This window comes from Nyctibius grandis, chromosome 8, assembly GCF_013368605.1.
Source record: "Nyctibius grandis isolate bNycGra1 chromosome 8, bNycGra1.pri, whole genome shotgun sequence".
Classification (NCBI taxonomy): Eukaryota; Metazoa; Chordata; class Aves; order Nyctibiiformes; family Nyctibiidae; genus Nyctibius; species Nyctibius grandis.
The window spans coordinates 11,666,325-11,736,534 of NC_090665.1; the positions used below are offsets into that span (position 1 = coordinate 11,666,325).

The 70,210-nt window shown below is 51.2% G+C and overlaps 2 protein-coding genes across 2 annotated transcripts; both read right to left on the reverse strand.

Moving 5' to 3' along the window:
- Positions 1-10,218: 10,218 nt before the first annotated feature.
- Positions 10,219-11,577, reverse strand: SST (somatostatin). The gene is made up of 2 exons (XM_068407069.1): positions 11,440-11,577; positions 10,219-10,431 (listed from the first exon to the last, which is right to left on the reverse strand). The coding sequence occupies exons 1-2, from the start codon at positions 11,575-11,577 to the stop codon at positions 10,219-10,221; spliced, it is 351 nt and encodes a 116-aa protein (XP_068263170.1).
- An 8,818-nt stretch (positions 11,578-20,395) lies between these two features.
- Positions 20,396-39,726, reverse strand: BCL6 (BCL6 transcription repressor). The gene is made up of 10 exons (XM_068406958.1): positions 39,676-39,726; positions 30,575-30,613; positions 29,352-29,519; positions 28,104-28,325; positions 26,993-27,976; positions 26,207-26,388; positions 24,688-24,855; positions 23,161-23,291; positions 22,636-22,773; positions 20,396-21,694 (listed from the first exon to the last, which is right to left on the reverse strand). Exons 3-10 carry the CDS (start codon positions 29,510-29,512, stop codon positions 21,551-21,553), a joined length of 2,130 nt encoding a protein of 709 aa, XP_068263059.1. The 5' UTR covers positions 29,513-29,519; positions 30,575-30,613; positions 39,676-39,726; the 3' UTR covers positions 20,396-21,550.
- Positions 39,727-70,210: the final 30,484 nt, after the last annotated feature.

The window sequence follows — 70,210 nt, forward strand, 5'->3', positions numbered from 1 at the left end:
GCGCTTATCTCCTATCACATGTAATATCTGCAGGACAGGGACTTTCACTTGCTCTGACTTTGTGCTGCACCCACTACGGGAGGTTTCTGACTGCTGACAGGGGCCCTGAGGCACTCTGGTAATGTGATGCATCACGATGAATAGTCTGCCTGCCTGGCGAATACTGCAAGGCTTCCAAACACTTGACTTTCCCTCATTTTCTACAGTCTTTGGAACCCTTAAGGAATGGATTGGGCCTTCAGCATTATAGAAGAGGAGTCTGCCTGTGTCCCCTGGCTGCAACATAGCATGTGGCCTCAGCATACCAGTGCTGTCTGCTGGTTAATGGCTTTTCCTTTAGCAGTGTGCCAGATGCAGCACTGCAGCTGCAGCGTGGGTCTGGAGGACAGCCTGGTGACAGCACATTGCCAGAGAGGCCTTTGCAAGGGGAACGCTATTACTGGACAAGTTTCAGTGTGAATTGAGTGACAGGGCAGTAGATGGACAGCCCTCCCAGGTGACTGTGCTGGAATGATGTTTGTGCATCTATACAGAGTATTTCCAGGACTTGGTGGAGAGGAAGCTACAAAAGCAGCTGCTCCCGCGGCGCTGGCTACCAGTAAAAAGGGAGCACAGCATTGAAGGAAACCTCCTGGAACAGCATGTCCAGTCACCTGACCTCACAACTCAACATGGACATGAATTTACTTTTGGAAGACCACATAAAGGACACCCAATTGTGTTGCATGTAAGCTACAACAGCTCCACTCCAGCCTCAAAGCTTTACACAAAAAGAGAGGGAGTCCCAAGGACAGAGCAGGAAGGAATCAAAGAATAGAAACAGTAGAGGCTTCAGCCATGTTCTCATTGTGAATCCTCCAGCTACCCAGCCAGAAAATAAGGCAGAAACTAGATATGGATGCACCAAAGCCTGATTTCATGGGTACTGGAGCAGCCCCTGGGCAGGTACAGCAGTGGGTGACTGGGGTAGGTGAGCGGGTATCCATGACTTTGAAGCAGCATTAGAGAGAATTGAAGTCTGCAGCAAACAAGTCATTTTGGCTATTCAAAAAGGGTAATTACACTTTGAGATCTCTGGGGTGTATTTTTCTTGTTGGCCACTAATCAGACTGCGTATTCCTTTTTTCTTATTTTAATTAAAATATTGGTTTGCCATGTTCACCAGGTGGCTAGCTCGCTCTGCCGGAGTACAAATGTGTAATAGCATTTTGTAATTGTCTGAATTGTCTATTAGTAAATAAGCCTTGTAATTTAGTGAGCATCCTTGAAGTGCTTACTGTTACACCTGACACAAAGTTGAGGACTCCTACCTTCAGGAACTTACAGGCAAGAGGCGTGTTAAAGACAGATCGAAGTGGTTTTACATGACAGTAGCAGCGTGCTCCTTGGGGATGGGCTGGGATGAGGCATTGGCATTCTGCAGTTGTCCGTAGCACCTCTGCTCTCTTGAACTCTTTCCATTTGACAAGTGGAAGTGGGTTTGAAAGTCCGTATCTTACTGATTTTACCTAAGAGAAAACAGAAACTTGTACAAATCGCCTTCCCTAATCAATTTCCTATTGCAACCTTTGCCTTTAGTAAACTCATTGTGCAACTGGTGGTCGCTGTGCAGAAAGGCAGAGGTGCTGTTTGGAAGCCCCGATCTCTTCAGGCAGCTCTCAGATGGGCACTGTTGGTCTGATACTTTACTGACCATGAATGTTTTGACTGTTACAAAATCCCATATCAGAAGGACTGCTGCGGAGGTCATCTGGGCAGGGTCAGCACCTCGACTGGTTCTCTGCCCTGTGCCCTGGATGGATTTGTGTGCTCTGGGTTCAGTTTTGCCCCAAGGCACCTTATTTTTTAAGGGCTAAAAAGCTGTGCTGTGACATGGAAACATGAAGACTTGGAGCTCTGGAAAGAAGCAAACCCTATAGCTGTTGCCTGCAGTACACAGGGAACCTGGGAGACCCTCTTACTTTTGCCTGGGTTGCACATCTCCTGGAATTAAGACCTATCTCCTCTTTGGCATTGGAAGGAGCAGCAGTTCGCTCTTCTTTCTATTTACCTGTACCCCTTGGGGAAGGGATCAGCCTCCATGTGCTCACCCAAGGATCCCAGCCTGAGATGGAGTGACACCTCCCTAGGTACGCACGTGCTTTTAATGGTCCCCAGCTGAGGACCTGTGCCCCAGCGCTACCTGCTCCAATGAAAAGCAGGCACTTAGTTTGCGGGGAAAATCAGTGCAGTAGCACTGGCTGCATCCTCACACGGCTCTGGCCCCTGAAAGTGCTGCTCCATAGAAAGCCCCTCTTTGCAGGACCCCTGTCTCAAGCCCATCTCCCTGTGATGTGGTCATAGCCAGAACTTGGACAACCCCTGGCACAGAGGACAACCATCCTAAGCATCTGCTCTTACAGATACAGGCCATAAATAGGACAATCTGTGCTCTTTGGCTCTCTCTGCTGGCTGCAGTGCACCCCATTCCTGGGCTTGTGCCCAGCGATGTCCCCCCACATTGCACCCTCTGGGGAACAGGCTGGCGTGGGGAGCAGAGGCGCAGGGAAAGAAATATTGTATTTGAGGCTCTGGGAAGAACCACAAACCCTGACAAGCACGAGAAGTAAAATAGGGAAGAGGCAGCAGCGAAGATTTACAAAAGAGCCTTGCAAAAGTGACAGCCAGTTTCCAGGGGGATCCTTTTTCTTCCTTAAACCTCAGTCCTGAGCAAAAGGAGAGATTTTCCCTGATGGCAGAACACAGAGCTGTGTGAGGGAGCACACACCCTACCTCTGGGCACAGCAGCACCGGGCTTATGGCTGGGCCGGGAGGGATCCACTGACTTCTGCTCTGTGCCTGGGGGAATCTCCTAACAAGGGTCAAGGGACGAGCAAGGGAGGGCCCAGGAGCATCTCTCTGCTCACCTCCTGGGAATGCTTTGCCAGGGCTGGAGGCCAGGAGTGCTTCCACCCTCCGCACCATGGAGCATGGCAGGCTGCCGGCTGCAAGAGCCAGGGGCATGGGAGGGGGAGGCAGGCAGCAGAGAGCATCAGGAGGGATGCTCTTGGGTTGTGTGCAGGATCAAGTCTCTCTCTCTCTGGTCCAGCAGCCAGCACAGGTGATGAACAAAGTCTGGATTTGAGTGCATTGTTTTATGCTTTCTCAGGGAATCTCTCTGTAGGAAATACTGGGGATCTTCATTAAATTAATTTTGTTGAACAACCAGGTGGTTTCTTTGTCAGATGATGTTGGAAATCTTAGTTCATGGTTCAAACTGGCATATGTACTATATATATGAGAAAAACTAAACTTGGTGATTTTTTGTGACCTTGTTAATTTTGTTTGTGTTCTACAAGTTGTTAATGGGGTAAATCTCCTAAGATGGGGATCCAAAAAGTCTTCTGAGGTACTCGCAGAATCTGGCCAAACAGCTATTCTCAGAAGTGCAATTAGGTGTTGACAAAAAGTAACAAATCACAGAATCACAGAATCACAGAATGTTAGGGATTGGAAGGGACCTCGAAAGATCATCTCGTCCAATCCCCCTGCCGGGGCAGGATTGCCTAGACCATATCACACAGGAACGCGTCCAGGCGGGTTTTGAATGTCTCCAGAGAAGGAGACTCCACAACCTCTCTGGGCAGCCTGTTCCAGTGTTCAGTCACCCTTACAGTAAAGAAGTTTTTCCTCAAATTTAAGTGGAACCTCCTGTGCTCCAGCTTGCACCCATTGCCCCTTGTCCTGTCAAGGGATGTCACTGAGAAGAGCCTGGCTCCATCCTCTTGACACTTGCCCTTTACATATTTATAAACATTAATGAGGTCACCCCTCAGTCTCCTCTTCTCTAAGCTAAAGAGACCCAGCTCCTTCAGCCTCTCCTCATAAGGGAGATGTTCCACTCCCTTAATCATCTTCGTGGCTCTGCGCTGGACTCTCTCTAGCAGTTCCCTGTCCTTCTTGAACTGAGGGGCCCAGAACTGGACACAATACTCCAGATGCGGCCTCACCAGGGCAGAGTAGAGGGGGAGGAGAACCTCTCTCGATCTACTGACCACACCCCTTCTAATACACCCCAGGATGCCATTGGCCTTCTTGGCCACAAGGGCACACTGCTGGCTCATGGTCATCCTGTTGCCCACTAGGACCCCCAGGTCCCTTTCTCCTACGCTGGTCTCCAACAGCTCTGCCCCCAACTTGTACTGGTACATGGGGTTGTTCTTGCCCAGATGCAGGACTCTACACTTGCCCTTGTTATATTTCATTAAATTTCTCCCCGCCCAACTCTCCAGCCTGTCCAGGTCTCTCTGAATGGCTGCGCAGCCTTCCGGCATCTCAGCCACTCCTCCCAGTTTTGTGTCATCAGCGAACTTGCTGACAGCACACTCTAATCCCTCATCCAAGTCATTAATGAATATATTGAATAGAACTGGTCCCAGAACCGACCCTTGCGGAACTCCGCTAGACACAGACCTCCAACTGGACTCTGTCCCGCTGACCACTACTCTCTGGCTTCTTTCCTTCAGCCAGTTTACAATCCACCTCACTACCCGATCATCCAGACCACACTTCCCCAGTTTAGCTGCGAGGATGCTGTGGGAGACCGTGTCAAACGCTTTACTGAAATCGAGATAGACCACATCCACAGCTTTACCATCATCTATCCACCGGGTAACATCCTCATAAAAGGCTATCAAGTTGGTTGAGCAAGACTTCCCCTTGGTGAAGCCATGCTGAGTGCCCCTAATGATCCCCCTATCCTTGATGTGCCTAGAGACAGCACCAAGGACAAGTTGCTCCATCACCTTTCCGGGGATGGAGGTGAGGCTGACCGGTCTATAGTTACCCGGGTCCTCCTTCCTACCCTTTTTGAAGACTGGAGTGACATTCGCTTTCCTCCAGTCCTCAGGCACCTCTCCCGTTGCCCACGACTTAGCAAAGATGATGGAGAGTGGCCTAGCAATGACTTCCGCCAGCTCCCTCAGCACCCGCGGGTGCATCCCATCAGGGCCCATGGATTTATGGACATCGAGGTTGCTTAATTGGTCCCTGACCCAGCCCTCATCTACCAAGATAGATTCCTCCTCTATCCTGACTTCTTCTGAGGCCGCAGGGGTCCAGGGCTCCTCAGGACAGCCTCCAACAGTATAGACCGAGGCAAAGAAGGCATTCAGTAACTCCGCCTTCTTTTTATCCTCTGTCTCCAGGACCCCCACCTCATTCATCAGTGGGCCTACATTGCCTCTAGTGTGGGTTTTAGCTGCAATGTATTTGAAGAAGCCCTTTCTGTTGTCCTTGACCTCTCTTGCCAGGTTTAATTCCAAGGAGGCCTTAGCTTTCCTAGTTGCCTCCCTACATCCTCTGACAACAGACTTATATTCCTCCCAAGTGGCCAGCCCCTCCTTCCACGATCTGTACACCTTCTTCTTCCACTTGAGTTTGCCCAGCAGTTCCCTGTTCAACCATGCAGGTCTCTTGGTCCCCTTCCTTGACTTCCTACCTGCTGGGATGCTCTGATCTTGAGCTCGGAAGAAGCAGTCCTTGAACGCTAACCAACTATCTTGGGCCCCCTTACCTTCTAGTATCCTGTCCCATGGGATTTCCCCTAGCAATTGCTTGAAAAGGCCAAAGTTGGCCCTCCTGAAGTTCAGGGTTGTGATTCTGCTAGCTATTCTGTTCCTGCCACATGAGATCCTGAACTCTACCATCTCATGGTCGCTACAACCAAGGCTGCCCTCAACCTTCACCTCTTCAACCAGACCCTCCTTGTTAGTGAGGATAAGATCCAGCAGCGCTCCTCTCCTAGTTGGCTCATCCACCATTTGCATCAGAAAGTTATCATCAATGCACTGGAGGAACCTCCTGGACTGAGGATGGCTGGCTGAGTAGGCCTCCCAGCAAATATCAGGGTAGTTGAAATCCCCTACAACAACCAGGCCCTGTAATTGCGAGACTGCTCTCAGCTGCCTGTAGAAGGCCTCATCACCCTCCTCATAATATAATAATAATTCCCTATAAAAATAATAAATAAATAAATAATTCCCTAATAAAACACAGGAGAAGAAAATGCTCAGTGTAAGTGAGTTTTATTGCATTATTCTGGTGAGAAGCTGTCAGAGAGTCAGAAGGTGTTCAGAGAGCAGAGAGTACAGTCTGTTCCTTTATCATAATAACTTTTATTGCCTAGGTATAGCTTTTCTCACCCTGCTCAATAAACATCCTGCTGCTTTGCTTTCAGAGTATCAGGACTCGATTGCAGCAGCGAGTGCTTCTTTCCGAATGCCTGGTGCTGCCCCATACCGGGGCTGGGGGTTGCTCTGGTGCTCCCCAGCGGTGCTGGGAGTTGGGCAGGATGAAAGGGAAGAGAAGATTGCTGTGGTGAGAGCAGAGCTCTGGGAATCTGAGATGCTCCCGGTGCCTGCAGATCAGAGTGATGGTGTGATGCTTGCTAGGAGCCACAGAGGCAGAGTAAAGGCAAAGGCAGCGCAGAGCATCTTGCAGGCTGTTATGGGTGAAGGATAGTTGTGTCCATGGGTCCAGGCTCTTGGTCTTTTCTGCGGAGCCAAAAGGAGTTAGCTGGTGCCAGAGTGGACCCAGGCTATGAAATCTGGATCCCACAAGTATTTCCTCTGCACCACAGCTAGGATCGCTTCAAGCTGTCTGTCACCAACAAGCCTTCTGGGCCAAGGAAGACTTGCCTTTTTTACCAAATTGGGCTGCACATAAAAAAATCCTGGCCTGTTTGCTAGAGCGAATGACCCTCCCTGGCATCGTTAGTCGGAGAGTTTACTGCTGGGGATGTCTGAGAAGCTCATCACTGACTTCCCGTTGGGGGAAGTGTGTTTCCAGGCCTTATACAACCTTTTCTGGTTTTCATTAAAAGCAACTCTTCAGACAGCAGTTTAAAGCCCTTTTGTGTGGTTCCTCATGGACATTTCCCTGCACTGCCTCAGATAAATCACCAGGTTGAAGGTACCTGCTGGTATGGGGATTGGTCTGGGTCTGCCCATGACACCGAGGGGAGATGAATCAGCCATGTGTGGTTCATCACAGCCCCTCACCTCCCTCAGGCCCATGCTGGGGCTGCTCCTCCATGGAGCTTCGGCTCTGAGCTGCAGAGAACATCGCTTGAAAACCTCTCACAAAAACTGCTCTCCCCTTTGGCAGCTCTGGCCCGTGGGAGCTGACTGTACCTATGTGTTCATCCCAGATTCAGCCTTGCCCAGCAAGAGCCTTCCCAGCCTGGGACACCATTTTGTGGCTGTGTGGCCAGGGATTAAATATAGTCATTTAATCCCTTTACCCCATAATTCCCACCCATCGAAGAGAAACAATAAATCTTTCTTTGTCTTTCTAGTCTTTTTAGCTCAGGAGGGCAAAACTGTCTCTTGTATTGTGTTCGTATGGCTCCCAGCACCTGGGATTGCTGGTGCTGCCGCAGTGCAATTACATGTGGTGATACTGTATTTTATGCCCTGGGAGTCATCTCCCCAAACTCCAGGAGCCTCCTGAGTTGACAGAAGGAGCAGGTTTGTCTTTCTGCCTCTGAACGGAGGACATTCGCACATGCCTCCACCTGTACATCTTCATTAAGCTTTGCAGGAGCTGCCGTGCCGTGACGCCAGCTGTATTGCTGAAACAGGCTGGTGTAGCACATGAATCACTCTGTCTTTAATTCCTGCTTGTGCTTGAGGATCATCCGCATCCCCATTTGTGAAGAGTTTCACTCCAGCAATCCACAGGATTAAACTCCCTTCAGAAGCACTGGCTGAGCATGGCGACCAAGAGGAAAAACCTCAGGCAAATAGTTGTCTATTTATATCCCATGAAAGATGGGCTCGGTGCATAAGAATATTCAAGCCCCTGGCACCTCCACCCCCTTTCTGTTCCTGTAGATGCTGTCTTGAGGCTGTCTCAGCGTTGAAGAATTAGCTGCTTTTTGAAAGCTAAGTGGAACCTCAGTCAAGAGAGCAGCGAGCAGCCGGGGATGGGGAGGTCTCTGCTTTACTGAATCCCCTGAAATCTGCTCCCTTGATGATGCACAGCAGCAAAGGAATCAGACGTGAGCTAGGACCGTTGTGCTCTCCTCAGAGAGTCTGTCTTCACACTTTCAAACGGGGTCCTATTCTCACCCTGTCTGCTTTTAGGACTGAGGAACAATCCACATTACCTGTGCTTCTCAAATGTCTTTTTGGAGGTTCCCCCACCGACAGTACCAGCCCTGCTCCTCTCCCAAGGGCGAGTTAATCCTGCCCCCCCCACAGCTGCACCAACCACAGAAATCCAGGGGGAGAAAAAGGGTGCCCTGTGTGCCAGGGCTCTCCTGTGTCCCCCAAAGCGCCGGGAGGATCATCGTTCCCTGCCCAGTCTGCAACGCACCCAGCTCCGGTAAAGAGGGCAGAGCCCTGAACCCCTGAAGCCCTGAACACTGCGTGCAGGGCACCGTGCATTTCCCCAGGTCACACCACAAAACCCATCCCTCTTATGAGGGAGGAGGAGAGGAGGCTCCCAGGAGCTGGGGAGATGCAGGATCATGTCATGGCAAGGCTTCTCCAGGCGGTGCAGGCTCCAGCTTCCTCATCAGCGGCCAGGCAGGGAGCAGGCTGCCCTTAACCCTGCCTGCAGCACAGGCAGCAGCCGCGGCTGCCCTGCTCCAGGGAGGGAGGGCAGCACCCAGTCCTGCCTCTGGGTTCCCAGGGGCCGATGCCAGCAGCTCTCTTCCCCGTGCATGTCCCCCACTGCCCTCGCCTGCTGCCAGCCAGCTGTGGAGCAGCCCAGCCGAGCCCAGCGGTGAGTGAGCGTGGCAGGGCTGGGGTTTCACATTGGCACTGCTACAGTCCCCAATGACAAGGGATTCACCTGCCCCCAACTCGAATCCAACAAACCCCTGCCCACAGGGAAAGGAGGTGCAGACTGAGAATAAAGAGCCATCAAGAGCGATGCCCCACAGAGAGCTACGCTCAGCACAGACCAGAGGCGACTTAACTGGGGAATCCACCTCCACCGGGGTCGTGCTCAGCCCTCCACCCACGAACACCTCTAAGATCCCCCATTTTTCAACTTTCCTTCAGATACGGTGGCTACAACATATTTGTTACCTTTAATCCTGAATGACAAATTTATATTCAAAGTGACACCTGTCCCCTGTGCAGGATGCGTGCTCTACGGCTCCAACTCACCCACGATTGCATGTCACAAACCAGCATGGCCAGAAAGGGAAGAGACCCTGCAAAAGCATGAAGGATTTCTCTTCCATTGAGAGAAGCATGTCTTTTCCCCGATGCTATCTCCTACCCTGCTGAACTTTTTAATATTGCCTTTAATGATGATGTAGATGATGGATAGAAAAACTGCTGTAACCAATTTATTAGATGAAGAGGGGCTGAGAGCATGGGGTTAACATCTCAGCTTTACAGGGATGCGAAACCTCCCCTGTGCAGCAGAACAAAGGAAAACTTTCCAAAGGAACCCCAGAAGCAGTGTTTGTGGAGGATGTTGCAAGGAGTAAAATATGCCAGGTTAGAAAACCTGTTAGTGTTTGTGGCTGAGGAAGGAATGAGATAAGATGTGTGGGGTAAACTTGTACTGTGAACCACTTTTTTGATCCCCATCGCTTGGAATACACAGCTGTGATTTATAGTGATGCCTCTGGTGATGGGTGTAAATCCTCTAGACTGACTGAAGTGCCAGCGCTGTGGATTTGACTCAGCCACAATTACAGGGATTTGCTATCTAAAATACCACTGTGTCTCTAGGTCCCTTAGAAAGACGACAGCAAAAAAAAATCACTTTAAGAGATATTGTGTGTGTGTGTGTGCATATGCGTGCATGTGGATGCTGTTTGCTGCTGCTGCCCTGAGATGGGTGGTATTTTGAAGACAAGCAGCCTGAGAGGTGACTTAATTTTTCTCATTGACCACCAAGTCTCAGCATCACCGTTTGAAACATAAACTTTATTGCAACAAAGAATTAAAAATAGTACATCTGAAAGAGTCGCAGAGTGCATGTCATTGAAGAACTAGTCAGAAATCACAACTCAAGCAAATCATGTACAATTGGAACAGAAAGTTTTATTAAAACAACTGGAAATCAAACTCAAATTTTCCTTGTTTGTTTAATTTCACCATAACCGTGGATTGTGTATTTACAGTCTTCGCCTCTTGTGGTGAAGGTTCTGCTCAGGGCGGGGGGCTAGGAAGAAGGCAGGGATGGATGGGGAGGACAGGTGGGTTTCAAAAGCTAACAGGATGTGAAAGTTTTCCAGAAGAAGTTCTTGCAGCCCGCTTTGCGTTCCCGGGGTGCCAGAGCGGGGTTTGAGTTAGCCGAGCGCTCCAGCTCCAGTCTCACTTCATCCTGCTCAGCCCCTCGGGACAAGTCCTCAGACTCCAGGGCTTCATTTTCTGTCTGGCTTGGCTCTGAGAGCAGTTCTGCCAAAAAGTACTTGGCCAGTTCCTTGGGGGAGAAGAGAGAGAACGAGAGAGAGAGACCACGATTACGCCTTGGCTTTTGGGGGCTCACCACTCTGTCCCTCTAAGACACCTTTGTGCCCAGATTGGAGACATGCAGGACTCTGGAGGAGACAGGGAGCCCCAGCTTCCCAAAAAGCCCAGCCCGACAGCTGCTATGCAGCAACTGTGCCTGTGAAATAAAGAGGAGCAGAAAAGCGCTGACATCTACCTGGTGTGGGGAAGAGACCACTGTCCTGGCTGTGGCAGGAAATTAACTCATCCAAGCACCCCATCACCTTCCCTTCCCTTCCCACCTCTCAAGCACACTGTGACAGACTCAGTGAGGATGCCTTGAGGTTGCTGCTAAAGTGACATGGGAAAGGTCTTTGGGGGAGCTTGCAGGGGAGGCTGAGTCGGGTCACCCTCTCACTGGGGGTTATTTTTCCTCTTGTTCCTCCAAGCCCTGGCTGTCCCATTGCATGGATAAGGACATCCTTTTGCTGCACCGGGGCAGCTGCCTTGGTTCTGTGCGCCGGAGGAGCCCCGGAGAGCTTCACTGAGGGCTCTGCCCCCTGCCCTGGCAGCAGCTGCTCCTCATCCCCCGCCAGCACCCAGCTCGGCTGGGGGGGTGTCTCCCCTTCCTGCCCCCAGCTGCCCAGCCTGTCCCTGGCTCAGCCCCAGCGGGGAACCAGGGGAATCTGTCAGGGAATCGGGGTCTGCAGCAAGCAACTGGGGGTCTGAAATGGGGACATTGGGGAGGTCCGGTGAGGAACTGGAGCTCTGCACTGAGGGTACTGTGCTGTCCAGCAGGGAACTGGAGGGGTCTGCAGCAGGGAAGCTGGGGGTATGCAACGGGGGTGTCAGGGGCTCTGCTGGGGAAGTGGAGGGTCTGCAACGGGGAATCAGGGGGGGTCTCTGGAGGAGAAGCGGGGGTCTGCAGCAGGGCCGTCGGGGTGCCCAGCGGGGTGCCCGAGGGGTGTCCGGGGCGGCCGCCCCGTCGCGGGGCGCTCACCTGCTTCCCGGCGGCGGCAGCCAGTGACTTCTGCAGGAACTGCCGGAGCCGCGGGTCCGAGGGGGCGGCCGAGACGGTGCCGAGGGCCAGGGCGATGGAGAGCAGGGCCAGGGCGCACTGGAGGCGGCACGACAGCATCTCGCCGGCGGGTCGGGCGCGGAGAGGCGGCGGCGGGGAAGCGCTGGCGGCTCCGCTGCGGCTCGGCTCCGGCGGTGGGGATCTCCTCGCCGCCCGCCGCCTTTATAAACCCTTCTCCTGACGTCAAGGCGGGGGCGCCCCCCTCGCCCCACGCCGCCGGGGGTGGGTCCCTGCCCGGGACCGGGTGGGGGGGTCGGGACCGGGGATGCTCCGCTCTGCCCGGGGCCGGCCAAGCGTCCACGGTCCCCCCTGAGTTCCCCCCTCCGGCCGCCCCCTGGCCGCCCCCGGCACGTTTTCTCCCCAAATCACCGCCCCTCCGGAGCCCCCGACCCTGCTCGCCCCCTCCCCCCTCCCCAGCCACCAGCCCCCCGGCGCGGCGGTGGGGGGGTCCCAGCTGACCTGACCCCCATGCCGGAGGGCTGAGCCCCCCAGCAGTGCCGGTGCCAAAGCCCCTGGCCCTGGCGCTGCTCCCTGCCCCGTCGGGTAAGAGACGGCTGCAGAGTCCGGGGAACTGGAAAGGGTCCCCTTAAGGGCGGATTTGCCCCCGGCTCCAGCAGGGAGTGGGGGATGCTGAGCTGCTCCCGGGGTCCGTTCTGCCTCACCGGCCCTGCGCTCCGGCACCAGTCCTTGCCCAGACCCTCTCCCCGTCCCCACCAGCCCCACCGGCCGTCGGGAGAGCTCCGCTGGCAACCGGCAGCCTCCCGGGAGAGTGCCCTGGCCCTGCCGTAGCTCTGCAGCTCGGGGGAGCAGGGACAAATCGGTGCTTCGGTGGGGGCGTGCAGGTCCCTGGACCCCTGTCTCCATCCCAGGGTCACTGGACCTGGCTGGGATGGTCGGTCTCCCCCACTCCTCCAGGCTGTCCCCGTGAGCTGGCTGATGCCCATGATGGGCAAAGCTGCTGCAAGTCCCTGCCACCCCAAAGGACGAGCCTCTTCAGCTGCCTCCCAGCTGGAAGGAGCAGAGCAGGGTGTGCAAGGAAGGGGCTCTGCTACCGCACAGAAAAAGGATATCAGGGGCTCTCTCCCATCTCAATTTCCAGCTGAGGAAAGCTAAAAGCTTGTGGGGACAAGGACCCAAGTACTGTACAAAGGTCTCCAGAAATCTCCAAAAGGTTGCTTTGTTTCACGTTGAATTAACGTGCCTCCCCTGCCTTCAACCCTGGTGCTCCTGGCTGAGTTTGCTGAGGCTGACCTGAGAGCATGGAGCATGAACCAAAGTGTTCCTGCTCTACTTTACAGTCCAGCAAGAGGAATTGATGCTGGTTGCTGGTTCCACACCAGGCAGACCTCTAGGCTGAACTAGGACTGCCCTCCCTGGATGGTGCTTTCCTTCATGCAGACATCTGCAGCCACATATAGCCTTCATCCTCTACGTCCTCCCCAAATCATGGTGCAAAATGAATGACACCCATGAGAGAAGAAGCTTTCATTTGTAGCCCAGGAGACCCTGTGGGTAGGGTTGACTTGTTCTGATTTTACAGCCAGCTTTTCCGCAGCTGCCTGACCTGAATGAGGCCAAGCCCTGCACTCCTGGGATCCTATCTGTCTTCTAGCACTGGTACTGCTCTGGGGGAAAAGGTAGAGAGGAGTCAGTCCCTGCTCTGGTTCAGACACGTTCCCTTCTTTCAGGCACAGGACACAGCCTCCTTCCAAGGCCAACAGGAGTGATTTGGACCCCAAAAGAGCAGACTGGCTCCAAGGGCAATGACTCCCAGAGCTTTTCTCTCCACCATGTCCTTGTGCTAGCAGCTGGACTGGCATGTCTGTCCTCCTGCAGTCAAAGAAGCGGAGCCAGCCCTGAGCATGGCAAATGGCCAAGGCAGCAGATGCCAGGGCATCAAACCTATCCTGGCCCTCTTCCTTGCCTTCAAGAGAGATTTCCTAGGGATGGTTTCTCCCAGCAACAGTCATTTCCCCACTTTTCCCGGATGTGCCAGTAGCAGCAAGCTGGGCTTTCTTAGTTTACTTGCACTGGGAATAGACCGCTTTTGTAGCCCCCAGGCTCTCATCCTTGGCACAGCACAACCCAGATGTGCCATGCTGCAGTGCCAGCCTGGACCAGCTTTGCAAAGGGCCCCAACTCCCCAGCAGCTCGTCCCAGCTCCCACAGGCCAGGGCAGAGAAGCCTGCTTGGGTGCCTTATCGGGGAGGAGCAGAGATGGAAACGGGAGGCAGCACCAGGTTATTTCAGACTCCCCTGTGGCTCCTGGAACCAGTTACCCAGTGTCTCCTGCCATTTCGCACAACAGGCAACTGTCCAGCCTGGCACCTTTTTGCCATTCAGCTTGTCACCTCAAAGGGAAGGGGACACTGGGAACCCCCATCACTCCTGAGCAGGGAGGAATGGCTACCAGCCCCTTGAGTTGCCACAGCTATGGATCTGCACTGATGTGCCTCAGGGATCAGTTCAGTGTCTGTATTTCCCAGGATGTAGCAATGGGCTGGAGTGGAGCCTTGGACTGCTGCATGGGACGGAAAACTGTCCTACATTTCGTCACCGTTAGGACCCATCTGTACACCAACATGGAGACAGGAGCTGTAGGAGTTGGCACAGTGCAGGAACAACCTCCTTGATGAGTTCCCCATCTTTCCTGTTTCCTGCCAACTTTCTGTGAGGCCAGCGGGACTCAGACATATTTAACGGGATTTGCAGAGGTGCAGAGCTTGGTCTGAGATGGATGGGATCTGGGCAGGCAAGCAGGGCTGTTTTTAGGAAGCTGGTATGGTCATGCTGGCATAAAATTGAGGAAGATACCAGACTTGAGTCCTTAAGGGGTTTTGAGACGCCATTCTTGATGTCCTGCCCAAACCCAGACTGCTCAGCACCTCACTCTTCTCCAGTTACCTACAGCACCTCTGTGTGCATGAGTCCAGCCCTACTAAAGACTTTCAGCCCAGAGCTGTTCCTTGCTAGACCCTGTCTTCACCCACCCTTTGTTTTTCATTTTAACAGCTATCCACCCCAACCCTGCCCTGCCAACTCTCCCTGGCCACCTGGCAGTGCAAGGCATCCTGCTGCAACAATAATGCCCAACAGGGCTTCGGGCTATGAGCAATCTTGCTGCTGTTGGAGATGTACTCCCCACAGCCTAGTTCCAGGCAAGCACAGACCCTCAGTCACATTGGGTATCTCTGATTTTGATGGTCACTTTGGCTACTGTGGGTCTTCCAGCCACATGGGGACAAGGTCTGGAAGACCAGGTTGGCTCTGACTCCACCTCTCTGTGCAGCACTGGAGCTGAGTGGCTGTCCCCCTGCTCCCCAGTCTGCCTGGGGGAGGCTGGAGGAATTACACTGGTGTCCTCTAGCAACAAGAAAAATATTACTGGAGGTACGTATCTTGGATTTGTCCCACTGAATTTTCCCTAGGAAAACAAGAGTATGCTCATTTTCTACTCTCTGGTCCTGTGCCCCATCAGGAGATGACTTGGCTTCTGAGTCAGAGCAGCCTCAGGAAGGCTCTGACATCCATCTTGGCTGTTTTACACCTCTTGGGATTCGGCTGAGATTGTGAGGCTGGTAGAGGCAGGACCAGAGTCAGGGCTTTTGTGGGAATGTTCCCCTAGAAACATCTTAGCCCATTTAAAGGAGATAAACTGAGTTCCCATCAGGCCTGAGCCTTGTTGATGGATAAAATATTGAATGGACCAAAGTTCTTGGTGATCTCAGGTAGTATTTGGGAGAATCACTCTGATGTTCTCCATCTGAAAAGTTTTGACATTTAATTTCAAGGAAAATCTAAAGGAAAAATACCATTTAAACAAAGACGAAAACATGTGCTTTGGTTCAGAAAACCATCTTGTGCTGACCTGAAGGAACCAGCAATGAGGGAGTGGAGAAAGGGAGTCCATCTGCTCTGTACATCTTCCGTCTGTCTCCTACTGAGGACTCCTGGGGAAGGGGTAAGGGCAGACCTCCAGACGTCCTTATGACTCTGGCACAGGCATGGAGCGGCGAATAAGTTGCAGATTGATTTCCCAGGTCCCCCTCCCCCAGCTCCTCTATGGGATCAGTGTGCTCTGAATTGTTTTACACTCACTCCCCAGCCAGATAAATCCATCATCTGCTCGGCTGTGGGGAAGGCGATTCTGTTCCTTTCTTTCTGCCGCAGCGCTGCGGGGCATGTGGCTTTGCAGATGATTGAATTGCATTGAATTCCTATGACTGCTTCCTTACCCCAACGTTTCCAGCTTACTCCACAGATCCAGAGCAGTCCGATGCCCGGGACTGTGTGCACAGGCTGCACGCCCAGCGCCGTACCAGCAAAGCGTGCCCTCTGCTGTCACCGCAGCCGCAAGACCAGCTCTCATCGCATCTTGTCTGCCTGGCTATCACCTATGAAATGCTCTCCACACTCTCTCAGTTCTGCTTTCATGAGCAGGGCAGTTTTGCCATGTATCACTACCTTGCCAGCAGGGAAAAACACTTTTTCTTATATTCTAGCACCCAATCTGGTAGGTCCAAGCTGTGCTTTGGGAGCCAGGGCCACGAAATTCCTCATCCTGGAAGCCACCACAGCCCTGCAGCTCTTGCAGCTTGCTGAAAACCTAATAGAGCAGGTTCCTGCTTGTGTCGGGGTGATGCTGCCCTGGGAGATACAGATGAGCAGACAAAGAGCAGTTGGTCATGCCAGAATGATAATGAGAAACAAGAGCTCAACAAGGGAGAGGAACTCCCACCGACTGGTACTGTGTGTCCCTGGGATGGGCCATGCGGAGAGCGGTGGTGTCAGGATCGTACATGGACTTGCAATAGCCCTGAGGTGTTTCTGGGTAAAATGCTGTTTCTATAGTAAAACCTGGGCACAAATCCAAAAGAACTGGATTCTCCATTAATTACAGTCCTCCATCTTTTCTGCTCCAGGTAGAAGTGGGAGGGGAGCCAGGCTGTGGATGTTCACAGAGGAGGGATCCTGCTACCTAATTTTTCCAGCGTCTCTGTCTAAGAGCCTGATCTGTGTTCAGGATTTCTGCTGCTGCTACCTGAGATTCACTCCGAGTCTCAGCCTCCTAGGATGCTGCCATGGCATCTGCAGGGTGGAAAGCAACCCCCTTGAACTCAGACAAGGGAAAAATCGCACAAACATGTGCAGAAGCAAAGGTGAATAGGATGAGCTAAGAGTAGTACCAAGGTATGTACCTGTACTACTGCGGAGACTACCAGGAGCCGTGGATGGGGTTCTGTTAGGGACTGTACGAACAGATGCTGGCCTGTGCTGTAAGGAGTTACTAGGATAAGGCAAGAGATATGGATATCTCCAAAAGAGATTTGGATACAGATGAGTGAGCACATGAAATCATGGAATAACACAGGGCTTTGCTTTCTCTCTGTACGTAACTCTATAAACACCAGCTCCACAGCAAGAGCTTGGGCCTCCCTTCCCTCTGAATGTGACACTGGACCCCTCTCAGAGAGCCCAGGGGCCAGAAGGCTCCAGGTGGCCATGGACACCTGGGGCAAACCCCACAAACAGGCAGCGTGCATCCCAGTGATCTGCCTGTGGGATCGTGGCAGCTCTCAGGCTGCTCCTGGCCAGCTTTGGTCAGTCCCCACAGCAGACCCACACCCGGGGGACGGGCTGGCCCTGGGGACCAGCTGCAGGCAAGCACTTACCTTCTACCTGCAATCCTTCCCCCAGGTTGTAAGATTTTTACTCAACAGCAACAGGTGTCATAGGTCGGGCTGATATTTTTGTAGGTTTTTTTTTTTTTTGGGACCGATGTCTGTATTCCGGGGACTCCTTCCTAAACTCCGTCTTCGCTTGCCCTCTCGTGGAGAGCCGGCAGAATGCAGAATACGGGTGTTACGGTTTAAAGCTGGGCTGGCTATTAACCAGGTGGCAGATGCTCTCTGTTAACTCTCTCCCCCCCACCCGAAGGGAAAGGGAAAAGGGAGAGAGACTTAGGGGTTGGAAAGTTAAAACAGTTTTAATAAACTATAATAATGAAAAAAAAGAGTATAATAACAATAATAATAGAAATAATCAAATATATACAAATATATACAAAGCCAAGACTGAGAGCTTGGAAATCCTCCTCAGGCAGAGTTGCTCCCCCAGCACAGGCAGAGGGGAAAATGCAGTAGCTCTCCCTGCCATCACACCTGCAGGCTTTTAACTGGAGAATTGGCAAAGCTGGTACCAATCAGTGGGAGACAGGAGGGCCCCTCCCTCCTGGGCCCCACCTCCAGGAGGCAGTGGGTTAGTGATAAATAGGAAAGTGAGAATGACATGTATGGGATGGAATACCTCGTTGGTCAATCTTGGGTTGCCTGCCCTGTCTGCTTCTCCCTGCAGGTGCGAGCCCCCTTCAGCTCTTCACTCATAAGCAGTGAGGAATTTAGCAGTGACCTTGGTTTCTCTAAGACTAATTGGCCTGGTTTGGGCCAAACCAGGACAACGGGATACAGCATAATACAGAATACAGAATGCAGAATACAGGATATAGAATACGGAATACAGAATGCAGAATACAGGATACAGAATAATACAGAATACAGAATGCAGAATACAGGATATAGAATGCAGAATACAGGATACAGCATCGCTGTGGGCAACCCCGAGCCCTGCTCAGCCCCTGGAAACTTGAATCCCCAGGTCTCTGCCAGGCCTTCCCGAAGCCTGTGCTGAGAAGGAGCACAGGGAAGGAGCTGGCAGCATGGCGAGGGTTTTGGTTTTTTTTCAGTGCAAAAGAAATCTGAAAAAAAGGAAAACTCAACCACATGCCCATCTATTGGGTGGCTCTTTACGTGGGAGGAGGGGGAGATGGGTACCAAAGGAGCTGCTCAAACACATTCTGGGAAGCTTCCTGGAAACCAGCCAGTTTATCAGTTTGGTGTCATCCTTTCTTCTGAGGCTTGGCAACAGTCAGACCCTATATCTAGAGCAGGGTTTTCAAAGGATAAATTAACCAGCGGTACTGACACAGGCAGGCCTGACCAGTTCAATGTTTGTAGGCTCCGCAGCCACAAAACCCGTGCAGTGCAGCCCTGCGTGTGCCTGCTCCCTCGCCTCTGCAAACACTGTCCGTGCTGAGCAAAGCTCGTCAGCGCAGGGTGACCATGCCAGATGCCTGCAGACTTCTGCCCTGCGGACAGTGCAGGAGCGATCGCTGTCGCTTCAGCTGAACTGCCCGGAAAAGCCGTGACATCATTGTTTAAAAAAAAAAATCTGTCAGGAGGAGGAAACGCGGCCATGATCCAGGAAAATACTGTATTTATTTTGCAAACGCAGCTGAGCAATTCAATGGGAAATAGAGGTCGTGGCTATGCAGCCTGCTTGTCCGGGGCAAGCGGGGCTGTCAGCCCAGCCCAGCCACTTTACCTAAAGTGACAACTGCAGTAATCAGAGAGGTAGGAAGCTCAAAGACAGGCAGCTCCCGACAGAGAGGGGAGAAAAACCCAAGCATGTGTGTCAAACGAGGACAGTATGTGTGTCAAAACCCCGTCAGGAGGACAACCAGCTCTACTAAACATAAAAACCTACCTGGGAGAGGTGGGGGGAGAAGCCAGCGAGGAAGCAAGGTGGGAAAGCAGGTTTTTGGTATTCCCAATGCTCAGGCAATGCCCCCATTTGCTGTCTTTTTTTTCCCCCACTCTGTACCTAACACGAGTGAGCTGGTGAGGGCTTGTGCTGGGCTCAGCCCTGCCGAGCAGTCAGCGGGGTGCGCCCAGCGGGGTGAAGAACAGGCTCCTGCCCTGGGAGGATGCACGCGAAGAGAGGTTTTGTGGCCAAGAGGCCCTCACCCCATGAAGAGCCTGCCCCGCAGCAGGCGGGCGCTTGCTGCAGGCTGCCAGACAGCCGTTCTGCCCGGCCAACTCAAACCGCAGGAGGAAGGAGAGGCTGGCTCCAGCTCAGTGCTCAGCCCTCGCTTTTTGGGGGCTTCTTCATGTCCCAGCAGATCTGGTCCACCGGGAGTCAAGCCCGAGGAGCTGGAGGTCCTGCAAAGCAGCGCTGCAAACTGGCTCTCCCTGCTTCTTGTCATTTCCCTCCAATGCAGGGCTGCTTTGCTTGTCTCACGTCCACTTCTGCCCCATGATGTGTTGAAAAGCCCATCCTCCTCTTCACCTCCAGCTCCTCCTTAGTGCTGGCCCTCCTGACCCTGCAAACAGCCAGGCCCTCCCCTTCCAGCTGGTGTTTCCAAATCCTCCTACTGTGAATCACCTGCCCAAGCTCTGCACCAAGATGATCCAGAACTAAACTAAATGAACCAAGAACTAAACTAAAAATTAAGCAAGCCCTGTACCAAAATGATCCATGAATTAACTAAACTAAAAACTAAGTAAGCCCTGTGTGGCTCAGACCTCACCCTGGGGCCATGCTGAGCGGTGGCCCTGCTCCTCAGCAGCGCTGGTCGCAGCCAGTCCTGCCTCTGGAACTCAGAGCAGCTTTTTGCATGAGGCTCTTTGGTTTTCTGCAACCAGTGAGCCCTCCCCAGCCCGGAGCTGGTGGGTTGCTTGCACAGAGCACAAGGGACTTGCACGCAGCCTGGGCATCCCCATTTCCCGAGGGCCTGGTCACCCCGTGGCTTCACCCACCCAGCTCTGCACAGCCACACAAATGGACCACAGCGTCTCCTCTCCCTACTGGGGGAGAGCAGGGGGACTCCCTCAAGCTGGGCTTTCTCAAGGCCAGAGACTCTCTTCACTCGACCCTGTAAAAGGCTGCTTCAGCCAGCCCTGCCTTCAAAGCAGGGCCAGAGCCACACCAAGCCAAGAGCTCGTCCCGGGCCGCGGGATGCTCAGCCCCTTCCCGGGGCACCAACTGGCCTTCAGAGTGCTTAAGGAGAAGGGCAGGCAAGAACAGACCCCTCACTCCATCATACTTCACTTTTCTTCATTTTATTCTTTTATTTGTACAGCTATATTTTACAGAATGCATTAATGCAGTTTAGACACAGCCCAAACCCTGTCTCCCGAGATTGTTTATAACACAAGCATGTAAAATAAGACCAAAAAAACCCCAAAAAACAAAAAAAATAAAACATTCCCCGATAGAGTTCCATCAAAACTCCTTTTGCAACATCAGGCTGTACCTTGAAGAAACTGAGCTCAATATAGTCCATACACTGAAAACTTCCATTGAAAAGAAAGGCACCGTGCGAAACCACATTTTACATATATACAGACTGAGAACTAGAACAAAAAAAAAAATTACACTTTATTATTATTTTAAATTCCTTCTGCAGCTTTGTTGGTTTAATACACACTTTTTTGTAAATTGTAAACCTTCACTTGCAAAAAAATACAAATACACTGATGCATTTAGACAAAATATTTTCTTACTTGTACAGATGCAATACTTTAAAATATCTTGTTAAGTGCTCTATCATAATAAAGATTCTCAGAGTGGCTTCTGCCTGCAGAGTCCAACTGAGCCTTTAATGCATTTTATATATTTTTAATATAGCTTTTTTTAAAGGTCTATATATATTTATTTTATATATATATTTATATATTTATATCTATATATATTTACAACTCTGCCATAGATTCCTTCACCTTTGGTTAAAAAAGTTAAAGCCCTCTCTTTAATAGCATACTTTCTCTTTAAAAGAACACACATTTTGCATACAAAAGAAAAAATCTGTTCCCATAAATCAACACTACATTCCTCATCTTCAAATGGCAAAGGCTGTGAAGGTTAGACTCCAGAGTTTATCAACACTCCACTGCACAGACATTTAAAATGACTATTTTTATTTATGTTTTATATACAGTAAGATCTGAATAATTTTCTTTTTCTTTTCGTTTCACATAACTGGGAAAAAATAAAACCCGTGTATTTGTAATTTTTTTTAAAATTTCTAATGTTTTTCCACCTATCTGCACTATGGGTTTAGAGGCACTCCATCATGTGGTGAATTTTTTTTCTTCTTTTTTTTTTTCCTCCTTTTTGTTTTAAAGTGTTGCAAGTATCCTTTGAACAGTTTCTCCCTCCCGTCCAAGACGACCTCCTCCTGGGAAATCCTCTGCCTTCAGCAGGCCTTGGGGAGCTCTGGAGGCACCTCGCTCGCCGAGATACGGTACTGCACCTTGGTGTTGGTGATGGCCCCGTGCTTCTGCCGGAGGTGAAGCCGCAGCTGGCTTTTGTGGCGGAAATGCAGGTTGCACTTCTCACACTGCGAGGCGAGAGGCAAAGGCGGAGGGTGTGAAATGCGATGGTAGGGATGGCAGGGGACACAGCCGTCCCTTCAGGGTGGGCGTCCCGCAGCAAACGCCTGTCCTCCATCAGCTTCCTCCACCAGCTACCCCAGGATGCTGTGCCCATTATACAGGTGGACGAGGGAAAAGTGGGGATGTGGTGGGAGAAGTAGCACCCAGGGGCACCCCATCCCAGGCTTTCAGCAGCACATTTCGGTTTACGAGATGCACAAAGGCCGAGGTCCCGTAGGAGAAGACCCTGGCTCTGATGGACGTAGCACCAAGCTCCTTATCTAGATGCTCAGACCAGCTACGTGGCTATTTTGGGAGCTGCTTTTGACCCCTGCCAAGGTGGATGGCTCCAGAGGGATGTTTGGACGATAACCCCTGCTCCAATTCCCTCTCTAGGGGATGGGGAAAGCCAGAAAAGCCTCAGCAAAGACTTGGGAGGCCCCAGGGCTGCAAGCAAGATAGGGCAGGCTGCTCGCTCAGTGCGGGTGCCACTGGCACAGGGGACCCCAGGCCAGGCTGTCTGCTCCTTTCCCCCATCCCCGCACACAGTGGGCAGTTGTAATTTAAGCCACAGCTATCTGAAAAAGTGTGACTTTCTTTCAGACGGGGTGCAAGAAAAGAAGAGCAGCTAAGATATACCCAGCCTGGGCTGCACGTCAGTGTTTCCAATGCAGCCACTCACGACAAAACACCATGTTGGCACCGGCTAATGCATGAGAACGGGATGAAGCATGAGGAGCAGGGCAGTGACCTTGGTGTGTGGCCTTATGAGGCTGGCCAAGGGCATTGGGGTGCTGCAACCAGCCCATGCGAATGCCCCGGTGTCTTCCCACCCCCCCAGGTTTGGCAGCATCCTCTCTAAGACCTGGTTGAGAGCCCCCCACGAAAAAAAAGCAGGGTCACTCACATGATATGGTTTCTCTCCTGTGTGGATTCGAAGGTGACTTTTGAGGGTCTGCAGGTGCCGGAAGCGTGTGCCGCAGATCTCACAGGGGTACGGCTTCTCCCCGGTGTGAATGAGCACGTGAGCACGGAGGTGGGCCACCTAGAGAGAGCGGCTCTGGGTGAGGACAGCCCCTGGGAGGAGGGCATCCCCGTGGGAGCAGGGTTCCGCCCAGCTGTCTTTTTTTTGGTCTATTGGGTTCCAGCTGGGAGTCAGGACCACATGTGTCTGAGGTCTGGTATCTCCAATCCTTAACAGCAAATGGAGGAGAGGAGCTAAACCCAGCAATCAGGCTTCCTACTAAGTCAAACTGGCTCACATGAAACTTGAGGGCCTTATTTATCCCACAACACCATGAGAAGAGCTGCCCCAAGCAGTAAGCATGGCCCATCAGCCTCCTCTCTGCCATGAAGCGTCACTGGTCTCAGGCAGGAGGTCTGGCCATGTCCCACCTCCCCAGGCGCTGCAGGTCCCAGAAGCCACATGTACCTGGACAAATCTGGCCCCGCAGGTCTCGCACTTGTAGGGTTTCTCTCCAGAGTGGATGCGTGTGTGGGTTTTCAGGTTGGCTGGCCGGTTGAACTGTGCTCCGCAGATGTTGCAGCGGTACGGCTTTTCTCCTGCAGAGCCCAAAATAAAGGGCGAGGGATGAAGTACCGGCATGCTCAGCCCCCATGATCCACAGTGCTCCCCAAAGTTAAGTCCCTTCAGGTGCCAGACCCCATGGTGTGAAGCACTAGCCCTGACTCTGGTCCCTTTTGGAAATGGCTGTGGACAAGCAGCATTGGTCAGGACAGCCTGGGGTGTCTCCAGAGCAGGGTGAGCTCAGGAGGTACCCAGGCACCGTGGGTACCGTTTCTTTTTTGGGTTGAGAGCTGCAGCCTTCAGGGCAAGAGGGAAAGTTGGGCAGCTCTGCCAGCCAGGATTAACAGAATCACTCCTCCTGGCCCCGTGACAGTGGCTGGCACCCTCCACCGACAGCCATGATAAGCCGTGCAGGGCCACTTGGCTCCCTTCGTGCTCCTCGCGGTCCCCAGCACATCCCACCTCGTCCATTCACCACCTCTTTAGAGGAGCGAGAAGAGGTGACAGAGCAGAGAGCCAAGGCACACCCAGCGACCTGGCTCACAAGTTGTTATTCAGCTACAATCACTGCTGCTGGCCCCAGCTGACTTTCTTACGGTGATGGGGGGAGCCGCAAAAAGGTTTTAACTAGTTTCTTTAGGATGGTTGAAGATGGGCTCAAAGGGGAGCAGGAAACAGCCATCATCTACCCCTTCCTGCCTTTTTAGTTTGTTTCCAGGCTTTGACCCCGTGCACCCTCGAGCCCTGCCCTGGCACTTGTCCCATTCACCTGCACAGCCCTCTTGAGGCTGCTGGACTTTATGCCTAACACAGCGCAGCAGCACTGAGTCGTCAGCACAGACTTCCCTTCGCCAGCCACTGAACCGGTCGGTTGTTGACATGTTAAGCATTAATAAAAGCATGAAAAAAAATCCCCAGGTTTGTCAGCAAATGACTAAATCCTTACTATCCCCTTCCTTTCTCAGCTTTCATTGTGCTGATTCACAGAGTCCATCTGTTCACAGATTTTCCCATCAGCAGAGTTTCTGCCAGGCTAGATATAATCTAGATTTCTAGGATATAGGGGAAAAAACATCCCAGACTTCTCCTTAAATGTTCTGTTGATTTTTCTTTTTTAAGTCTACCACAAAGTAACCTGGAGGTCACGCATCTGCTCCCAGCTGTGCGGTTTGCAAGCTGCCTTTAGAAATGGTGGTGCCCAGTGCTTTACAGCAAAGGAGCTTGAGCTCCAGCCCTGCTGCAAGGCCAGGGAGCATCTCCCCCACTCCCAGGTTTGGTGCTCTGCCCGAGGGCACCTTGCTCTTTCCATCAGGGACAGCAGGTGACACAGAGCTGGGGACACCATGTCTGGGACAAACCCAGCCATAAACGCCCACATGCCCAGCAACCCACAGCCTCCCCAGTAAGTTGTCCTCATGGACAACTTTGTACCTGTGTGGACGGTTTTGTGGCTGGCAAGGTTCCCCTTGTAGCGGAAGGAGGCCTGGCAGCGGTCACACTTGTAGGGCTTGTCACTGTGGACTTGCAGACAGTGTCTCTTGAGAGAGGCCTCCTCGGAGAACCGGCAGTCGCACTCATTGCAGAAGAAGGCTCCATTCTCTGGAAGGGCAGAAAGAAGAGCAATGAGATGGGCAAGGTGTTGGCCAGCTCCTCGATGGGCCACGGGATGGGGTTGGGGTGGTGGAGAAGGGAAGCCAGAGCAAGTGTTGGAACAAGGAGACAAGCCCAGACATTTGCAGTCAACGGTGCCTGCACTGTGCCATTACCTCCTGACCAACTTGTGCACACAGCAACATGCACGGCTCAAGAGAGCCAAGTCATCACGAGCCACCTCTCCTTCAGTGTGACACAAGCTGCTTCCACGAAGCCAGCATCTTGCCAGGACATCTTTCAGAGAGGTCCACTGTGCTGGTTTTGGCTGGGATAGAGTTAGTTTTCTTCACAGGAGCTAGTATGGGGCTGTGTTTTGGATTTGTGCTGAGGACAGTGTTGATAATACAGGGATGTTTTTTGTTACTGCTGACCAGCGCTTACACAGAGTCAAGGCCTTGTCTGCTTCTCACACCACCCCACCAGTGAGCAGGCTGAGGGTGCACAAGAGGTTTGGAGGGGACACAGCCAGGACAGTTGACCCCAACTGACCAAAGCGACATTCCGCGCCATATGATGTCATGCTCAGCAAATAAAGCTGGGGGAAAAAGAAGGAAGGGGGAGACACTGGGAGTGATGGCATTTGTCTTCCCAAGTAACCGTTATGGAGCTCTGCTTTCCTGGGGATGGCTGAACACCTGCCTGCCGATGAGAAGTGGTGAACGAATTCCTTGTGCTTTGCTTGTGCGCGTGGCTTTGAGCATCACCACAGCGGGGTTCCCTCTGTGGATCTCTGCCCACACCACAGGTGACAATTCTGCATTCCCCCTCCCTGAGCTACCGGCAGATGGGAGCACAGATACTTGTCTCTGAGCTTCTGGAGTTTTGCAACAAGATTGCAAGCCTCATTATCTGCATTTCTCCAGATGTGCACACTGGGCTCCTTGATAATGAAGGTATCATGACAGATGCATGAGACACACCATCTTGCCCAATCCCCATTAGGGTCATTACATCTGCCAAGCTTGTTCTCCTGTGGTTCTGGTGGGGTGGGGTGCACTTTGTTTCCTGTCCTTAGCTGCCAAGTTGGCAGCAGGTGACTAACTCCCTGCACAAGGTATCTGGACGGTGCTGAGGAAGGGGAGGAAGGAAGCAATTCCCATGTGTGTGTGTCCCTCACATGCATGCACACAGCTGGTCAGCCAGTTAAGAGGGGACTGTAAAGCACCTTGGGATCCACCAGCATCAGGGACAGGTCTGACCGCCTGTTTGGACACAGGGCACCAGTTGGACGGGTCCCCAGACTGCACAGCCCCCTTGCCTGCTGGTTGAAAAAGGTGACCGGGGATGCAAGACTCACCGCAGCTGGAGTCAGAGTATTCAGACTGGGTTTCCCCCATCTCCTCTCCAAAGTTTGAGCCAGGGGTATGAAGGCACATCTCAGCATGTTGTGGGGACTGGCAGCCACAGGAGCTGCACTTCGACGAATGCATGTACAGCGGGGACTGCCCTTCGCTGCTCCGAGGGGACCCGTCCCGGGACCTGTGGAAGGACAGCAACGCACACAGCCGTGAGAAGGCTCTTGCTGTGCTTCAGCTACTGGGCCCTTGTTTGCACCCTTCCAGACACAAGGGACAGCCATGTTTTATGGGGACACTTTTGTGGTGAGATGCACAGCATAGCCCTGATCAACAACAGGTCCCTGAGCCTCAATCCTTCAGGTGCCCATTACCAAACAACCTCAAAGCCCTCTCAGAACATCCAGGTCCAGAGGATAGCGTACTGTTCCCTGGTAGTTTGGCCTTTCCAACACTTACAGCCAACCAAAAGCTTGAGACACAGGGAGTCTGGTGAAAACCAGGTTGGGCAAATCCAGGCTCCAGAAACTGTCCAGAGCTGCCAAAGTGAGCCAGGGATTCCTGACCCGATGTTCCCAATTCCATTGCCAGGCCAGGCTAGCACCACTACGGTGGGGATGGCTGGTACCCACCCGACGTCACTGACAGTGCTCCACCAAATGCAGAGGCTTCCACCTGCTCACAGCTGGACTCTCCAGTCCAACACTACAGCTATTTCACACACTTCCAAACCCTCATCAACAATGCAGGGAGTCCTGTCCCTCGTGGTGGAGGGGAAATCTTCTCACCTGTTAACGATATTGTTGAGTCTGCTCGCTTGTGGGATAGTAGAGTCTTCTCCATTCACGCTCATCTTGGTGGGGGATTGCACGTTGAGATGCTCTGGCTCCATGGACTGCTGGCAAGTGGACATGGGCATGTAGGTGTGAGGAGACAGGGTTCCCATCTCATTCTGGTCAGCACTGTCTTGCTTGGTGCTCTGATTGAGAGAGTTGAGGACAATGAACTTGTACTTCTTCCAGTTGCAGGCTTTAGGATCTGTAGGGCTCTTGGTGAAGAGGGAGCTGGAGCTCTGACTGATACGGGCATTCTTGCTGCTGCTGGACTCGGTTGGTGAGTTGGGCTGGCAGTCGGACTTCTGGGGGCTCTGGGGGCTGATGAGTCCCTTGCGGTCCAGGGGGGTGTTGGTCGGCTCAAAGTGCTGGCTGATCTCGTCCTCTGAAGAGGTCCGCTCTTCCTCTTTGGCCACTTTGTCACAAGAGAAATAGGGATTGTTCCGGATTGAAGGGACGACAGGTTTGGGACCAGAGGCTACGCTGTAGTGCATGTCACTCCTGGCTTCTTCAGCAGCACCTTCTTTTGGAGCATAGATGGTAGCGTGGCACATGTTGGCCGAGATGTCGGTAATGGTTCTCATGTACTCGGTGGGGATTGTCCTGGAGCTGTCGCATGGCAGGATCCTCTCCTTGGGGAAGGCACCTGCCCTCGAGAGTTCAGAGAGAGGCATCCTCATCTCCCGCAACTCATCATCCACAAGGAAGCTATTTATAGGGAGAGGGCTGTATCCATGGTAGGAAATGGGGGATCCAGACAAACTATTGATCAAGCCAGGTGCAAAGGCCCTCCCATTGCAGAGGGACCCATTTTGGAGAGGCATGCCGTTCTCTGAGACATCTCTGCTCCGATAAGCCATCACCTCTGGGTGGCTCAGCATCCGTCCAGCCAAAAACTCTTCCCTTGGGGTCTTCACAGCAGACACCATCTCCGCTTCACTGGAACCAGGCAAAAAGGAGGGAGACACAGCCCGTAAGGTTAAGTTTGCAGATGCTTTGTCAGTTCTCCCGCCTCCCACCCTAACACACCGTCCCAGGCTCTCCAAAGTTCACTCACGGTGCTCACCTAGATTTGACAAACCTTCGGCAGGTATCAACCACATGCTCCATCTGCAGGTACAGCGCTGTGGCCATCACAGCCATAATATTATTCTCCCTCAAGTTCAGGCGGGATGTATACATGAAGTCCAAGAGGATGCAAAACCCCTCAGGGTTAATTTCGGGGTCCAGGTTGATGACATTCAAGTTGCACTTGAGCTGGTCAGTGAAGATGCTGTAGAAGAGGCCACTGCAGAGAGAAGACAGGAGAGAAGACGAGTGTTATGACAATTCAGAGGAAGAAAGAGAGTTAGTCCGAAATCCCTTAGCACAGAGGGGTTCATGAATGGGCAGGGAGGAGGAGGCAATTAGAGAATTCTCTGAGCTTCCCCCTTATTATCAAGCTTGGTTTCTCAGCTTAGTAAGCGTCTTCTGCACTGCACTTTTCCCAACTGGAACAGCCTGCTTTTAGATCTCACCTGCTCAACAACTCCCCACTGTCTCCATTTAGAAATTCCCCCCCTTTTTTTTTTTTGTTATTGTTCTTACCACCAACCCCTTCCCACTGTGACTCATTTCTTTCAGAGGCCTCTTGGGGCATCCACACTCACTCTTTAACCAGGTTAAAAAAAAAAAAAAGAAAATGTTGGCAAAACATTTTTCAGATGTCTTTAATAGTCAAACCTTGGCTTTTTCAAATCTTTAGACCTTGTCAGTAGGAGACCCTGGAAGGCATCTGACATAATTCAACTGGGCAACAGTAGGATTTTAATTAGCGTTCACTACGAAGCAATTCCACCAATCCTAGGAGCTAGAAAGGGATTTCAGACCCCACCAGGCTTGGGGGCGGGGGGGCGGAAAATCAGCAAAGGTGGGCACAGTCAGCAGCCTGGGAGCCAGAGAGGAATAGCTCCAAAAATAGCAGCAGCAGGGGACACTGCAGTCACAGAGGACTCGTTCACCCCAGCAAGCATCCAGCCTTCCTCCCTTCCCCTATCCTGTCCCATCCCTGCAGAGCGCTTGTGCTTTGCCTTCAGGGATGTGCCTCACAGCTGCTGTGCTCCTGTTTGTCTCCATGGGCTGCATGTGGGCAGACATGGGCATGCAAGGAGAGAGGTGTGGGCACCGTGCTGGAGGCGCAAGGTCTCGGCTCTAACCCCATTGCAGGTACATGTTTCTTGGCAGCCCCTTTCAATTCTGCTCCTCTGCCTCTGTTTCCCCGTCTGTAAACCCCACAAGCCTCCCCAAGGCTGCAGCGAGGGGACCCTGCTCTCACCTGCAGGCCATCAGGACCGTTTTGTGGGCTCTGAACTGCTCCCGGTTCACGATGATGACGACGTCAGTCAGGATATCCCGGCTTCTAAGGCGGTTGAGATTGAGGAGCACATCACTCGCGTGGCGGGTGAACTGGATGCAGCTGTCTGCTGGCGAGGCCATCTTGAGTCTGCTCAAAACAGAAGCAGGAGGAGGATGGCAATGGAGAAGCAGCCAGGCAAGTACCCCAAACCCAGTGAAAAGACAGCTGCTGCTCTGGGATGTGCTCAGATGGCCAACTGCCACTGGTAGGGACATCACCAGCTCCTTGGTCCCAAGACAAATAGCCCTGCACCACACCAAGCGCCTGCCACACTGCCCAGTAAGGTCTCTTGGCCAGCAGCGAGACCTGGCGTGTCTCAGTCCCACCCAGCAAGCTGGTGCATGAAGGCAACCAGACCCTCCTGAGGATTAGCTAACCGGCTCCTCTTTCTCCCTGCCTCACCCATAGTGGCTCCACCCCAGCCCACTCCTCCCACCACCACTCGGGTTCATCTCCATGAAGCTCCCAACGGAGCTTCCCAGCCTTCAGATCTTCCTCATGAGCCATCCCCCTCACGCCGTCTGCTGGCTGGCTGCAAATCAAGCCATAGGAATCAAAACAAGCCTTGAAGGTCCCAACTGAAGCTGAAGGATTTCAACATCTGGAAAATCCAGCCCACAGTGGAGCACCAACCCTCATCCACCAGCAAACTACTTTCCTGGTCCCAAGTGGTGGCCTCTCTGAAGAAGACCTGTCCACAGTTTCCCAATGAATCGGTGGCGGCAGCAAGGAACAGAACTCATCTAACCTGCTGGGCTGCTACCCACACCGCAGCCCAGTCTCTCCTAGCAAGCAAGGCTTGGGTTAGTCGAGGAACATGAAGCCTACTCCCCACACAACACCCGTTGACCCATCTCAGAGGTGTCCTCCCAACCAGCACCCAGAAGAGCCCACATTTCCCCGTGCCTGAAGTTTGGGCTGGAACATGCATCTTCAGCGTCAAATTCCTCCATGATCAACCCCCTCCCATAACCCTGACTCCTCCTCCTTCCCCAGCGGCACATGAACGTACAGTATTTTCTACAGAGCAGCTGCTCTCCTGAAAACAAATTCCAGCTGGGTCTAATGAAACATTTCATTCAACATGGTAAAGGGAAGGGGGGTTGGTTAGGAGGGGAAGCACAAAATTTAAATTTACATACCCAATGCCTCAATTCACAGTCCAAAAGTTTCTTTCAAACCTACAAAAAAAGCAGAAGAAAACGAACGCCACATTAGCTGGTAATTATGAATTGGCCATGGCAGGACACAAGCTTGCTGTTTCGCTGGAGTATCAGTTGGATAAAAGCTAGAGATAACAAACCTTCTACTCTCCAGTAAGGCTAACATTTGTTTCTTCCGGTACAATACGTTCTTATCACAACCACAGGCTTTGAGAATCCAATCATAGCTTCTTCCACACCCTCTAGCCCAAACCATGGGCGTATGCCAAGGAGATTTTCATTTCCATGACTCAGGAACTTAAAGGCAGGTGGGGAAGGGAAGTCAAGCGAGAATTTTCTCACCACTTTTTTCGGAGATAACTCTTCCCCTGCCGAGATCAAATTCCCGGCCAGTGCCACATCCCAGACCTATGCCGTACTCCCAGCATGTCGTTAACAGGTATGACTTACACACAAACATCTGCTGCCACTCTGCTCAGAAACCTGGAAAGAGCCTGAATTCAGTCCTCCAAAACAGGCGCTGCCCTTCTCAGAATACCCACGCTCTCCAGCCACTGGTGAAAACACTTTGGGACGGGACTGCCGAACAGACTTGGGAGGATATGGGCGTCGAGTATCGAAATGACTTGGCCAGGATCACAGAGGAAGCTAGCGGCGGAGACGGATGAGGACCCAGAACAAATGCCTTCCTCTGGCTGCTGGAAAAGCCTTCCCCCAAACCGCAAGCTTTGTCTCCAGCCACTGGCTTTACGGGCAACAGGGCTGGGGCAACACAGTCAAGGAAACCCAGGAGTTAACCGCCTTCCAGAACTCACACTACTACTCCCAAATTTACTTAAAACCAACAAAGACAATTGACCTGGCACCAATGCAGGAAGAAGGTCCTCAGGCAATCGCCCCAGCAGGGAGAAGCACAATAAATAAGTGAACCAACAAACCCCAAGACCTTCATCACATTGAGTGCCAACCCCCAAAAACTGGATGGAAACGGTAAGACTGCCAGCACTTGCAGAGAGCCATCCAGCCCTGTGAGGACAAGTGTCCCCTTCCCTCTTCCTTGTGGACACGTGCAGATTCGGAGCCCAAGCTCCCCTCACATCCCTGGAGACAATGGGGTGGGATGAAGAGGTGAGATTTAAGGCAAGGTATCGCACGCAAAACCCAGAGGGCGTCTTACAGCCCCGTTCCAGCCAATCAGATGCAAATCTTCAGAGCCGCTCTGAGCCTGGCCAGCTTAAAACTTTATGCACACACAAAAAGTGACTCATTTCCCAAACAGTGCAGACTCTGACCTTTCTGTACACGCTTGCTGCCAGCCGCTCACTGCTGCCAATCGCAAGCCAAGGGGCTCGCGGCGCTCTGCGAGGAGCCCAGCAGCATCCACGCGTCCCCACGAGCGGATGTACGCATTGGGGGCAGCTGGCTGGCATCCGACCTCAGCCGCGCCGGCAGACGCGCTCCGCCGGGCTCCCGGGGACTCACCCCGTGTCACAGACACAGGGAGGTCACCCATCCATAAACCAACAATGTTATGAACTGCGAGATGAACTCTGTGCCCGTGAGCATCACGTGAGAAGCGGCTGCTGTCGCCAAATTCCCGTACCCACAGTGAGACCGCAGCGCTGCCCGGTCGGGGAGGCACCCCGCTCCTCTCCCAGAGCTGGACTCCGGCACAGCCCCCTCCCCACCCTCCCACATTATCCCCTCCCAGCACAGTGCTGCTGCAACGGCCCTGGCCCCAGGAGCTGGGCAGGTGCATCCCAAGCAGCTCTCAGCTGCAGGATGTGGGCACGCAAAAGGGAAAGGGACTTTCCTTCCCCTCCCTGTGCCGAGCCGGGTTAACCCTGCCCCTCCCGGCCTCTGCACAGCACCAGCTCTGCACCGCAGCACGGGAGGATGCTCCGACCACAGACCAGCAGAGAAGGGGACAGTGACAAGGAGCAGAGACCAGTGATGGGGAGCAGAGAAGACCACCACGGCCAGGCACGGCCTTCTCCGTGAGGCTCTCCCCAGCTCAGCTGAGGCCAGAGCATCACCCCAAGCCCCCCCTCCAGTTTTCCTGCCCAGTACCTTGCAGGTGTGGGCTCTCCGGCAGTGCTCGGGGCTGCACACTGGGGCACGCTGTGCCCAGGCCAGGCGCAGGGCTCATTTTGGGGGTGGCCACATGGGACTGCCACTGCTGCTGCCTTCCAGGAAGGCAATGGGTCTGCCCCAGCGGTTCAGGGAACGGCCCTTCCCTGCCAGCACCTCCCCGAGAAAACCCATTCCTGGAAGGGAGCCCAGGGCTGGCTCTGCCCTCCCTGCGGCCGGCCTGGTGAGCCTGGGGAGGGAGCACCTGCGTGTGGGGGAACCCCTCTCAGGTCCACCTCATGCAAAGGGGAGACCCTCACAGCTCCCTCACCCCAGGGCAGAGGGGAGAACGAGGGACTTACCCCCCTACCCCATATCACAGAATCACAGAATGTTAGGGATTGGAAGGGACCTCGAAAGATCATCTAGTCCAATCCCCCTGCCAGAGCAGGATTGCCTACACCATATCACACAGGAACGCGTCCAGGCAGGTTTTGAATGTCTCCAGAGAAGAAGACTCCACAACCTCTCTGGGCAGCCTGTTCCAGTGTTCGGTCACCCTCACCGTAAAGAAGTTTTTCCTCATATTTATGTGGAACCTCCTGTGTTCCAGCTTGCTCCCATTGCCCCTTGTCCTGTCAAGGGATGTCACTGAGAAGAGCCTGGCTCCATCCTCATGACACTTGCCCTTTACATATTTATAAACATTAATGAGATCACCCCTCAGTCCCCTCTTCTCTAAGCTGAAGAGACCCAGCTCCCTCAGCCTCTCCTCATAAGGGAGAAACCCCTCCATCCATCCACTCTCACATTTCTATGGAATCCCTTTTCATCCATCCTCCTCCCACCCTGTGCACAGGAGAGACTCCTTCTTTCCCCTACCCCTCTTGCACTGCGGAGTACCCCCTTGTCTTTGCCCCTCTCCCACCCCCAAACGCATAGTCTATAGGAGGACACCGACCACTCCCCCTCCCTGGGTCCCGGTCTCCTACCCCTCCAGAGCCTGCAGCGCCGACTCCCTTTCATCACCCTGGAGGGGTGGCTGGGTGAAGTCTCCCTTCCCCACAGCCTCATCCCACACAGTGCTCCGAAACTGCCCGCCCAGGGGAAGCTTCATCCTGCCCCCCCCCTTCCTCCCCAGTCCCAGCACCCTGCAGGGTCGCAGCCCCATGGGAACACCCCCTCTGCCTGCCAGGGCACATTGCCCGCTGCCCCTCCACCCTGCCAAGGGATGCCTGGTTTCTCCTGAACAGGGACCAGAGAAAATGGGGTGGTATAGGGAACCCCCCCCAGGCACAGTCCTGACCGTAGTGAAGAGGATGCTCTTGGCTGGGGGTGTGCAAGCGCCCAGCTCAGCTTCCCCGATGTCATGCAATCAGGGGGCACGAAGCGTCCTTTAGCTGTCACAGCACAGCTTTATTAATTTAGTAGCTTCTGGTCGGCGTCTAGGCCAAAACGTGGCTGGGTTAATAATAACCCAAGAGGAGACCGAGAGAAGTCCTAGCGCGCAGCGTCAGCGCAGATCAGAAGCAGCATCACTAGTGCAAGCCCTGTCGTTTTTTCCACCGTCCCCTTCCACAAGCAGACTGCGCTCACTCGATCGAGCGGTCTCTGCTAACTTTCAATCTGATCCAATTTCCTGCCAGCAAACAAATGTTTCTAGGAAATGCAATACATTATCTGGACGGGTTTATTATCAGCATTTGGAACCAGGAAAACTGCATATTTTCTCAAGCGCTGCAGGGAACTTTATAGTTTGTACTTCAAAAGAGGGTTTAAAAGGATTGCCCTTGAAAGCTGGCCCGGCTCAAGTCTCCACATTGTTTTGGTCTTTGCAGAAGAAAACGCGGGGGGGGTGGGGGGAGCACACTAAAGCTGCTCCGATGTTTTCCACTAAAGAGGACTCCCCTGCCCTCTGCGGAGCCAAGCTCTGGCTGGGAGGCAGAGGCAGGGCGTGCCCTTGGGAAGCGAGGAGTCAAGCCTTCTTCAGCATTTCAAACGACCCCAAGCAATCTGGCACATTAATTTTTCAAGGGAAGGCAGGAACTGCATCCCAGCTGAAGTCGAGGGAGCTACTCCAGAGAACAAGGGATGGACACCGTGCCCTGCCAACACGGAGCCCTGCGCCCAGGTGCCAACCCGACAGCGAGGTGCAGCTGGAGCCGGGCATCCCCAGCAGCTGTGCCGGGTCCCTGGCCTGGCTGGGCTCAGAGGAGGTGTCCTGTCATTCCCATCCCGTCCCAGGGCAGTAAATCACCAGTCAGCACTGACCCGACCCTCCCTGCCTCTGTCCTCCTGGGTCTGAGGGTGGCACAGCTCATCTTGGCAGCAAGGAACTGCTCTGGCATCCCGCCTGGACGGGATGAGACACGTATGCAGCTTGGGGTCCTGTGGCCAGAGGAAAGGCACCTCCCCACCCCATGTTTATTGAACCAAACAGATATAAGATCCATTTCAGAGGCTGCCTGGTCCTACAGGACCCACTGTCCCGCAGCGTGTTTGTCCCAGGCTCTCCCTCCATAAGCAGGGGTCCCGCATTCCTCACGCGTACCCCGCATACAGCCCAAAGGCAGCACGCCGACCAGGAGAGAGAGAGGAAAACAATACAGCCCAAAAATTTCTCCCCTCTCCCAATGCCCTCAGCTCTCCCCATCTTTCAGATGTGAAGGTCCACTGAGATTGCCGGGGTTTTAAAGCAGTCCTGAAGACTACATGCTTGCTCTGATGTAGGGGTGTGTGTCTTTCTGGCTGCCAGCATCCTGCAGTAGTGGGAACACTAGCATGGATTTAAAAAAAAAAAAAAAAAAAAATTAAAAAAAATGCGGTGAGGACTACGTTTGCAGTCTAAATTTGCAGTCTGAAGGAGTTTACTGGTCAGATGCTGACTTTTGGATACTCATCTAACCAAACTGCAAACTGTGAACTCCTGAGGTTTGCCAATGCCTGCTGTAAACATGGAAACCAAGTGTCACTTTTTGCCAAACAGAAGAATGGTTTAAAAATAGATCTAGAAAAGAATACAGGCACTCAGCATACAGGGCTCCTGTTTATAGACTCTCCTGCTACTATAAAATGGAAGAAGAGGTTATGAGCACTCAGGAGACTTTTTACCAAATTTAGATTTTACAAACTTCTCAGAAACCCGAAAACAACATTTCAGGCTCCAACTGAATCCGTAAAAGCTCTTCATGTGGAGTTTGTAGCCCAGATGTTACAGCACATGGACTAAAAGGGGCATGAAATAGTTCTTCAACCTCAACGCCATAAATACGTGAAGGTACATAAGCTGCGCAGTGAGAAATGCACCTATTGGTTAGAGCTTCATTTTATTCACCTATAGACTTCGTAACAAGATTTTCTTTTTAATGGAGTATTCACATAAAATGTAAGGACATCCACCCCTGCTTCTAAAACACAGGACTGCCTCACAAAGTTTTACCACCTGTATTTGTAATGGGTTTTTGAGGATAACGTTACTATTTACTAAAAAAAAAAAAAACCAAAAAAACCCAACCAAAAAACAACAACACAACCAAACACTGTTCCTACGAATTAATATTAGGCTGCTGCCATCGGGCACTGAAAGCTTCCCCACAAAAAAAGAAAAGAATAAAAGCATAGCTTTACAATACGTCCTAAATTAGGCAGAAATTCAAGGGCAGATTAACACCACAACTCGGAAAGATTTTCACATGTGATTTCATGACCAGATCCAGAGAGAACTCCATATGGAAATGTCAGTGACTTTAATAAGCACTCGGTTGTTTCCAATTAGGCTCCTTAAGTAAGTTCAGTGGCATCCAGAGTTTCCTCTGCCACCTTCCTCCTAGCTGGCAAGCTTTTTCTCTTTTTTCTTTTTTTTTTTTTCCCGAGCAGTTAATAAACACGTTCCCACCGGGCCGAGGCTGCCGGCCCCGCCAGCCGCTGCCCTGGCCGGGAGGAGGCGAAGCCACGACACTAGATGGCACCAGCCAGCTTTGCTGCAGGAGCAATTTCTCCCCCTTGGAAAATAAAACACCCCAACCAAACCTGGAAAACATATAATTTTGTCGATGTAATTCTGTTTCTCTTAAAACGCGTCTGAGCAACATTATTTTTATGAGCTTTTCCAGCCTTGTTTTGAAAAACTTAATGTTTCTGCTAAGTTTATTTTTGTCTCATCAGACACCAGGCTGAAGTCCTCCCAGCGCTGCAAACAGGGATGTCTCAAAAGTATCATAAAGACTTTTGACTGTTTTTTTTGTGGTTTTTTTTTTTTGGGGTGGGATTTGTAAGAATCACTTCTCATTCCGACTTCTTCCTTCGCAATAATAACTAACCAGTTAACCTCCACTTCCTCTCCCAATATTGACTCAGACAGTGAGAACAGAGGAGGACTGGAAATCGGAATTGAAATGCATCCCAAGAGATCTTTGATCTGTTTTGCCAGTCAAAACCGAACGCATGGAGATCAAGTCTTTTCTTACTGGAACAACGTAATAATCCATTCTGCTGGAAAATTGCTAGATACCCTTTGAGTGTTTTAATGCCTTGATGATTTGTTTCAGGGGGGCAAAAAATTGCCATCTACAATGTAAGTTTTTAAACCCGCAATCCTATCATTAGGAGCAAACAGCAGAACCTCAGGTTCTGCCTCTCCGTGTATATATAAAGAGAGGTTCCCCCTAAAATATTTTCAAAGCCATTTTTGAACTGTAACCCCCCCAAGGACTGCAGGCAGAAGCCTGTATTTGCTCTTAAAGCACTTATCCTTTAAACCTTTGAAGCAATACAGCAAATAATAATTTTTAAAGCATTTAAAACCTCAGGAGAGGAATCAATAAGCATCCCCAGATTGAGCGAGGGCCTGATCCCATACCCAGCCCTGCTGACACAGGTACTAATTTGGCCCCAGATGGAGATGTCGGACCAACGCAGCGCTTCTCGCTGAGCCTTATCGGTCTGGCCTCAGCCTCCCTTCGCACCAATCCTGCGCCGACTGAAGTCAGTGGAAAAAACTAACCTGGGCTGGGTTTGTTTTTGTCGTTTTTGACTCATTATTTTTAAGCCCGGATTTGCCTCTTCCCTGGAAATGCAACGGGGGTCAAAGGCAGCTTTTAGGCACATCTGAGAGGCCGCCGCAGATTTTCTAAACAAACGCCTTGCTTTCTGTTTCCCTCCTTCCCAAGAGGCGATTTCATAACATTTCATACAGTGACTTTGCAAACTAAAGGGGGGGGGTGGGCAGGTCGGCGAGGCGGAGGGGCGGGGGGGGGGGGCGGCCGGGGAGAGGGTCGCTGCCGCCGAGCACGAAAGTTTTGATAACAAAGTTGGGCTTTTTCCGTTTTGTTTTGCCTTTTTTTTTTTTAAGGGGGGTTTAAAAAGAAATAAAATAAATATATATATAGACAAAAAACCACGCACCTAACCAAGGAAAAAAAAAAGCTTCTCACTTCCCCACCCGCTTTTAGGTTTTTGGGGAGGCGGAGGGGGGGGGCGCGGAGCGGCGCGGGCCGGGCGCGGTGGTTGCGCGGCTCTCCGCGGCCGGCCGCGCCGCTCGCTCCAGGAATAGCGTGTGGCCGGGGGCCAGCCCCGCGGCTGCCGGCGGGCAGATTTACGAGCGCCTGTCTCCGCGCCAAGTCCGCCGCGGTAGTAAACACAGGGGACGGGCTGCCATGGGGGCAGCGAGGGGCTCCCTCCGCACCGCGCCCGGGACCCCATCGCCTGCACGGCTGCACCCCGCTTCCCCCGCCGGCCGCCTTCCTCCTGCCGCAGGACCCCCCTCTCCTCCCCGCGGGGGCTGTTATTATTATTATGATTATTAATTGAGCGCTGCGCGTCATATTCAGAGTTGCTCCATACACTTTCTTCCCCCCCTTTCCCGAGCTTCGCATCGCATTTTATTTTCCAGCCGGCGGCAGCCCGTCGCGGCCGCCCCGGCACACACCGTCGAGGCGATCGCGGTTCCCCCCCCCGCGCCGCTCCACAGTGCTCCGGGGCCGGCAACCGGTGACGGCCGAGCCTCCCCGCGGGCTCCCCCCTTCCCCGGGCAGAGAAATGCCGCAAGTCTTCTCCATCACCGCCCGCTCTTAGCCCGGGGCTTGACAGATCACGGCGCAGCCCCGCCACAGGTTGCAAAACGCACCAGCCGTTTTGCGGTTGCATCGGGGACAGCATAACAATAATGATGATATATTAATATAATAATAACAATAGAGAATGGGGGGAGGGAAAATGATGCGGAAAAGGCCGGAGCGGCGGTGCCCGGTGCCGCCGATCCCCCGCGCTGCCGCCAGCCCCGCTCCGCGGCGGCTTTGTGAGGCGGCGAACCGACAACAACGCGCACACAAAAAAAAAAAAAAAAAGGAAAAAAAAAAAAGAAGGAAAAGAGAAATAACACACCCCGGGCGAGGGATCCAGCCATTGGGAGCCGACCCCGAGTCACGCAAAACGCCACCAGCCCGGCGGCCGGCAGCCGCGCTCCCCGCCGTCCTGCGCCCGCGGAGCGGCTGCAGGTGCAGAGAGGAGCCGCCGCCGTGCTCCCCGTCCCCACCCGGCCGTCACGCGTGCGGGAAGGACAATAATCCCAGATAACCGATAATCCCCGGGAGAGGACGGCGAGGGGAGACCTGCCCCCCGCTCCCCTTATACACGGTCCCAGCGTTAAGACATGCAGGCACCCCTATCTTTCTTGTCTGACAGCGGGCGAGGAAGGGGTGGGGGTGTGGGGGAATTAAGTAAATAAAGCAGAAAAAAAATATTAACATTTAGGAGGTAATAATAATATTAAAGAGGTGTCGGGGCACCTGCCGCGTGAAGGGAAGAGGAGGGGGGGAAAAAAAAAATGGGTAGAAATATATAGAGGCGGCTCCGCGCCAGGCGTCGGAGCGGGGCAGGGAGGGAAAGAGGAGGGAGAAAAAAAAAATGGAGCGAGGGAAGAAGAGGGAGGAAAAAAAAAAAAAAAGAGAGAGCGCCCGCGCGAGAGAGAATTAAAGGGTAAAATCGGCCGCGGCAATAGAAGCAGCAATCACCTGGTCTCCGGGCTTTCCTAGAAACTCCTTGCATCACCACTTCTAAGAACCCCAGTTCTAAGAATCAACAGAGCCCAATTCTCGGAATTTGAGCTGCAGACTCTACCATTGCGCTAAGCATGGGGAGGGCTGCGGACCTCCCCCGCCGCTCTGTCGCCGCCGCCGTCGCCCTCCCGGGTCGCGCTGCCCCCCCGCGCCGCCCCCTCCGGGCGGCGCGGGGGGGCAGCGCGACCCGGGAGGGTGGCGGCAGCGGCGGGGGTCTCACCGAGTCGCCCCCCCTTTCCTCACCCCCCCCATCCCCGTTACTAGTGGTCTCGCCGAGCGGCGGATCACGTGGCGGCGGGTGCTGTGTGTGACGTGGGGGCGCGGCGGGGTGGCGGCGCGCGGCCGCGGAGGAGCAGCGGCAGCAGCAGCGGCGGCGGCAGCAGCGAACGGGGGGTCGCGGGGTGCCAACGCCGGGTGGTTGCACACACACATCCCACCCACCCCCCCCCCTCCTCCTCAGCATCCCTCTCCGAAAGGAGAATCCGAAAGGAAGAAATCCGACAAAAAAATACCTTTTTTTTAATGATTATTTATTTTTCCATCTAATTTGGGACGGGGGGTGGTCACTTTCGTCTTTAAAAAGCACCCTCTCCCCTAAAAAAAAAAAACCAAGCAAACAACCCAGCGAGCAAAGCCAGGATCTTGCTGCATTGCACTGGATTTTATACATTTTTAAAAAATTATTTTCCCTCAATCAGCTTTTTTTAATAATTTTTGCAACAGCCGCGCTCAGCTCACGGCTGCCGACGGGATTTACTCTCAGGGAAAGAAGCTTTTTCCTTAAAGACACCCCCCCTATGCACTCCCCTTCCCTTGTTCCTTTTTGTTTTTAATTTTTATTTTAATTTTTTTTTTAATGTCTTTGCCAGGATTCTCCAGACCAAAAAAAAAATATATTCCTTTTTTTTTTTTTTTTTTTTTTTGATCCGTTTTCTCTTTTCTCTTCCAGGACTCTGGAGTGGTGGGTTAATTCTTTCTAGCTGTTGTTGTTATTGTCGCAAAATAATCTGTAAGTCTGTAAATACTCTGCTTGTACGGAAATATCGGACTGTGCCGGGGATGCAAAACCACGTTGGCTTTTCTGGAAAGGATTTTATTTCGGCGCTTTTCGCCTAGTGCTGTGGAAAGGCCTTTGCTGGGAGGTGTGGGACGGCGGGGAGGGGGGAAATAATGCAAAGCCTTTGCAACCCATATCTGGGGTGGGTTTTGCAGGGGGGTGCAGAGGGAGGGGGCCCCTCACCCCAGCCGTCCCCCAGTCCTGTATGGAAATGTATCGCCCTCTATGTAAATCCCTCGAGGTTTCTGCCTCTGTCCCCCAGCCTCGCGTATTTATTTCTAGCGGGCCTGCTGCGAGGGTTTGTCTCGGACGGTGCGGTGGGTCAGAAGACAAGTCTTATTTTTCTTTCCCCGTCGGTTCTTGGGGCTGCAAGGTGCCGCGGCCGCTCGGTGTGGCGGGGAGCAGGGGGAGGGCGCGCTCCGGGCTGCGATGGCATTCCCAGGCCGGTGCAATTAATAGAAATTTGTTGATGAGAATAGCCACCGCAGGTCACGGTGCCCTCGGTCCACTCATGCGATTGCTCAGAGCTACCGATTCAGCCACCGCCGAGCCCCACGGAGCAGCCGCCTTGGACGCAAAGTCCCCGGGTGCTGCTTTCATTTTGATTTTTCAGCTGAGCTCTTGAACTGAAACGCTTTAAAGGAAGGAGGGGGGGGGGGGAAATTAGGAAGAAAGCCCTTCTGCTAATCCCGACTCATCTTGTCATTAAAAACAGCCCGTTGGCAAGGCAGGGATGGTACTCCCGAGACACTTGAGATGATACAGATATGCTGGAGAGAGGGCTTTCCTGTAGTTAAAAAGCAATATGTAATTCCCAGAGAGTGAATGCGGCTCCGAGCTGTGCGACTCCGCTCCCGGCCCCGGGCAGGGATGGGGCTCCCCGGGTGTCTGCGAGCGGCCGAATGAGGAATGGACCCAATAATATCAACTCTGCTGCGGGATTTTGATTTTTTTTTTTTTACAGCAATGAAATTAAAAGGAAGGGGGTTGTTATTGGGAGGGGGGCAGGTCTTTTCTGTTTGTCATTTCTCTGCAGTGTGTGATGCTTTCACTTTAGCCGGAGCGTGTGCCCGGTGGAGCCCAGCGCCTGCGGGACGCTGGGCAGCAGCGAGAGGGCTGCTGCTTGGGGTTGTTTTTTTTTCGTTGGGAGACCCGAGGCTGAGCACAGCTTCTGTTCAAGGAGCACTTCTACAGGGGAGATTCCTCGCTGTTCCTGGCCACTGCCAAGCAGGGCTTTTATCAGCGTTTCCATTCTAACCCCCCTCAGTACAGGGACGTAGAGAGCAGCCACCAGCATCCCCTTCAGGCTGGGAACTGGGCGGCCTGGGCACCTTCGCGGGGATTTTGGCCTTTCTCCTCCTGTTTCGTACCTTCTCTTCTCCCCTTTCCATCACCTGGGGCCCGCCCGCAGCTCCCTGGGGGTGTTGGCCACCCGCCCCCACCTCCCACCGCTTCCCTCTGCCCCCAAAAGCAGCAGCGGTCCCCGCGGTGCCTCACCGGGGGCTTCGGGGTGCTGGGGATGGGGTCATTTCCCTGGGACCCCTCTCCCCCCATTGGCCAGAGGGGTCAGCACCAAGCGAGGCCTTGTCACCCTCTTCCCTTGCCCGTCCCATCTGGGTCCCAGCTCCGGGGACCAGCTTGGCAGCCGGTGGTGCTGGCTGCCAGGTGGGCAGGGCGGCCATGCCCTGGCGGCCGGTGGCCTCCCTTGCCTCTGCCGGCCGACAGCAAGTGGCTTCACGTGGCAGGGAAGGTGGCCCCATGGCGGGGAGGGGGATTGGAAGCCACCAGCAACCCCCATGTTGGCTGCGGGATGCTCCCCACCGGCCTCGGCCTCGGGACGGCTCCTGCACACCCACGAGGTGCCTGTGCGGCACATGGAGGGGCAGCAGCTCGGCCCCACCGATGGGGGCTGCGGTCACCCCGCTGCAGGGGGCCAGCCCCATGCACCCCCTTCCCAAAAACACCCCCCCACCCTGCAGAGAGCCCCTCGCCCAGGCGGGGGTTTGAACCCCGATGTGCTGCCCTGCAAAGCGGAGGTGATGCCAGGACGGGGGCGATGCTGCTGGAAAACGGTCCCCTCGGAGCTGGCAGGGGTATTTCAGGGCAGCTCCGAGGAGCGGGAGCGGAGGCAGGAGCAGCGCTGGGCATCGCTACAGGTGCCTCGCACCCCCCACGGGGTGTCCGGCTCCAGCCTCTCCATGTCCCCCCCGCCAGCAAAGCTCCTCGGATGGAAAGCAGCCCCTCTGCCTGCGTGCTGGCATGTGGGGCACAAGGCGGTGTGACATTATTTAGCCCTCCCTGAGAGCTGCAGGTTGGTGTTGAAGGCCCTCAGAGCTGGTGGTGCAGCTCGGCAGCAATGGGAGCCCCCGGGGTTTGGGTCGTCCCCCCAAGGGGACACAGAGCGGGTTTTTAAGCGGCATCGAGGCCAGTGCTTATTTTTCCCAGGTGAACTGCACCTCTGGAAAGAAGTTCCTCGTCTTTTACAAAATACTGCTTAAATAAACAGTGCCCCACTATAATTTTTTTCTTTTGAAATTAACTCCTTCAGGCCATGAGGCTTACCCGTCCCCACGCAAAATAGCTGCCAGGACTTTTAAAGAAAAAAAAAAAACAAAACACGTGTCTGGGAGAGAAAAGTTTAGCCTGACAGAAGAGAGCCCGTAAATCTCTCCCAGTCCCCGTGGCAGTCGAGGATGGGTTGCGGGAGCAGCCTGCCCGTTTCAGAGCCGGGTGCTGCCGCACGAGCGTTACTTAAAAGGAGTTTTGTGCATATTAATGGGCGTGCACCGAGGCCAGGCTGCACGCTGCGCGGGGACAGCCTATTCCCTGGCTGAATTGAGCTATCTTGTTTTCTAATCTAACCTACTTTTCTCTTTTTTCTTTTTTTTTTTTTTTGTCAGAGGTTGGTGCTTTGCAGGAACCTGTTCTCAGTGCAATCTCAGAGCTTATTGTGGGTGTCTGATGTCTGTAACACGTTTTGGTTTCCAGTATGAATGTAACGTACAAAGAATATCATGACACTGCTCTAGGTGTATGTGATCTTATCTACCTGACATTTAGGGTTTTTTTAACCGTCCAATTCACCTGATTTGCATAAAAATCACATGATTTTTCTTTTTTTCCTCCTTTTTTTTCACGCATCATCATAACAAACTACTCAGGTTTACCAGGCTGTTTTCTGCCTGTCAGCATGAACACAAGGCCCATCTCTTTCCCCCTCCTTCCTCCCCAGTGGAGGTTGTGGATGTTAAAGGTAGCTCTTGGACGGGACCTGTGATCCCAGCCAGCCACTGAAATCCTTAAAAACCAAATGTGTACGGTTTAACTGCCAAGAAAACAAAGCAGCTGAGCATGCATCCCATCCGGTTCTTGTTAATTTAGATAGACTTCTTTTTATCGATCAGGAAACTCCCTCGGAACAGCCCCCCGGATCCCAGAAGGCCCCCCCTACCGCGGCCGTCCTCATTACAAAACAAGGCCGCAATTAAAATAAACTCCAAAGAGCTAAACAAACTTCTGCCTCTCGCTGGTCATGTGTTAGCTTTAGCCTTTAACGCGGAACAAAATGTTTTCCTGGGTGTCGGAAGAGGCACGGGCCCCGGCTGGGAGGAGAAGAGGGAGCAGCAGCCGGGCGTATGGAGGTGGCAGGGCGTGGAGTACTGAGATGCTCATCGGGGCTCCTTTTTCTTGCTTTCTTTCTTCTTTTTTTTTTTTTTTTTGCTTTAATTGGAGTGTTTGTGATCTAGTTCGGTCCTTTCTGCAAGGGAAAGGACTGGAAGTGGAAAAACTTGAATGTCGTGGTAGAACCTGGCTGTTGCAGCACGCCCTGGGCACACCTGACTGTACCTCGCCCCCGCCCAGCCCAGCTCCCAGTCAGCCCACCGACCGCTTGCCCATCCACAAGCCCCCAGCCCAATTTGTGTTGCTCCCATCACGCCTCGTGCAGAGGCTTTAGATGGCTATAGGTACCACTTGGCATCTGCTGACATCTGGAGCTGGATTGGTATGGGGGGGAGGGGGGCATGGGGCACCCCAGGGGACAGGACCAGAGGGACGGAGAGATGGATGGAGGGAGGGAGGAACAGCCCAAGGCTGCAGAGGGGGGTGCGGCCAGGTGGCCCGTGGTGCCTCCGTGCAACGACATGGCTCCCTGCACCACCAGAGAGCACGTCGTCCCCTCCGTGCCATGTGTAGACACCTCGTTTGGGGTCATGAAGCGCACTTGGACCAGTACTCCGTGAGAAGAACCGCTCTGGTGACGGAGGGCTGTGCGTCCGCGCCGCGCTCGGATAAAACCCCAGGATAATATTCCTGCGAAATTGCCCAAATAACTGGCATATCTGCTTGGCTCTAGCTGCCAGGAGACAGTGCAGACTTGCCTGTCAAAAACGACTTTCCTCCCACATAGGCAAAGCAGGGAGATACCTGCCTGCCTGCCTGCCTTATCGCCCAAACGCTGACTGTGAGTAAACATCAGTTACCAGGAGGTGCGTAAGGATCGTCCCTGTCCCACTGAGCACCAACAGCCCTGTGCCATCGCTGCCCCGTCTTTGATTTAAAAGGGAAGCTTCATCCCGAGGTTTTGCAGCTACCGATGATTACCTCCCACCCCTCCCCGGTCCCAATCAATTTTTAACCGATGATGGACCAAAGCCTGGCAGTGCCTCGGTGGGGCCGTGCTGGTTGAGGAGCCTCCTGGCAGGGCATGTGGTGGCAGAGCCTTCGCCCAGCCAGTGTCCCCAGCCCCCTCCCTTGCTTGTCCCCAAATCTCATCATCCTGACACCCACAAAAATATGAAGCGTGTGACCTGTGGAAGCTGAGAATCCCTGGCCCGTGGCTGAGCAGCACCACTGACCTCTTTTCAGCAGATCTGTCGACTTTCAACTGTCAAGACTCAAAAAGCCTCACTAACCCCTTACAGATACTTTCCTGATAAGGAGTTATGCTGAGGTAATTGCAAACCTAATGCAAAAGTGGTTGCTTTGTTGGGAAAAAAAAATTAAAAATAAAGGCAGTGCTTGCTTTGGATGGTTAATGGTATTATTTATTACTCTTATGCCTCGGAGAATCTTGCAGATCCCTGATATTAAAAAGCAGAAGAGAGCCTAAGAAGAAGGACGGTGCCTCAAAGTTTTACAGGCACAAGCACATTGAAATTAAAAGAGGGATTTGCATCGATCCTGATCATTTTGAAACAGGCCTCTAAAGTTCAGGCTAAACCAGCCTGGTTTTTTTTGTTTTTTTTAGTAGCTCCTCGGACATCTCAACCAGTAGAGTTCTACGTGAATTTCAATTTCTCTCTTCAAATAAAAAGATCGATGTAATTTTTATATTCTTTGAAATGATCTGTACAATTTTGTTCACTGAAACCCTTTGATTTAGACTTAAAGGATTTAGTGACTGGATGGGAGAGTATCTGGAAGTAATGGTGAAAATGGTAATTACTTGTTTTACTGCCTCCTGAAACTCTTTTATTTCTCTGTACTATCTTTAAAAGCATGTCTGGCAATAACAAGCTGCCTCTGAAAAGAATTCAATTAAATGCATTGCCAACAGAATATTTTGTAATTTTTTATACCAGTAGTTAGAGTGTTAAATAATATATTAGTAGAGTTATAGACTACATTTAGGTATGACTATGAATAGCTACAGTAAAAACCCAGAATATTCACGTAAAAAGGGAGGGGGGGAAGTTTGGTTTCTGGGTTTTAAGACTTTTTCTCCTCGTCCTTCTTATTTGAGTTTCAGTTTTAGGACTTAAAAAGAATTGGATTTTCTCATCTTTTTTTTTCTGTTATTCTCAAATGACAAGAATAAGTCAGCTATTTTTTGAGACAAAAATTCCCATGGGATTTCTCCTTGTTTTAAATAATTAAATATTAAAGGAGTAAGAAAGAACCAGGCAGATTCTACGATATGGACGTGAATCGAATGGGATATTTATTTGCATAGGTACATGGCAAATAGGGAAGGATTGATCCCGAAGCTTTATGAAATTGCCAGTTACTCCATTACAGTGTTATGAATAGATTATTACCCATAAGAACGTAACTCTTTATGTCCTAAAAATAATTTAACTCTAGGATTATTTTTATTTAATCTGGTAAATGACAAATATATTTTTAATTCCTATAAAGCAGAAATAAAACATCTCCCAGGAGCTGGAAACTAAACCCAATTGCTCCCCCTCACCCCTCCTATTTTTTTTATGAGCATTTCTTTCCTTTTTTTTTTTCTTCTTTTCTTTTTTCTTTCCAAAGTCTCATCGGCTCTTCTGAATTTTGCAATTTATTTCTCCTTCCTTCTCCCTCAAGAAAACCACTTTTCATCAGAAAACATGATACTTCTTTTCTTCTGAGCCTGCCTGCAAATTGCCTCGCTCTCTCCAGACAAGTTTCTAGGATCAACAAGTTAACCTTCAGAAAGATTACAAAGGTACAAGTGGGCTGCTTAAGAGGTGAATCATTAAACATAAGGTGAAGTATACGACTGCAGAAGGTTTCAATTAAAGTGACAGTTCAGGCAGCCTTTGCCTGCCGGGGAAAGGTATGCTTTTGCTGTCAGCGCCGCGTTGGGAGCTGCATCCATCCCGGGCAGGGAGGGCTGTGTCCCCCCGGCCGCGTTCTGCGTTGCCAGGGCTGCTGCTGCTGCCGCGGTCCTCGCTCCTGCAAATAGCTCCACCGGTTTCAGCGTGATAAACATTAAATATGGGAAAGGGGCCAGATCTCCTTTCTGTCCCACCCAGGCTGGAATGAAGAAGCCTGCCTCGGACGTGCCTTCCCAGAGGCTTCACCCAATGCTCCTCATTACCCCAGCCTGAGGGAGAGCAGGATCAGGCCCACAACCTTCCCCATTACCTCTCCGAATCCTGCTCGCTTCTACTTGTTATTATTTTTTAATGTAGTTTTGTTTTAATATGACAGCATATTTAATAAGCAGCCCCGAGGTGGAGGGAGGAATGTGAGATCCTTGCCGAGTCGTGGAAATGCTGCGCTCGTGCTGCCTCGTCCCCGCATCCCCGCGGCTGCTCGGAGCGGGGCCGGCACGTTGGCACCCTGGCCCCCTTGCCAAATTTCCCATGGGTGCCCAGGGACTGTCTGCCCCGATGCAGAGCCTATATCTATGCACAGAGGGCAATGCATGGACTACCAGTCCCCAGGCAGCTGCTGCTGCTCTGTCTGCCCTGCACCACGGAGGTCCCTCAGGCTCGGAGGGGGTACGTGCAACCTTGGGCTTGTTTTTCCTGGCACGGTGATGAGGCAAGAGACAAGAGATGGGTCAGGTCAGCTGTCCCCCTGACCTCGAGCAATGTTGGGACATTTTCTGGCACTACCCTGATATAAATTTTAAGTATTTCTGGGTTTTATATTTTGCTCCTGCATGTTGCCGTGCGGCAGCCCCGAGTGTGGATGAGATCCTCTCCACAAGGATGCTCCAGCTATTGGGTTAATTCCCTCCTGCTAATTCCTTACATAATCATGTGGGCTCAGATCCTCAAAAGTATTTGTGTGCCTGCCTCCCTTGGAAATCAGGGAGTTTAATTGTCTGCTAGAATTATTGTGTTTTGTTTTGAAAGCAGAGCAGGAAATAACAAACTTGGGTTTTGTGAGATTTGTTTGCCTCTCTGTGGTCACAGAGCATTTTATCTACCTTTGTAAATAAACTCACGGTTAGATAGTGTAGTGCTCAGATTACAGATGAATTTTTAGACTGTGACCAGTGGGAACAGGGTGCGACGTAGGTTAGGGGAGCTGGGTCTTGGCCTGTTGGTGCATCTGGTCCCAGTTGGTAAAATGAGTATAGGACAATGGCACGGTCTCGCAAAGATGCTGGAGGGAAGAATCCATTAAAGACTGTGAGATGCTGAGATAGGAGGATAATAGAGATCACGTCAGTGAGAGATGCCATCTATTACAGATAACTATTGCACAGCTGACTGCATCTCCCTCTCTGGAAATGGCTCCTTCCTTAGTTTCATTTTTAGCTATACGACCCGAAAGAATTCTTCTCACTCCTTGGCATTTGTCTCCTTGAGATATTTCATGCAATACAGAAGAAGGAGGAATCAGAATACCATGACATTGAAGTTTATTGCCGATTCTGCTCACGTCGGTTGAAATCAGTCACTAAAACCTCAGCCTGTAGGACCCCGTGCTCTGTATTTTTCTTGTCTAGGTAATAGCGATGGCAGCAGGGGGAGGTAAGTAGAAGGGAAAAGAACTGATTTTATTAGGTGTTAGAGGAGCTTATTAGAAAACGGGAAAAAAAAAAAGCAATAAAATTATAAAGATGGGAATTAAAACAAGTGATGAAATCCAGTCCCTGCTGACTGCAAGGGGACACTTCTCTCCGCATGCACCCTTTCTCGGTTTGGAAGATACCCAGGCATTGATAAACATTTTACAAGAGCCCGACTCCACAGCAGCAAGCGGTGGTGAATACCAGAACAAAAAATACTCGGGTGCCAGGATCAACCCGGCAGCTTCAGAGGCAGGGATTAACCTTCTACCTTGCAGCCCGTGGGCCCTGTTTGGGTTTGTTGTCAGCGAGCAATTTGGATCGGCAGTATACCTGCATTATTTTTAGGCCAATTAAATTAATTGCTGGAACAGACAACCCTTTTTAGACCCAAGGCACTTTTTGCCTCCCTTCTCGATACTGTAGGGCTGATGTAGTGATTCTGGGGCTTTGACTTGGCAGAGCATGTTTGTATTTTATGTAAGAAACAGCAGCAGGGATGGTTGCTGCTAGACAAATATTTGGTTAATTTTTGTAATTATTAGTAATAACAATACTCTGCTCTCTCAAGCACCTTTCATCTCCAAGTGTTTTCGAGACGCGAGTAAAGCCAAGCCACGCAGCTCCACTCTAGGGGTTGTAATTAGCTTTACCTCCACGTTGTAGATGTGGAAAGTGAGGTGGAGGGAGGCAGGAGGACCGGAGGAGCAGCAGAGCCAGGGAGCGGTGCCCCGAGCAGCAGCCAGCAAGGTCTGCCTGAAGCAAAGCTCCAGCCATCACCAGGCTCTTGGTGGACCTGTCCTGTGAGGCAAGCTCATCTCACCATGCCGTGCTGATAGTCGAGCCAGCTCCTGAGCCAGGAGCCTGAACTTTCCCTCCTGGGACGTTCAAACACACCCTGGCCAGGAGGATATTCCTTGGCCATCAGCCCATGTCATCTCCCACCAGCGTCAGAAATGATGGGACAAGACAGTTTCATGTGGTTCCCCTTCCCAGCCCTCCTGGTGCCCGGGCTCCACATGCCAGAATCCCAAGAGATGAGGACATTCCCTCAGTGACCAAGAACAGGATGGACCTGGTGGGCTTTGGAGCCCAGTCCCCACAGCTCTGGGCCACCACATCCTTTTTGGCAGCTACAAACTCACCAGGTTGGCTTTTTGCCTCTGGCTGCCTGTGGCAGGACGTCTTTCCCCACATGGTTAGGGTGCTTCTTCCAGTTTCGACACTACATTTGTTCATAGACGGTTGGTCTCCCACCACACTTAGGTCAACTCTGTACCAGCTTTGCTCTCCTGCTCGTGTATGCTCTAGGTCTCTTGGACATCTGTGTCCAGGCTGTGTTTGTCTTGCTTCGAAATGGGTAGAAAACTCAAGAATTTGGGATTATGCCTTAGGAAATTCAGCAGCTCATTCCAAAGTTATTTAATAGATCTCTGCCCATTTCTGACTGACTGATCCCTGCCCCTCTTTTTGGCCCTGGAGCAGAGGAATCAGAATTCACTATTTGCCCTGCAACCTGGCCACCAACTTGGCAGCCTGCCCCATGAGCTTATCACCACCTCCTTCTCCAGTTAGTACGTGGGGCTTTGGTTCATGATCCTTGTTGGATACAGCTGTGGCGGCTGAAGAGATTGCCATTCCATGCTGTGACTCGTGGATGTATGTGGAGGACACAGATCTCTCAGGAGTGAACCCTCTGAGATTTCGGGACATGGATAAGGTGATTTACATGGTCTCTTCCAGACTGCACCTCCCTTTAGTAGGGTCATGCCATGTTAGCCAGGATCTAGGTCTAAAACTAAGATGGGTAAGTTTGTTCTAGATCTAATTAAAAAAAAAAAAAGAAAAAAAAAGATTTAATAATCTATTATTTCTTTTCTATTCTATTCTATTCTATTCTATTCTATTCTATTCTATTCTATTCTATTCCATTCCATTCCATTCCATTCTATTCTATTCTATTCCATTCCATTCCATTCCATTCCATTCCATTCCATTCCATTCTATTCTGGTGCATCACAAATGTGTGTCCCCAGCAAGTTTCCCAGTTTAGGCCCTAAGTGCCAGCACAGTGATGCTGGCTGTAATGCTGAAATTAGTTGAGCCCAGCAGATTGTCAGAGCTTTGCCCTGACACAAGGATTCAATCACCTCAGTATATTTCAGATCCCAATTGACCCAGTACTTCTCTCTTCTATTATCTGTGCGCAATCTCTCCTGCTGTGCCAAGATTTTTGTGTTCTTCATTTCTCTTCCGTCTCTGATGCCACAAAGTCAAGTGAATGTCTTCAAGGAAATCTCAGTAATAAAACCTATTTCCTCCTCCCTGTTGCAAAGAGAAAGCAGAGTAATAGTTTCTTTACCCATCAGGGATCGGTTAATGCCTCACTCCTCATCATCACCAAATGCAACTAATAAAGGAGTAAAGGAGATTTGGCAGTTTAATGCAGCAGCTAATTTTGTGCCTTCTGCTCTGCCAGAAAGTATTTTCACTATTGGGTTATGCCAGAATAGCAGAGCTGATTAATTAGCCTTCTCTTGAGCAGGAAGAGCTCAGCTAAGCCGCCTGCAGCCCCGAGACATCCCAGGCATTGGCCAACCTTGTTAGTAGCCAACATTCCCAGTATCTCAAGGGTTCATCAGTCTGTCTGTCTGGGTAAGGCAAAAAGATGATGGTGTAGACCTTTCCCTCAGGAGGGAGCAGGTCTGTTACACAGATCAGGTCTAGCTCTGTCATTGAGGGAACTAGCTAGAGAAAGCTCCCAGCGTGTCGATGCTGGCCGGGCACCTCCAATGTGATGGCTCATGGTGGGTCACTACAGAGCTCAGCTTGGTGTTTGAGGGAGGCAGTGCACAGACTTTTGAGTCCTTCTGCAGATCGTGCTTTGGAGGGGTCAGCACCACAGATGTCGCATTAGGCGTGGGGGTCTACGGAAGACGGCTCTCAGCAATAGTAAATATGTTTGTGCAATGTGCAGAAATGCAAAGCAAGGAAAACTGCAGCCTCGGTGGGAGAGTGTCTCAGAAGAGACATTCAGACTCATTCATTGACTGCAAACAGTCAAACACACGGGAGACACCAGCGCCAGGCGAGGGCAGCCCCCAAGAACAGCACGTGGCTACAGGACCACAACAAGTAGAGCCCCCGTGCCAGCTCGGTAGTGCTCTCCATGGGTCATTAATACCTCCCGAGCTCTCCCTGCCCTGCCTTTGTCTTCCACAAGGTATTTCAGAACATCTTAAGCCTGTGGACAGATTAATTAAACTCAGAGACAGGAACAGACAGCTTCTGTAGGGCCTGGTCTTCTTCCTTTCCGTGTAATTTCTCAGAGGTTTTATGGTAATGCCTTTAAGAATTTGTGAGACCAGGAACTTAGTGAGTATGTTCGTAGGCAGAGAAACTCCCTCCAAGCATGTGGTGCGTAGGATCCAGCAAAACAAGTCCCTTGGTCTTGGTTGGGTCCCTCTAGTTGCTGTGACAGTAATGATGACACTGAGTATTTCAGTCTGGAGACTTGAACAGTGTCTGCTGTCTGAGAGCTGGTGGGAGATGAGTGCCTGTGAAGAGGGGAGCAGGCAGATGGTATGGTTTGGTTCTCCTCTGGACCTGCCGCTGGGCTTCAGTGTGAACAACGGGCAGGTACCCCAGCATGAGCATCTTCACTGGGGCTGGCTAGCTGCACTGCTTTTATAACGGGTGCAGAAAACCAAAGAGGCCCTTCATCTCATCTCATCCTCATGGAGCAGTCCACGGTAAGGTGGTTGTGCCCTACAAGTACCTTTATGGACCATGCAGATGGCTAGCTCAGATGTGAGCACCATCCTTGCAGATGTTCAGACACAACCCCAGTTTGATGTTCCCTGCTTGTTCCCAGCAGCTGGTCCTGCCGGGCTGGCATTGAGCAGATCAGAGCACTGGCTGTGCCCTGGCTTGGAGCCGGGCTGTGCCTGCGCTGCTCCTATATGGCCAAGGTTAAAACAGAGGACAGAAAGTCAGGGGAGGCTTTGGGAAATATGAGTCTCTATCTCTTCTCTTTGCTGACCCTACAGCAGAAGGCGGATAATTGTTTTTTATGATCTAGGGAGGATGGACGGGTTAATTAAAGTCACAGAGCCCTTCAGATGGAGGCCACTACAAGTGCACGGTGTTGCTGTTATGGTGTTATGGTTGCTCTACTATCCTTACACAGTGTCATTACTCTATTAGAGATGTTGCTGTGAGGAGCAGTGCCTTCGCCGTACAGCAGAGGGGAAGACCCCTTTGATCCCACCTCCCCAAACCAGCTTTCCCAGGAGCTGCGCTCAGGCACATCTGTGATTTGCTGGGGTTTCTCTGCCAGACCTCATTTGCAGTTTGCTGTTGATTGCAGCATGTCCTGCTCACCCAGAGCAGGGTGCCAGGGCTTGCTGTCTATCTTGCTCTTCCTTTGCCTCTCAGACGCTTCTGTGTCATTCAGGCTGGGGATCCAACCTTGCCTGTGTGCCCCTCCGGCTCTGAAGCGGAGGAATTTCTGCCCCAACAAGTGGAAATCACCCCCATCCTGAAGGTAGCATGGGACCCCCAGGCTATTCCTGCCTCCTTGGGCTTTCTGAGCATCCCTTCTGCCAGCCTCATGCATCAAGTTGAATTTCCCCACTAGCACACTTACACAGGGAGACACAGGCTTCACTCCATCCTTACTCGTCAGAGAGCTTGAACGCATCCTTAGCAGGAAGCAAGGGCTTATACCATATTGCAGGCAAGTGAGGTTTAAGCCAGTCTGTAAAGTGATCAGGTCAGAGGGAAACGCGATGTCTTGCACAGGGACCCAGGACAGCTGACGTTAGCTGAAACTTGCCATTTCAACGTGCCAGGCTGCTCAACTGCAACACAGGGAGGGGAGACCTTGAACCAGCAAAGGAGATAAAAGGTTTCAACTGCACTGTACAGAGTAACCTGTACAAAACTAGACTGAAAACAAGGGAAGGTTGCACCTAGGAGGTGGTGCAGCCTGGTGATGGGGCGGCAGCCTTCAGGCACAGCGTGCCGCGATGTAATGTAGAGATAAAGGAGAACAAGCACGCAGCCGGAAAATGGAAGCAGGATCAGTTTTGCGTTTTTCTGGAGCAAAACGCTTTTCCATGGAAAACATATTGTGCAGGCATTTCCATCGCACTGTGTCCAGCTTCATGGTGAGGGGAAAGAAGTTTCTTTTCTTCCACAATCCAGCTTTGATATGGCCACTCCAGTTGGTACAAGACCTGCTAGCACATGGTGCAGACGGAGCTGTGGGGGCAATGCACCGGCTGCGGGCTTTACAGTGTGCGGCAGAGACTGACAAATCAACTCACCCTGATTTATCTTGCTCTCCCAGATGCTATCTTGAAATGTCTCAATCCCATTGCTCCAGCTCGGCCTGCCAGATAAGAGACAGCTTGTGCCTCGCTGGGACAGGGCTTAGGGAGCGAACGAGTCCAGCTGGCAGGAAGCACATCGCCTGGCTGCGAGGGGACAGATCTTTCTGCTGTGGCAGTCATGAGATCAAGAAATGCTTTTTCTTCAGAAGAACTTGTTGATTTTAAAAATAAAGCAGCCGTGGCCTATGCTCCCGGGAATGTCTGGGATCAGGAAAATGGAAAGACATTTTTCCGTTCCTAGTGCAATTTGCACTGTAAAACCTAAACAGTGTTTGTCCTTCTGGACCTCCCCAGCTCCACACTTCTGTGGCATTTATCAACACAGTGTTTTGGTGAGTGTCCTTCCTCCAGATCGCTCACATTGCTGAAGTGAGGCGGTGACAGTGCCAAATTCTTGATATCCGACAGCTTCCCCCTTCCTACCCAGAGCAGCCAAGTGGATCCGGGAAGTGTCCTGCTCATGGAGCAAACAGCCTGCTCTGAAGGTATCTTCAGATCAAATCAAGGCCCAAACCTGTAAAAACTTGTGCACCTGCTCAGCTCTGAGAGCATGAGTAATCGCAGAGAATGAACATATTATTTCTATCCTTTATTCATATGCGCTATTTCTATGTCTCTCTTCCCCTATTATCTCAGTGTCTTGTAAACATTAATGAACGGTTCTCAGGTCCCAGCACACTGCTTCATTGCTTGGGTTGCAGGTCAAAGGCAATGATTAAAGCAATGGGGAAAAAATGGGAGGTTGGATTTAAAAATGTCTGATTTTATTAAAGTTTCTTTGCCTAGCTTCTGGAGCATAGGAAATTCAAGCTATCCTAGTAGTGCCTTTTTGAGCCATTTCAGAAAATATGAACCATTTCCAAAACCGCTTTGTTTTATCCCACTCTGAAAGAGTCATGAAAGCCATTAGAGGTGTCTCCAAACCTTGCTGCTGCTAAAGAGTTAATGCACATGGCTGTAAAATGGACTTCCAGGTCATTTCAGATGAAAAACTATTTCCTCTCACTTAACTTAGCTCTGAGAAAAATGTTACTCCTAACCTTGGCTGCTTGATTTTATTAACCACTGTCATTTTCACTGGGACCTGAAAAAGCCAGGGCTGGCCAAGGTCCACCCAGGCTGGGCTGTGTGACCACCTGCCCTCGTCCCCTGGGAGTGTGCTCATCCCCTCCAGCCCTGGGTGCTGGTGCAGGGAGATGAATTTCATCAGGGAAGAAAGCCCCGAAGGATTGTTTTTTCTGCAGCCACGGAGCCGAGGCAGGGAGCTTGTGTTGGGTGCTTGGGAGTGATGTTTTTGCCTCTGGATGCATGACCTGGTTGCTACAGGGTCAGGACAGAGGTTGCCTCAGCATGGGACCAGGACTTGGGGTGTGTTCCCTGGCCTTCAGACTGGGGACTGGCCTCATATCCTCTGCCATCGTGGGAAGGAGGGTGACCCACACAAACTCAGCCAGGAGCTGGAGGACCTCCATGTGCCACTTGAGAGCTCTCTGTGTGACACCACATTGTGGGGAAACCTTGCCAAAATGTTAAAAGGGCAGAGCTGCCCAAATACAATATTCAAAGCCTGGTTTGGACGTGTATGTATCCTCAGCAGTGAGATGTTGGGTGCAAATGTCCGGCTGAGTTAATTCACACAAAGGCAAAGGGCTGGGAGATGTCCTCAATTCCCAGGCTCTGAGCTGGCGATGGGTGAAATTCTTTCACCTGAAACTTCCCTTGTGTGAAAAATGCAAATTTGGTGACAATTAATTTTGAGCATTAGTGCTGGTTGTGCTAAATTACTTGTCCTGAGAAAAAAATTCCAAGAAAGTACATTTGCAATGTTTATTTCAGTTTGAAATTCCCTTCCATTTTACTTGTAAATTGCTCCAAATCAAAGTGTAGCATTTTCTCCTCACCTTTCACGTTTGCTGTTATTTAAATAAATAGTCCTAGTCGCAATCTGAACTAATTCCCTCCTTCCTGACTTTTCAGAACTATTCATGACACAAAACAACTCTGAATTCATTTTTTCAGACAGCTCTCCTCAGAACCATTAGATGCATTAACATCCGCCACATAAATGAAACCACAGGCTATCAATGTTTTGAGAAAGCTGTATTTCCCACCAGAAATTTGCATAGCACCACCTTTGTAGCACTCTGAATTACTCTACCAATATTTTTTGGGGGGAAAATGCAAGTTACTGGTACCAGATCTAGAATTAGGAGACTAAAAGTCCCCAAGCAAAACCTCAGCCATTCTCTTACCCACCAGGCACAGGTCACTCCTCCTGCCTATGTGCTAGCACCAGGCGATCTTCATTCCTTACCCTGTCTCTCCTTGCTATGTCTGTCCCCAAGAAAGTGGCGTCATCCTGTTTTCCTAAACCATTTCTTTCTTCTCTGGCAAAGCCATCCTGCTGAAAGATCTGGTCCAAAGAAAGGTTTAAAATGCCTTTTCAGCAACAAAGCATGACCTTTCTGAGGGTTCCAGCAGCTCTCTCGGCAAAATTTCCATTTTTGCCACCACTTCAGGTTTTCATCAAACTCCCATCTTACAAAGTGTAGTTCTCAGCAACTGGAAGCAGAAGCAATTCAGCCCTCTGGGCAGTGATATTTGTCTGCATCAAGAAAATTCTCCCGATTAGACAGAAAATGGATACTTTTTCCCCTATAATATATATTTTTAGTGAAATCCCCCGGCTCAATTCCCCTCCCCCCTCCAAAGAATAGTAAGAGCAGAAAGAGAAAATAATGTAACCAAAAAAATGCTTTTCCTGCAGAAAGCACAGTTTCCTGATGAGCTCTGTCACCAGCGCGCTCCTGCTCTGTCTCTTGGGAGGCGTGAGCTGAGAAGGTGCAGAAAGGCAGCAGCCTGCCCCAGTAGCTGCGTGCGGTTCCTGCTTTCTGCCTCACCCACCCCCAGGTGACCAGCCCCATGGAAACACCAGGTTTTGCTTTTCCCACAGCGGGGAACATGAGAAGATGAGCTTTTTTCGAAGGGGTTGATTTCACAGAGCTGAGTGGAGATGAGGACCATGGTGGGACTGATCCTTTTCTTTACTCTTTGGTGAGCCATGTCTTCTCATAAGAGATGCTGATGAAAGTAGCCCAGCTCCCTCCACCCAACATCGTGCTGAGATGTGCAGCGGGGCCAGCAGATGAGGATTGTGTCTCTGGGTGGAGGGGCTTGCTGTGGACCCCACAGCCCCCTGTGCCTCCAGCAAGATAGAGGAGGCTGGCTCTGCATGGCTCCCGGGCTAGCATGCAGCACTCGGCACAGCAAGCTCACCCCACTGCCCGCACCCATGTGGAAATTAAGCAATATTTAAGGAAAAGAGATGGGGGTGGAAAAAGGGAAATGAGAAAGAAAAAGAAACACAAAGGAGATGGTGATGAAATGTTTGCCCTGCCTGGAAAACTGCCGTAGCAGGGCAGGGGCAATGCGAGCAGCACTAGCAAAACACGCTGACGCTGCCCCAGAAACATCTGTGGAAAGATGTGGGTCAGTTAAGACGGGTGTACTCAGGAGGCCCATGCCCAGAAATGCCAACTGTAGGAGCCCTGCTAGGCAAATGCCAGGGCGCTGTTGTTATGTGGCCATTGCAGAGAGGTGCTGCCAGGGCTGGAGAGGAGGAGGAGGAGGAAGAGGGAAGTTTGGGGAGTTTCTCTCTTGTCAATACCACAGGTCCTGGCAGCCCAGGTCAACTCCCCATGCCCTGGGAAGTCTGAGTCTTGTCTTGCCAGGTTGTGCTGGAGCAACTTGTCTGAGTGAGGAAGGTCCTGAGCAAGAGAGCCCAGGCTGGGCATACTCCCCTGCTCCATCTCTTCCTCTTGCATGTGAGTTTGGGGGCTAGAGCTGCTCAGCAGTTCACCAGTCAACCTCTGACCTATCCTCTTGGGTCCTGCAGGGAGTTTGGGCCTTTTTCAGCCTGTGCACTCTGAAGTGTTGCCCAGGAGAGCTTGGTCCTTGAAGAGCTCATTTACAAACCCTCATGACAGGTTACTTTGCAGAGTAATCCTCTGCAGAGCTTGCTCTTCTGGGAACAAAACTCTTCCTGAGGACAGGTCTCCTGAGAGGGACCTTGAGCTGGTACCGGATTATCATACTCAAGAAGGGACAATATTTTGCATGGAAAAACTTCCTCTAAGAGGACTCAGACTTTCTCTGTGTCCAGCAGCATCTCCCAAAAGCATGCAAGCTCTGTTTTACCACATCTCCCATGGCAGATGCTTCCAGGGTAGGAGCCTTCATCCGGTCCCACGTGCAGCATTATAACAAATCCAGCATGAATAGATAGAGAGGGTGTTTGGAAATGTGTCTGTCTGTCTTACAGCAGCAGAGCAGGGAGCTGGCGATGGTTTGGCTGACCCTGCCAGGCACCGCTTGCTCCCTCCACAGCTGGCAAATGCTTTGGCACTTGCAGCTGCTCCCCAAGACACGTCTAGGAACAGAGGAGCCATCGCCTGCTTGCAAAGCCTGACATGGCAGATTTGTGGAACAAATCAGGATGAAAGTGCTGCATATGAGTAACTGGGTTTTAGAGATGCAGCTAAAGAAACTGTGTACGCACCGTTGGGTACTGCCTGCTGTTGCTTTCCCCAGGCTGTTTGTTTGGGCTCCACAGAGATGTGCTGGATATTTAGAAACTCTCAGGTTCTAAAACTTTCTGCTCATGTCAGGGGAATAATGAAAACTCAGCTCTAGTCACCAGGTTCTCGAATTTAATCAGTCTTAAAAATGTCAGCTTTAATCCCAGCCCCCGTGAATACTTACGACATCAACTACATGTTGACACTCCGAAGTCAGGTATTTTTAAAGGATTGTTCAGCTCTTTATAATTAAAAGGATTTAAAAATATAGAAATATATTACTTTTTCTCCCTCTAGTTTCTGTCTCCTCCTCTTCTGAACAAGCCAATGAAGCCATAAAAAGCAGATGTAATGGAAAACAAACCCAGAAACCTTCCTGCTGAGAAATGTTGTCCAGCAATGGATTTTTTTTTTTTATTTCAGCAGGAGAAAATAGTGACATCAAAATTATATTGTAATGTAGTTGGCACTAAACAAGTATAAAGTGCCCTAGATGACAGCCGATCATCTCACTTGCCTTCTATGCTCTAGGTGTTGAAAATAAACCACTTGTCACATAGACCACAAATGTATTTCAGAGACTGAGTGAGATCCAGGAACATCAGATACTTCAGCTATCCTGGATGACTGGTTATACCGAACTTCCCTCGCACTGTGAAACATTTCAGAAGCATCCTGGTGGCCCCAGTCGTCCCAATGGTCAAGAATCACATCCCAGTCATGCACAGTGCACAGCCCAGGATGGGGCACCAAGCCTGTGTGCAAAATATTCTTAGCCTTGTGCTGTCATCTACACCAGGGTTTTGCCTTGGCAATCACACTACTGCTAGTCCCCTGGCCATCCTTACCAGGAGGCAAAGGATGAGCCTGTGAGCTTGGTGGGCAACTGTCTCACTTGTCTGACATCCAAAAGTGTCCCACCCATCGCTCAGGGCATTTCTACCTGCGTCTCAGCTACAGCTATGTGCCAGGGTCCCACTCCTAAGATGTATCTTAAGCTCTGTCCCTTGCTTTCCAGAGTAAGGCCCTGGGCAGAAGAGTCATTGACCTTTGCATTCAGGGCCCATGGCCTTGGAAGAGATTTTGCGGGGAAGGCCAGATGAGAAATTCACCTTGCGTCATGAATGGAAGCTGCTTGAAATACCCAGATGGTTTGAGGTTACCTCTCTCCATCCTTCTGACCCTGACCCTTACCTCATTCCTTCCCACGTCAGAGCTCACCCAGTCCTCGCCAATCTCATGTTCATCTTTTCACCACTAAGCCCCCGCTCCCGCTTGCTGTTCTTCAGGTCTTCCTTGCTGGGTCACCACTTGATTCCTCTGCTTTGCATGGCAAGGACATGGGCTAGCCACACTTTCCTTTCCTCCTTCCCTTCTGTCCTTAGCAGATTGGAGGGAAACAGTTGAGAAGGTGACCCCTTCTTCAGCCTAGCAGAGCCAGCTGACCTCCTGCAGTGGGGAATGATTGAGCAAGAACTTGATTTTATCAGAAGGAGGTTGTCCATTCTCTATTCCATCAGGGATTTCTTCGGTTATTATCTATTCACACATTTAATTTCTTTAGAAACAGCATCTGCCCAAAAGCTCTGGGCAGTCTGCCATTCCTCTGATGTACAAAGTGTACTTGTTATTGAACCTGGGAATGCATTAGCTACTGATCAGGCCTTGTTCTTGTAAAGCCTTTTCATACGCTTAATGCTATATGTATAGGAGATATTCAGAGGAACAAAGTTAAGTTTGCCATTTCTCTTTGCGTTCATGGAGTTATAGTGTGTCACATTCTGACCACTTTTAGATGCAGTATCACTTTTCTTCTTCCCTGAAAGACACAAGATCCCACGCCACCCAGACATGTGGAATGCAATGATCCTTTCCTACTTGTGAAATTATGTCAAGTAACTAGAGTTTTCAGCAGATGCTATTTGCTATTTCATTCTCTAGAAAGATCTCAAGTAGAGCACTTCTCAGTTGCAGTCATATGGTCTTCTTGTCACTCTCACGAGGACTGGACAAGTCCACCAAGTGTCCCAGGCTTGCATCTGGGGACTGATTTAAAACAAGCACCTGCCTATGACTGTGCACAGATTGCAGGTCAGCAGAGCAACTCAAGCACTCCAGTGAAGCGACATGTAACCTCTTCCTGCCGTTTCCCGCACAAGAGCAAATATTCCCCTTTGCACAAGGGTTTCTGACAGCAGAAGTATCCAAAAGAAAGAGGATCCCAGAAGACTCTTAATCTAGAAAAGGACAAGTTCCTTGGAAAACATGCACAAATGCCTCTGGAAAAAATTCCAGCTGTAGTAACTACCAATAAAGCCTATTTTATACCTTTGTGATCAACTGAACTTATGCAATCACTCTGCTTCTTACATAACGCTGGCAAAATGCCACCCCCTCCCTGTTCTGGAAGAACCAAACTGACGTGTTAGAAGAACATGATTGGAAAGGCTGGCCTGGGCCATTACTTTGCTGGAACACTTAAGGGACATGTGGAATATACTCAAGATGCCATGAAATAATAGCCCATGTCAAACAAGTTCTAGGTCTCCTAACACGCCTTGATCTGGCCACTGAACACACCTGTTCCCAAACTGGGGTGACATGTCGCTCCTTCTTTGGAAGCACATGGGTGGACCCAGCTCAAGGGAGTGAGTGAATCCAAGAAGGCACCATGGCAGGAATTAACCACGTGGGAAAACCTGTGCCATTCCCATCCTCCACCACCCTTGCCAGTAGCTCATTTGCAATCAGTCCCTGCCGAGGAGGTGAGCGCAGACCAGTTTCCTGGGTAGTGCCAGTTTCCCCTCGTAGTAGAAAGGACCTTCCCACCCCTGGTTAATGATGGGCCAGATTTGCACCCTTCATCCCATTGCTGCAAGGACCCTGCTCGAAGTCACTGCTGCTGAGGATGTTCTCGCTCAGCTCGTATGGTTGACTGGAAATCTGGTGGGAAGGGAAAGCAGAGCTGCTGGTAATGCTTGAGTTTGGTGGGTGAGGGGAATTGCTTTCCTGTGGGCAAGGTTCCTTCTAGCCCTGGTGTGGAAACATAAAGGAACAGCGGAAATTGAGAAATAAAAGAGAAAGTGCAAAAGCTGCTAAGAACCTTCAATGCATTTTGTGGACATTAAAAAGAAACAACCCTAAAGCAGCTTCTGTGGGCTCCAGAAGCGAAGAGGAGGCATGAACAAGTGCAGCCAGGGACCTCCATCCTCTCCATCTGCACCGTGGCTTTTTGCCCCGAGGTCGCTTGGGTCCAGTGCTGGCATGGGAAGGATCATACAAGGTCCGTGGAGGGGTGGGCAGCACCGAGGAGTGCCAGGCCTTGCTGCTGCCCTTGCCGCCGTGAAGCGGAGCGTGCCAGGGCCCTGCTAGGTACAGGAGCCAGGGGCGCAGATTCAGCCTGTGCCGGAGCGAGCGCTTCGGCGTAAACACTGGGGTGGGGAAGGCGTCTGGGCCGGGGCAGGCTCAGACCTGCGCGCCACTGGCAGCCCGACTCTCTTCATGGAGTTTCTGATTTCAGGAGCAAAGGCATTCTGAGAAAGTGCCTGCACTGGGACGCCAAGCCATCACTAGACACCACTTAGATCGTGGTCTTCTTCAGCCCCTTTCTTTGCCTCTCTGCAGCAGCTCTTCTGTTGTACAGATGGAGTTATGGGCATGGGCTTTTAATAGAACAAATAGTTTGTGTAAAAAAAATTATTGCGTGGTTATTGCCCTCTTAAATCTCCTCATAAAGGGCTACAATGGGTGAGGGAGGAAATTATTGCCAGCCTGCAGCTGGTCAGCTTCTGTGAGGGCTCCGTCCAAGCTCGGCGTTTTGCACTTAGCTTTTCAGGATGTCATCTCATGAAATTTTACAAGCTCAGTGGGAGCAGGAGAGGTCAGTGCCTTAATGGGAGAGGAGCGAGGCGATGCCAGGAGCGGGTGCGCTGGTTCGGCAGGCGGTGCTCTTGCTCACGCCCGCTGTGCCGTGCCGTGCTGTGCCGGGGGAGCCACGCTCCAGAGCAGGGCCCTGACCACTTCAGTCACTGCAGATCTCGTGGCATTGGTTTTCAGGAGCGCTCAGGTGGCAGCCCCAATGGCCAGGCCAAATTACTAGTGGGTTGGAGACAGAAGGCCACCAAACAGGTTTGAAGGGATGAGGAAACATTTAGGTCATTTTTATCCAGAGCGCGTCTGCTATCTCTAAATCTTGCCAAGTGGGCACGACACCAGGAACAGGAGGTGAAGTGAAAGAAAAAACAATGCCAGGCTTTTTTCTTTCTTTTTTTTTTTTTTTCCCCCCACCTCCTTCTCCTCTCCCATCGGTTTCAGTGAGGTTACACCAAACGCAACACCTCTGAATGCACATGGCATGTTGGAGATGCGGGCGGTTTTAGGGGAAGGGAGCCAAACTGGTGACCCAACTAGTTTGGTGGAAACTAAACTCCACTGTTTGGAGATCAACTTGTCTGAATGGAGCGAATGGGTCGTCTCCACCGCCTCCCCACGCGGGGTCTGCCCAGCCGCACTAACGGGAAAGACCACGGGGATGTAGGAAAGGTCTGAGCTGGTCTTCATGGGGTAGAGCAAGGGCTACACACAGGGTTTGAAGGGAAAGAGATCCATTTAAGCTCCTAGATTCTCCAGAACCCTGTGTTTTTGAGGACAGAGTGGGGATATTTATTTTTACCCCTTTTCCTTTCTTCTCCTGGCTCTGGAGCAATGTGGGCTGTACACATAGTGTAGGATGTGAGCACATACTGTACATCTGAGGTGAGATGAAACACAAATATGTCTTTTCATAATAGCATTTACACCTGGAAGAGAAGACCGGTTTATTACCTTGGTAAACAAAAGTTAGAATTCAAGCAAAGTACAAACTTTGCCCTAGGCTATTCTGACAGCGTACCTTGTGTTTGCGAAGTGAACTCGGCTGCTAATGTGCAGCATGAAGCAACGGGGTCATTTCCAACCTTCCCCCATCCCTTCATCCAAGGCCTAAGGTTTAAAAGTTCATTACTTTTTTTTGGAGGGGGTGCTTTTAGGGGCTGAGATGCACCCCGTCCAAGATGGCTGCTGTTGGTGGGGAAGGCTGTGCATGGCATATCTCTGCTGTGCATCGGGTTTTTCTCCCTCTCCAGAGAGGGTGAGGATTACAAGGTGTGTAGATTTAGCAATATGCACTGTGCTGAACTGAGAGTTGTGCTGCAGGGATATGCTAATGGGGGACAAATGCCTACAGTGCTTCTCTACACATGACAGCAACACCGAGTCCCAGCCTGGCACCTGGGAGGACCTGAGGACCATGGACCTGGCTACAGGGTGGCTCTCAGACCTCCTACACTCCAGTGTCACAGGACCTGGCCAAGGCTCTGGACCACTTGCAAACTGTCTTCTCATGTGGGGGACACATGGTCTTAAACCCAAAAGCCCCCTGGGAACCAAATTTCACTCTGCAGCAATGAGGTTAACTCCTATATTGCACGAAGGAGCAAGCTCTGCCCTGGGCCCCAGCTTGCTTTGTTGCAGTCCACACAATCTGCCAGCTGGGCAGGGAGGAAGGGGATCCAGATAGATCCAAGCGGAGCTGGAGCAGCAGGATGTGTCTGGCACCAAGCTCCCAACCCATCAATCCTCAGCCATTTTTCTCCATGCCAGGAGACGGTTCCTGGACCAGGCATAAGGCTGGCTCTGGTCTGGCCCGCTCTGTATTCTCGTTAGGCAGCGCCATGTGCTAAGGGCAGAAAACTGCCAGCTTTGCCTGAATAAAAGGATGATATTGTTGGGGTAAAGTTTACAACTGTCCCCGAATTCTTAGCTCAAACATTTGACCAAGCAAAATCCCAAACTTTTTTTGCAAGTTTGAGAAGTCCATACAATTTCACGCTGTTTTCATTAAGGTCTTTATTTAATTCTGTTAACAAAAGGGTAAGAAATTGCAGACAAACAGTGTCAGAGATCTGCAGCAAGATGCTGCGTATCTCACCAGGTCATGTATTTTACTGCAGGTCACTGCCTGCTTTCTCTGATGACTTAAACACTTTCATCACACTGTACAGGAGCCGTTCCACCAAGGGGAGCTGAGCCTTTGAAAATTCTTGCCCTTTCCTAGACCACAGTGTCTTTGCTGGTTGTTTTATTTAGCTCTGTTGACCCTAGAAACCTCCAGGGTTACTTTAAGAAAACAAAACAGGTCTGTTGGCGAGATGCAACTGAGCTAGGAAATACACCGGGTATTTATTCTCAGAACCCCATGTCTCCAGCAGTAAGAACTTATTCCTTATACCTTGTGTGAGCCCAGCTACTAGAGCATGTCATGCACATTGCAACTTATCTGTGCTGTAATCTCTTTGGGCTGCTGGGAGGGGACCTTCTTGCGTTATGCTTTCAAGGGAAGAAAACCAGGACCCTGGATCGTAAAAAAATGACTTCTACAACCACATTTTTTCTGAGTCATTGACTGCTCTTTGTTTGCATGAGGTGGAACAACACCCTCCTGAAAGCAGTCACTGGCACAAAGGGGCAGACCTATAAACAGACCTTAGAAAACAACACCGAATTCGTTCGACATATGAAATCCATCATAGACTCTGGGTGGAGGCAAAGCATCTGCAGGGATATGCTAGCAAGTTCCCTCCACCTGGGTAAGGAGTCCCTGGATGAAGTGACTTAAATCATGGAAGCGGTGGAGGAGATGCCAGAGAAGAAATGCCCACTCAGCTCTCTGATCATAACTTCTGTTGACCTGCTGACTTTGCTGGATTACGAAGTAAAGTCACGAGGGCTAAATTTAATCTGGATGTAGCAACTCCATTAATATAAGTGTGATTTCAATTTGTTGAATGACGGCTTTGGCTATGTTTATTGCAAGGTCTTAAAAATTCTTGGAAGACAAGCACTTACAGAAATTTAATGCATTTCTGCATAGGATTTGTTTAACCACATCAAACATGCCTAAGTATACATCGTACAACTGTCGGGCTCAATTCTGATCAGAGATACAAGCTTCCCTGGTGCCTCTTCTGCAGCAGTATGACATAACTTTGCCTGGCTGTTCTAGTCCTTTGCTTGAGTGATCAAAAACAAGACCAGGCAAAGCAACGTATATAGCCCTGGGAAAAATTCTGCCTGGCTCATGAGAGATTACAAATGGACCTAATAGATCACTTCCATCTCTAACTTCTTTAGATTCTGTCATGATTGTCTCAGGCATTTTGCAAAATATGCGTGGCTGTACACATGGATTTGCAATGGGTCCTGAGATGAACAGAGCTGTATCTAAACCTGTTTGAGAACAGATGTGTGAACTGTGGGTTCTGGTCAGTGTTGTATGGGGAGGGCTTGCTACATCTCCAATTTACATGTCTTTACGCTAGACCAGAACAAGTCTTGTTAGTTATGAATGTTTACTCCAACTCTTTGCACGTGATACCCACTGTGGCCATGGGATTTACACATATTTCCCAGTGGCGCAGGGTCTGGGTCTGCTCTGGAAAAGCACCCATTTTCTCAGTGCTTGTGTTTGACTTAAAGTTTGTTTCTTCAGCATCCCTCCAGAAAACCTCCAACTGGAGACCATGCAGTGACTGGAACACAACCTTATCTTTGTGCACTGTGAGACATCACTGGAGTGGCACAGCTACACCTGGGCTCCGGGCAAGATGGGGCATATTCTATTGGTTGTATTGGCACTTGCAGCACTTGCATCAGTGCTTTGCTTGGGCTCCAGCCACCTGCATGTGGTGATGAGACCAGCTCCATTCACTTAGATAAATGCACCACACCTGTGCAACACTACTAAACTGCTGCCTTACGCATGGCCGAAGTGTGACATGGATTATGGTGCAAAGCAGCTTTGTCTAGAGTTCCCAACAATGGATCTCTTCTGACAGTACTCCTCCCTGATACTGGTCAAAAACCAAAAGCTATCCAGGCAGCTCAGAGATTGAATAGGGAGCCCCATGGTGGGGTGCATCCTTGTTATGAGCAAAGATGTGTCTGGGAACAGCTGTCTGTGCACCAGGCTTCCTCTCCATGTGGCTGGCATGAGCTTAACTGCAGCCCAAAATTGCAGCTGAGCCACATGAGAGGCATCTTCTGCTTAGGAAGGGCTGAGCATGGGGTGCCCAGCTGTGGACAGAGCTGTAACATGCTCTGGTATGCTGGTGCCTCCATGAACAAGAGCTTGGCTAACATTATAGCGCCAAGCAGGTTCAAGTTCTGAAAGAACTGCAGAGAGCTCCCAGACTCGAGTGGAGCCAGTGCCCTGCTTAGGTGTGAGGATTTACGATGCGAACGGCCCAGGGAGCAGAGTCTGAGATTGCTCAATGGACAAGGCATGCACATTTCGGGAGGCCTTCTGGGGCAGTGCTTGGTAAGGGACAGGGATTTCAGGTTTGCACCTGCGATTGCACCTGCAAACCCTCCAACACAGAGGTGTGAGCTTGCAGAGCTGGACTATGGGCATGGACTGAAACGGGTTTTATTTCCCCCTACATGGATGCCACTTTCAGGTGTGTTTGCTGTTGTGTGCTCCTGTGAGTGACTGAGACTCCCCAGACAACTCCACATGCACACATCCCCCCGTGCACTGGAGGAGAACAGAGCAGCTCTTGGCACTGGGAGGTGAGAGGAAAGAGCTCAGCTCAAAGACCTGAAATGCTCGATTCAAAGATATTTTAACACTTCATAGTTACTGTCTTCATGCTGTACTGAGTCTGCCCCTTAGCTTTAATACAATTGCCACATTATACCCATAGTAAACCTATTGTATAGAATATAGCTTTCTATTTGTTACTTACTAAATGTATCAATAATAAGCTTTGTCCTAAAGCATAAGACATTCCCAGCAAATGCCTACTTACCTAAGCTAATGTAAAATGTTGAGTAACTCTTCAGTTTGTAACTCACTGACTATTTCTTAAATACTGAGACAACAATAATAATAAACTTTGTGTTTTCATTTCTCCTCTTATGGAAGATCCTAAAGTGTGTTACAGAATGTAATCAATAAGCTTTTGCAAAAAGAGGGAGTTGGGCATTTCTTTGATAAAAGCATTATTTGTTAGGAAAACACGGAAATTCTCAGATTTGGAAAAGCTTTTAAAACTTCTCCAGATTTCTTTGCAGGCTCTGCTTCCTTACAGAGGTTGTCTTTCCCCAAAACACTACTGTCCCCTTCCCACAGAGACGCATTAGGATTTTGAGGGCTGTGCAGGGGCCTGGCCGCCACAGTGCCACCACAGCAGGCCTGGCTGTGACTGCTCCCGTGGGACACGAAGCAGCTCTGTCCCCCTCCACACCGAGGTTTCTCCAGGCTTATCAGCCCTGGAGAATGTCCCCCTTCGCTTGCGTTCAGTGTTGGGGTCCATACCAGGAGCAAGGGCAGATGGTCTTCAGACAGAAGATGCTGGAAGGGGAAAGGGGGGGGACTTGTTCTCCTTGTCTGCTAAGGCTCAGCTGCAAGCCATGGGCTTACGCTGTAGAGAGGGGGATGCTAATTCGGAGACGAGGGAGCAGCCAGGCAAGACGTGCCCTGCAAGTGATTGCCTGGGAACAGCAACAAATCTATGTCAGGAGATATCCAAGGAAAAGCTAGACAGTGCCTCTCCAAAGGGCTCAGGCAAGGTCCCTGCAGAGCCTTCCCAAGCCAGCCGTGGGATGCTCTGATTTGGCGACCCGGGCCTCTCGCTGCCCAGCGTTGCATGCAGGAGCACTGCTCATCCAGCGTTATTTACAGGGAGCGGCTGAGCGCCCAACCATCTGGAGCCCAGCCCCCCTAATCATGTCCTCTGCCAAAATAAATTGAACCTAATTGGTCGGAAAAGGAGGAGGGGGAGAAGAAACAACAGCAAAATCAACAACAACAACAACAAATACCCCAACTCACCCCAAACCAATAGTCAAAACAAATCATTAAGTATCATTTAAAGTCAAATTGCACCAACTGGCTGACTGAGGCTTGTCCAAGTTTGGCATTATCAGCATTCAGCACCACTGCCCTGGGATGGACGAGGAAACACAAAACACTGCTAAAGGGTAAGTCGGGGAGAGAGAGCCCATGGTCTTGTTCAGTCCAAGACCCTTTATGCTCTTCCAGAAGATATAAAAAAAGTATTTCTAATGGAGAAACAGGTCCATTTATTATCTTTGTTTTATCTGGCTAGAAAATGTCTTTCTTCCTCTCATTGCTGCTCTTTGTGGGCAGCGCAGGAGCTCACACCTCCTAGCATTGGGATCGACATGGTGCTTGGGGCTGCACTGCTACAGGTCGGCTCTGGGCTTTGCTGCAGATCTCTGTGAAAAAGCCACCCTGCATTCCTTCTCCTGGCCCATCACTTCTTCCATGGAGGAGCTCTGGGCCATCCCTTAGAGTCCATCTTGGTACCAGGACATCCACAGGCACTTTGCCACCTCAGGGTAATACTAAGAGAGAAGTGAGAGTGGTCAGCGTGCCTGTGCCTCGGGGACCTCGCTGCCTCGGCGGTCTTCTTCTGCCTTGGGGTCTCCTGCTGCCTCCCGCTCTGGTAGGTTTCTCATACTACCTTGTAACCGTGGGATCTGATCTTCCTTCAGTGTTAGGTGCAGCGACATAGTTCACATCTGATGCTTGTTTGTTGTCTTGCCTCTCCCTGGGGGAGGACCATGTGCAATGGGCTGTTCTGTTTTGTTTTGTTTTCTGTGTGTGTGTGTATACATATTTTTATATATGCGTATGTGGAAACACAGATACAGATACAGGCATGGATTTCCCAGCTCCCCCTCACAGAATAATGCCTCTGAGCACACTGGTCTCTGCCCAGAAAAAAGAGCGAGGCTGTTTGGCTGCACAGTCTCCCAGCCCCAGCGTGTCCTGGCCCCAGATCTGTGTTTTAAAAATGCAAGCACGGAAAAATATATCAATGTGTCTTACACCTAACCAGGTGGGAGACTTGATCTGGGATAGCACTCTGGAAATGTTTTCCTTCCTAGGCAGGATGCGGTTTCCAAAATGTTGTGGTTTCCCCTCAAAAATCTTGCCACCAGAGGAGTTTCTCTTAGCCTTAGAGGAGATGGTGCTGCTGGGCCAAAGGAGAGACGTTGCCATCTGAGACCACTCTCCTGGACGAGGTGTGTTTCCTGAAGCAGAAGTTTTTATTTCCCATTTCAAGGCTGTGACTCAGACACGATGATAACGTTGGTATGGAGGGGTGCATGCCCACATCTATCTGTCACTGTGCTCCCACATGCACAGGGATCT

Excerpts from the sequence above, each read along its gene's own strand:
- SST (XM_068407069.1), bottom strand. The coding sequence starts at position 11,577 with ATGCTGTCGTGCCGCCTCCAGTGCGCCCTGGCCCTGCTCTCCATCGCC. Across the intron at positions 10,432-11,439 it reads CTGCCGCCGCCGGGAAGCAG|GAACTGGCCAAGTACTTTTT; the intron begins GTGAGCGCCCCG and ends TTCTCCCCCAAG.
- BCL6 (XM_068406958.1), bottom strand. The coding sequence starts at position 29,512 with ATGGCCTCGCCAGCAGACAGCTGCATCCAGTTCACCCGCCACGCGAGT. Across the intron at positions 22,774-23,160 it reads GCGGGGCCAGATTTGTCCAG|GTGGCCCACCTCCGTGCTCA; the intron begins GTACATGTGGCT and ends CGCTCTCTCTAG. Across the intron at positions 21,695-22,635 it reads CAGGAGAGAAACCATATCAT|TGTGAGAAGTGCAACCTGCA; the intron begins GTGAGTGACCCT and ends CTCGCCTCGCAG.